This window comes from Eretmochelys imbricata, chromosome 1 (assembly GCF_965152235.1).
Source record: "Eretmochelys imbricata isolate rEreImb1 chromosome 1, rEreImb1.hap1, whole genome shotgun sequence".
NCBI classification, from domain to species: domain Eukaryota; kingdom Metazoa; phylum Chordata; order Testudines; family Cheloniidae; genus Eretmochelys; species Eretmochelys imbricata.
The window spans coordinates 154,431,014-154,503,102 of NC_135572.1; the positions used below are offsets into that span (position 1 = coordinate 154,431,014).

At 41.2% G+C, this 72,089-nt stretch overlaps 1 protein-coding gene across 2 annotated transcripts; it reads right to left on the reverse strand.

The window, feature by feature from the left end:
• Positions 1-2,876: 2,876 nt before the first annotated feature.
• On the reverse strand, positions 2,877-55,964 carry MED14 (mediator complex subunit 14). 2 transcript variants are annotated; one of them, XM_077817399.1, is made up of 31 exons: positions 55,567-55,964; positions 53,500-53,526; positions 48,736-48,841; positions 47,184-47,357; positions 46,092-46,221; positions 44,214-44,342; positions 43,743-43,850; positions 42,722-42,854; positions 41,947-42,097; positions 38,240-38,351; positions 37,349-37,474; positions 36,510-36,588; positions 34,588-34,747; positions 33,985-34,179; positions 31,559-31,693; positions 31,010-31,086; positions 26,821-26,981; positions 26,587-26,733; positions 26,394-26,485; positions 25,296-25,448; positions 20,621-20,890; positions 17,697-17,840; positions 16,364-16,460; positions 15,473-15,604; positions 13,335-13,517; positions 12,164-12,399; positions 10,487-10,666; positions 10,139-10,246; positions 9,524-9,649; positions 8,293-8,482; positions 2,877-3,487 (listed from the first exon to the last, which is right to left on the reverse strand). In XM_077817399.1, exons 1-31 carry the CDS (start codon positions 55,746-55,748, stop codon positions 3,414-3,416), a joined length of 4,317 nt encoding a protein of 1,438 aa, XP_077673525.1. In that variant the 5' UTR covers positions 55,749-55,964; the 3' UTR covers positions 2,877-3,413. The 2 variants fall into 2 exon arrangements, with proteins under 2 accessions (XP_077673525.1, XP_077673516.1); XM_077817390.1 differs by having other exon boundaries at positions 16,364-16,475.
• Between the last annotated feature and the right edge of the window lie 16,125 nt (positions 55,965-72,089).

Here is a 72,089-nt window from a genome sequence, read left to right on the forward strand (position 1 = left end):
GAGCCAGGCATGAGGGAGGCTAACTATACTACACTAAGATGTAGCCTAATAACTGAAACTTAAATTCCTAAGAATAAAAACAAAAAAAATAAGAACAGGGAAGACATAGGGTAATAAATTAAACTATTAACTATTGATTAACTAACTAGTATTCTAAAATTAAAGATAGACTAAGATTAGCTCAGAGGTGCTGCCAATTGTTACATCTCAAGCCCACGGCGGCAGCAAAGAAACGGAGGGAGGGTTGGTCGCACAGCACTATGTAACCACCTGAGATGGCGTGAGACAGGGACAGCACATGTGTGACCCAACCAGGCACTGGAGAATTTTAGTAGCCATTACAAATGCACGGGCGCAGATTCACCTAAAGTGGAGAGCCCACGGGGACCCTCCTCAAAGAACATCAGCAGTTTGTATGTGCTCAGTGGAGACTTGCTAGAGCTTAACAGATAACCTCTATGAAGATCCTATCATCACTGAGCATGCTCCATCTCCTCACAGCTCTTACACATGCAACATCTTCAGAGCTGCTAGGCTTACTCCAGGCTAAAGGAGCAAAGCCACACTTTCACAGCTGCTTAGGGTTAGGGTATCAGAATTGAGAGCAGGGAGCCCATCCCTCCTGTGCTCACAGTGACCTCCTGCTGGCACCAAGGCATCATGGAAGATGAAGCTTCCAGATTCAAATGCAGACAAGATTCAGACATAGGGTGTTGTGAGGGAGGGGCGGGGATAGATTGGGACAAGAAGCCTGGTCAATAGAGACTGGGACTTGAGGCTGACAGGACAACTGGTAACTAATGGAGCAAGGAGAGAGAGGTGACAACAAGCTGGGATGTGGGGGAGAGACTGGAGACTGGAAGCTGGAGGAGGAGACTGGGAGCCAGAAGGGACAGGGAGCATGAGTGGAGAAGGGAGAGACAGACTGGGGGATTGGAGAGTGAACTGGCAAAGGCTAGGCAAGGAGACTGGGACAAGGCACTTGGAGGAGCAAGACTAGGATTTACTGGCAAGGAGAATGGACTAGGATCAGAAGCCTAAAGAGTAGAGACTGGGGACTTTGAGTGGCAGGGCGCAGAGAGGAGAAAAACAGATTGGAGATGATGGGCCAGGAGTCAAGCCTAGGGTGGATGAGCAGAGTCTGTGCCCACTGGAGCACATTCCGCTCCAGAACATGGAATGGAAGCCTGAATCTCACAATTCCTCTGCTGTCAGCAAATATCTGTGAAACCCATTGTTAATGTTGCAAAGCAAAGCACTCAGAAGTTAGGAAATACCAGAGTTAAGGTTGCCTGTGAAACCTTAATTCAGCCCCCTATGTTTCCATTGTCTATCTCATTCTTGTGTCAGTAGGCAGCTTTGTCTGAAACAGTCAGAAAGTAGCAGAAAGTGCTGTGCTCCCAGGCAGTACTCTCAGTTACTCAAATGGACAGCCAAACCTTTCCATAACAATAATGCTCTGTGTGACAAGTGGGTGTAAGTGTCTTTCTAAAGTGCTCGGCCCATCCAAAGCCCTCTGCCTCACAGCACTCCCGTCCCTGAACATTAGTAAAACAGTGATCACATCCCCTTCTCCAGAAACTGGTTCCTTAGGGCAGGCAGCTAGTGAATATGGGAATTATTATACCATGAATAGTAACCTAGTCTAGTATGTGATGTAATGCTTTTTCAGCTCCATGAGTTCTGTTCTACTGCAGACATCTTTAGTGCATCCCTCATCTAGTTTCTAATTTCAACCTACATGTGAAGGCAGGAGTTGAATAAACTAGGTTAAAAGTTTCAAGTGTAGAGAGTTTAACCATCTTTTACATAATAGATAAATACAAGAGAAAGGGACCAATATACACAGAAGGAATAAAAAAATAGCTGAAATTTGAAGCCGTAACCAACGTGAAGGATGTTCCAGATAGCAGGAACTTGAGAGGAGATGGCTCTTCTACCAAAACAGATGCATGTAGAAAGCCCAGGAAGCTGCTGCTAAAGAGAAAGGAGTAAAAACACAAAGTCCATAAAGCAGGCATGAGTAAATCCACGGAGCATTTTTAAAATTAGTTTGGAATTGATTCTTAAGATGAATGGGTAGTCATAGAACTATTTGAGAATCTTCATTAAGACTGACAAACTTTTTCATACCTTCCTTTTACTTTCCAGTTTCCCAATGTAGTGTCCAACTTGAGAAGTTAAACATGAAGTTATTTCTTCACTTTTCTTAGTCAACTTCAGCTCTCCTGAATCAGTTTGTCCAACTTCACTGAACACAATTTGAAAAAAGATGGCTTTGTAATTCTTCTACTTCTCCTCCTTTCACCATCTGACCCCTATTCAAACATTATATGTAAAATTAAGGATTTAAATAGTAACAGCAGTGGGGGGAGAAGGGGGGTCCTTAAAATGAAAGGCAGAACAAGAATGCAGGAGCACTGAGTAAACATGCCTACTCCCACTATATCATGTGGCCTTTGCTACGTATATGTGGCTTCTTTTCACTTTGATAAAAACAAACTAAAATTATATTTCAAATAATGTTTATAAACTAGAATTGATACACTAAGTACGTACAGTTTCCTTAAGATTTAAAAATAATCAGAATTATTGGCAGAGTGAAGAAGTCATTGTTGGGGAGCAAAATTATTTCTTCCACAGGGTTGGGGTCAGAGAAAGGATGGGGCCAAAAACACAAACAGCCATGTAGGAGATAAGGCAAATGATCTGAAGTGGCTGAAAAAAACCTGATAGTATTTTTAATTATAAAATGTGTCACAGCCAAGACAATAACATGTATATCAAATTCTAGTCAAACATTTTACAACAATTCAATTCCTAAAGTGATACAACAGAAAGAAGGAGAGAAGTTCATGGAAATCATACAATCTCAGTTTAAGGTTTTTATCTAGTTTATTAAATATTGCTTTTTGGGGTCATGTTTACAACAAGCCCAAATAATTTGTTTAAAGATTCAAAGCAGTAATATTAAAATACAGTTTCAATATAAAGTTTGTCACAGTTTTACAGTATTCAAAATGACAGATCTGTCTTAAAAAAAACCCCAAGTCTATTACACCAAAACATAAGAAAACAAAAAAAACAAAACAAACAAGTTTGGCATTTTCATAATCTTAGTATAAAACAGAATATTAAATCTATTAGCGGCAAGCTGACACTTTAATCTATTACCTAGTCTGAAATGTATCCCTTAAAACACACTATACAAGAGCACTATATAAAAGTTATGTTGACGATCATTTGATGAAAGTGCATCCCTGAAAGTTTCCCAGTTTAATATATTTAGCTCTTTAAAAAAAATGCAACATGTCAAAATGTCCTTTTCTCCTTTTTTTAATTGAAGGCTTTACTTCAGAGATTGAGATTTTTGCTGCTGAGTCTCTTGTTTTTCAGCCTTGTTTTAAAAGTCTCTATGGGCGCCCACCAGGGGTTAGGGCAAGATTAACCATTAAATCACGAACAGCTCCAAATATTGTGCATTCACCTGGAAAAGGAAAAAAAATACAAGTTAGCATGACAGAGAAAAAAATGAATTAACAATCAGGGGTTAATTTAATTTGTAACAAGCAAGCAAAGTAGGCTACTCAAGCTCGCTCCACGCTGGGGCTCACACAGTACTTTCTGATTTTTAAATACTGTGTAATACTTAAACATAGTCTAAACAACTATAATTTACCCATACTGGCTGATTACCAGCATAAAAGCATTGTTTAGACTATGGTTTTAGCCTTAGTAGGGAAAGAGCCTTAAAGACAGTGCTAATTAAGACTTGCAAATTCCACTGACCTCAAGGACATTGCCTGCATGAATATGTCATTTCAGGAATATTGTTTTTGTACCTCTGGTACAAGTTTCCAAACCCATTCACTCCAACAGTTAGAATTTGTGAATATGTCAGGTAAAGTAATTTCAGCTTGAATTTCTCAGCACAGTCTCTGGCCAGCCATGAATCTGCCAGAAACTAGTGGTAGCTAGTATTAAGGCTTTAATACCTTTTGAGTCTCATGAATCCATGGGATGATTTATCATACAAGGAATTTCTAGTTCTTCTGTAACCTGTTCATAAAAAGCTTACACGTGCTGCATCTGACCACATTTGGTTTCATAAAAACTTCAAGAAATTGACAGAAGTTTACATATAGTAGCTGATTAAAAAACCCAAGAAGTTTGAAACTAGTGCTGGGTGGGAAATGGTTTCCTATCCCACAAGAATTTAAGATGTCAAAAAAAATTCCCATCCCAAAAATCAGGATAAAAAGGCAAAATCAAAATGCAAAAAAGTTTTAGATGGGATCAACTGAAACTCCCCCCACTTAAGTTAACTTAAATTTTGAAGTGAAAAGTCATTTCAACACAAAACATGAAACTGTTGTTTCAAAAATGTCAAAGTGGGACATGACAATTTCAAAATTTCTCAAATTTTTTTTGAAATGGGAAATTCTTCAAAATCAACCCTTTCTCATGAACAGTTTCAACAAACCAGTATTTTCAGCAACAAGTTCCCAGAAATGTCCCTATTTGAAACCTCTTATGCAGATCAATTTCAATGACCTCAACAGTTGTTTTAGAAGAATTTGACAAAAATATAAAAATATATAAACCACCGCAAGCCAAGGTCAAGAAATTTTCATCTTTATTCCAGCAAGACTCCACATCTCAGGCCACACAGTTCTCTAATTCCTTTCCATCAGGAAATGTACAGTGAAGGATATGGTACAATTCAAAAAAAAAAAAAAAAAAGAGTTTAAAACAATAAGTTTTTGCCTAGTCAGGTTTTTTGGGCTGCATTCTTCCTCTCCACTTAACTTTGGGCTACTTAAGCAGTGTCAATTAAGATCTGTTATGTTCTGCTGCCGAGGGATGATGGTGTGATCTAAGTGATAAGAGCCAAGTGCTCTGGGAGCCATTAATCCCGACTGCTGAACCAAACAGTCACAGCATGACTTTGGACATGTCATTATCGACTTGCACCGTACATCCAGCTGCAAAAATTGGCTAAGTAAAATGCAGTACCACAGTGAAAATCAGATATTCAGAAAAGATTAGCTCAGGTGAAGTGTAATAAAAAAAACTGAAGTGTTTGAAGGCCTTGGCCCTACAAGCTCCTCCACATAGGCAAACCCTGGCATCCCCACAGGGTCCAGAGCAGCTTGCAGGACCAAGGCACAAGCTTAACCACATTGGTCCACAAAATACTGTTTCTCTTGGGATTCTCTGCCTTTTTTCAATGTAAGGTTAATCTTTTACTGAACAATTGGTATTTGATTTCCTTTTGGGGAGGTGGGGTGGAAGTCTTTCCTGGAAGAGATTCACTGTGTATTCACCAGGAGTTAATGTTTCAGGGAAACAAAGATTTAGGCAGTGTTTAACAATAGGTACCTGAAAATAAAACTCTGCCAAAAAAGTCACTTTTCAGTTACTAGCATTTTATTAAAAGGAAAATGAAGTTGAGTACAAAATACTCTCTCACAAAAAGAGAGAGCAAGGTAAAAGATACAGCCAAAATGAGGCAACACTGATTATAGTATACAATAAGTGTAAATAGTACCATAAGTGTTACTTTATGGATTTTTAATCAGTTCATCTCATTTGTCCCATCCTCTCTCAAATATTTCAGTTGTGAGCATAACACAGGTAAGTCAGTCTTGCCATTTCCTGCCATTTTTATTGCTGCAAATCACATTCCTACAGTGTGCATGTTTTTGTAACCACAAAGATGGAACATTTATCAGCTATAGTCACAATCATTCAGACAATAGGTATTTGTCTTTGTTGAAATTAAACAATTTGAGGCATTTTCCTAAACCATATTTATGGATACAGTCTTGCAAAAACTATAGTTTTCTGACAATGGATCAGAAGTAGGTGCTAGAATACAGGGAGTGCAATTCTCCTTCCTTGGCTAAAACCAGGCAGGAAGCTCTTCCTCTTTGCCCTGGCATAGGGAGTCCCCATTCCACTCTGGCTGGTATGGTGAAAATTTCACCAACCTGGGGAATAGGTTTTTCGCAGGAGTGGGTGGGTGAGATTCTGTGGCCTGCGTTGTGCAGGAGGTCGGACTAGATGATCATAGTGGTCCCTTCTGACCTTAGCATCTATGAATCTAAAGTGAGAACAGCAGAAGGAGCTAGTGCCTTGCTGGGAAGTTTCTGGGTCTCCCAATCCTTCCAACCAGTAGGTGGAGCTGCAATAGCATTTGTCAAAAGTGATGTCCCAGCTAGGAAACCCCTCTTCATTCCTCCTGTAAAAAGACATCTGTCCCCAACTAGCTATTCCTCTCCTTCACTGGGGAAAGGTATAACCTCTCCTACCCCTCCAAAGAGACAAAAGGAGAACACTCTCCACCCAGCTATACATCTTTCCAAAGGTCTTAAATTTTTTAAATGGCAGCAAATTGCATCAAACATTTCAAAAGTTTTCAGCAGAGGGACCCCCCAACCCCCACCTTTTTTTTTTTTTTTTTTTAAACACACATCAATACAGACACTATATGCTGGTAGAAATGGGGCTGGTGTACACAGGAATGTCCCCTACCCTACTCCACATATTTCCTTGACTGGATAGGATCCTACTTGAGGACATGGGCTTCTTTCAGATACACTTTTTTCTTGTCCCCATTCTGTTCCATGAGCTGTGTCCCATCTCATTACATCAAGATCTATAGTGACAGCTACAAAAACTGGTGAGCTCCACCCTCCTATCATGATCAATTTACCAAAGAACAGATATCTCAATTTTGGACATTCCAAGTAGCTTTGAAGATTGTTCCCTATGCCGTGGCATTCCAACAATATTTTAATGTGGATTTCATTTAATCATAACTTCAGGAACTGAGGCACTCCAGTTAGGCTCCGAGAAATATCCATATTTTTCCCCACTAGTACTCAACAAGAGAGAACTTGTACTTCTGAGACATTCAGTTAACTTGGTTTTTTGAAGGAGTGCTATTTACCCAACTGAGCATTCCAATCTATTGTGTACAGAAATATTGTGGGTAAAACTCCTTGTAAAAAAATATTTATCACTGTGTAAGATGTTATTCCAAAACATCAAGATCATCACCTATTAACTTTAAACAATTATGTTTGGTTAGTTAAGTAGAACAAACATGTCCTGTTATACGTAACATCATGCTCAGTAATAAAGTGCCCAAACCTGTTTATCTTTAAATCTACAAATGGGGAGATGGTGCAGGACTGAGATCTCTCTCACACGGCTCTTGGAAAAATGAAATTGCAAGTTCAAAGTTACCTCTGAGAGTTCAATTGCCCTCTTTCTCATCCTGCTAGTTCTCAGAAAGGGTCTAACACAGGATAAGAGTCAAGCCACAGAAAGAATTAAAGTAGAGGATCCCATGAGGTCTGGGAAGCCTTGCCCAAGCCTTGTTTGTTTTCCCCCCTACTCATCTACATTGCTATTAAGTTTAATGTAACAGAAGATGCAATATTAATGTGAACGTGGCATGATTTTCATAAAAATAGGCACATCCCTAGCAATTTAAGATGTTAACATTCTAAAATTCTGTCACTCCAAATGAAGCATCAAGTATAACAAAAGTATTGTGAACTAGATTAAGATATATAAATACTTAGAACAGAAGCAGAATTCAGCCTTTGAGTTCACCATTTAAACCCTATCGCTGGTGTGTTTTAAAAAACACTTTTTTTTAGTGGTTAAATAAAAACGTTGCAGCAAAATTGAAACAATTTTCATTCCTAGGAACAACTTACATGCAAGAGCTTCACAGCACATTTGGTAGAAAGTGAAAGTTTTCACTGCACCCATGACAACACTGGTAAAGCGTACATTCAGCAAACAATCTCTCCGATCATTTTTCATTCTTCACGATACACGGACAGTGTTTGATCAGGGCTTTAATATATCTTTATGCTATTCTATGGAAATGGTTTATTAATCTATGGTAAACCATGAAATCAGATGTTTTACCACAGCTTTAAAATTGTTATTTACACTGAGTCCACTCATGAACACTATGTTGCTGTGACTGCAGTAGCATAAGCCATGTCAAAATACATGCATTCTACCTCCTAGACAAACAGTAAACTAGCTTGTGCCATTAATACAACCCTCTAGCACAAATGACTGGTATGGTCTCAATAGTACTCAACAACACATAAATTAACCCTATGGGGACCTGAAGATCACCTCAAGAAAGGCTGATCAATCCTCTCTCCACACAGACATGCATTACAAATCACTAAAACTAAATCCCACTTATTCTTAAGTCTGAATACTTCTTGAGTTCTGTCTACTGGATATGTACAGTACCTGGTCGTGGAGAATTCAGTTCTGCAAACCTCTTTAGAATACTGCTAACCAACATGGGAGCAGCAACGGAAGAGTTCTGCTGCCTGGGAATGTCTGCCTGTTGCGTTGTACCCGAAGCCATATCATAAATTATTGGGACAATAATGCTAACGGCTTCCTGTGGGACTGTAGTTTTCTGTGTTAACTGAAGCTGTGGGCAAAACAAAAACGATAAAGAGTGCATTAAGATGAAAACAGTATTTTTCAGACATACACATAATGTTAGGATAGTTGCCTTGCTACTGCAAGCCCTAGCTTGTAGTCAGGTCTTTTTTTATTTCATTTCCTTTTAAATTATCTCTATGTGGGGAGCACTTTCAATACAGTAACACACAAAATCTAGGTTTCACATAAAGATTCTATACCTAAGAAAAAGTATTGAAGTAAAACCAATTGTGGCCATAGCTTTCCACACTGTCTTCATCCTACTGCATATACACAATAAATTCTTCCCGTTTTATATGAGCCCACTGTCCAAAATGGAATCGCTCATTGCAGCAAAACTTCTAAACATTTCTAGGCCTATATTTTATACACATCTCATATTTCACAGATAACAGCTCAATAATTAGGAATAATCTACATCCAGTCTCAAGACACTATAGTTGAGATAACCTCCTAAGGACCCATTCGCACTGCCAGTACAACTGATTTTGTAACTGGTTGAAGGTACCATCATCTAAGCCTGACGATTAACACAGTTCAGTTTGTGTCCACACAGTGGCTCTCCTGACATCACACCACATTTGTATCGCAACATTCTGGGAAAATGCAAGCAACTATCCCATAGTGTTTCAGCAAAGAACAGAAAGACCAGAGGACACAAATACAGAATGGCACCAGCAGTGCATGAAGCAATGAATTTTAGGATACTTTATCACAGCATCTCCAGAGAGGAAGGAAGACGACTAAACAAACAAGGTATGCAGGAATAGTTCTGGGGTCATAGCCACAGAAAGGGAAAAAGTGTGCTGAACGAGTGATAGAAAAAAAAAACCAGTATGCGACCCTAGGCTTCTTGCAACAGCAACATTTTTAGCTACCATGGTTACTAGCCAAGAGTAGCCATGCTATGTGCAGACAGAAGCCAGGTTTAGAGAACTGACCCTTCTACTAGCTGGTTAGTAACACTGCTCTTCTTTCAGACCCTGTCCACACGGCAGCTTTTAATAAAGACAGCTATTATACTTACGAAAAACAACATTTTGGATTTCAGCACAACAGCAGGTGTTCCTGGAGGTGCAATTGGTGGGGCACTGGGAGGAATCGTTAAACAAAACTGCACATTCCATTTCAATTGGCTTGCTTGATCAGGGAACTGTTTTAAAAACATGCCACAGAGAACATGATAAAGCAAGGCACATTAAGGTAACATATGTTTGACTACTGTAGCATGTTGGTACTGTTAAATGACACTTAAGCTAGACTCTTCAAGCTTTCAGACGATTTCACATTTAATATAAATATAATTAAGAGTTAACTAATCTCCTCTTGCTATGAGAATGGTTCAGTGAATCTACACTGAGATAGCAATGAAATAATACTATACAAACACACAGTTGTGTTATCTTCATCAAATGCTTAGAGTCTAGGGAGAGGACAAGTTTTTGTTGACCTCTTCGTAAGAAGCACAGTGAACACATCTTTATTGAATTTATGCATTTAATATTACATTCTGTATCTTCATTTACACTACAAGGTGGAACTCATTCTGCAGTCACAAACAAACAGATTTTTATTATTTTAAGCACAGACTTAGAGTTCAGTAGTCTAAATATTGTCAATAAAGTTAAAAAAAGTAACTTACCAACTCCAGTTTCATGATGTGTACACAGTCCCTGAGGATATGTGTAGGAGCTCCTAGTAGTTTTGTAAAGGCTATTAGCGTGTTTGCTTTAAATGGTGGTCCTGCAACCTACAGTAATACAATACCAATTAGTACGGTCCATCTAGATCAAAATTGGTACATTTGCTATGTATATAGCACCACAACTGTGCATAGCTGTTAATCTCTACTCTTATCCTGCAGCCCTTATTCTCACCACTAGTTCCACTGATATCAAGAGAATTACTCATGAATAAGAGCTGCAAAATAGGCCAATATTAAAGTGACATTCAAAACAAGACATTGAATGTTAGTAGTTTAAGTACATACTCTTGTTTCAAAGAATTTCTCCAAAACTTGTAGCTCCTCTGGCTTCCATTGTCCTGCATTTTCAGGTGTTACTTTTAGCTGCAAAGTCTGGTTGGTTTTCGGATTAAGGGCAACCCTGCACTTCAGTGCATCTGTCTTAAACATTATTACACCTGGTTCATTGGAGTTTATTAGCTGTAGCTGTATGAACAGAAACAACACATCTAATTAGTACTTCATGGAGCAGGAGAAAAACAAACTCCTCAGACCCCCACAAAAAATTTTGAAGGTTATTTCTTTTAATAAGAGTACCAATTAAGTTTTGGCCATATAAAAACATCACCTTCAGGAATAATACAGTGCTAGATCCCGGCCCCAGCTCTGCTCCTTTTGCATTCGTCTGGAAGCACAAAGGAGTAGAAACTGACCTCCTCTCCACAGCGGTTGATTACTTCAGCGTGGAGGGAATCTTCAGCACTTCCTCCCCATCCCTAGGGCTAAGGGTATAGCTAAAGCAGGCTGAGTTCTGGTCATTTCCAGCTGTTGGGGGGGGACGGGGACGGAGGGGAGGGAAGAGGAAGGGGAGAAGAGACTCCTTGGAATGTACAGCCAGCTGGAAAAGTTCAGAGCAGCCCCAAGCCTGCTCCATGCACCACTTAGAGTAAAACCACCCCCAAGATCAGGGATCCATAATCTGACACCATAATGGTTCTCCACCCCAACCTGCTGCACCTAGGGGGGACTGGGTATCAGAGGATCTGGGCCCCAATCATCATCTTTTATTTATTCATTTTTTTTTCAAAGAACAGCTATCACGTTATACGGCTGCACAGGTTTTCCTTTTTGGGGGGGGGGGGGGTAGGGGGAAGGGCACAAGGGAAGGGAGGAGAAATCACACAATATTTTGCATACAGCTAGGAAGGGTCATTTATCAAGAACTCAGATACTACTGTGATGGAAACATGTAAATGCCTACACAGAGGGACCAGATATTTACTGTAGTCAGATAAGTAGGAGACTCCACACCTAGAAGTGTGGGATTCCCTGAAGTTAAGGACTTCAGAATACGGTCAGCCTAACTTTGAAGGGGATTTAATTCTGTGTTAAACTGCATTAATAGACTGATACACTACTGTTTCACTTTGCCAACAGCATGAATAGCATAAGCAAGAAAGTTAAAATGTAAGTTTGAGATCCTCCATATTTATATAGAGATTTACTAGCATTAATTAAGCCCTCACACCCCTCCACCCAGATATGAGGGTTAGGCAAGTATTACGCCCATCATACTGATGAAAAGAACTGAGGCAGGGAGATTCAGAACTTTTTCTTAAGTTCATTCTTGAGTCAGTGAGAGAGCCAGGAATAGAACACAAAGGAATCCTGACTCTTCAACCCCTACTCTAATCATTGGACTTCATTTATTCTAGATTTATTATACACAGTTGTTCAAAATGGATGCTGAAGGTGTATGGTGTTCCAACTAGAAAGTTGGAAACATATATTAGCAGCAACATTCTGGATATCTGCTCTTACTTTCTCTTTTTCTCAGATGCTGAAAGCAATTACATTTCAGACAGAATAGTCTGTGATTTCTTATGAACCAGACCTACAATGCAAGCATGTGACAAACACCTATTAAGAAATTTACACTTGAAAGTCAATACTTAGGGAGTTACCAATTAATCATTTAAGTACCGTTTCTTGCTGGATGATCCTCTGAAGGTGTCGCCTCATAATAACTGATCCAAGGAATCGCTCTAAAGGGGAGCAAAGATAGCTACCAGCTAGTCCTGGTACAAGCCCAGGAGTAGGAGAGGGCAGCAGTAGAATATTCAAGGCACTGTGAGTGAGGATCGTGGGGATAGATGCAGCCCAGGAGCGCTGAGGTAGTTTACGAGGCGGAGGCATATTAGTTGGCATTGTTTGGGAACCTGATGGAAATAGAAAAATTCTCCCTTATTGAAAGTGTACAGAGTTTGACTGCACGTTATGTTTTCAAATTTTTGGAAGATACTGTACAAAATAGTAACAAAGATGACAGTCCTTGCCCCAGGGAGCTCACATGGTGTCAGACAGCATGGAACTGATGGACAAAACCCAGAAGTAAATGGGAATGGGTTTGGAGGAAAAGGTAACAACAAAACTAATAGCATTACCATGAAAGCGGAAGTTTCATCTTGCCAACTTCATATATTGAATGACTAATTTTTGCTTTATCTTCCCAGTTAGCTCCTCCTCAAGGGAATTTACAGCACTAGCTGCCATATAACATAGGCCCAGCTATAGCAACAAAGTCAAGTAGTTATGGCGGTTATACTCAACCCATGCAGAGAATCTCAGTAATGTTAGCAACTAGTATATTGGCCCTTTTTTCTCTCCCAAGCATCAGAGGTTAGGGGTGAGCCAGCAGATGGCAACTTTGTACTCAAACAGTGGGCAGAAGTGATCAAGAAGTATAGTTAAATCAATCTTGCCAAGATCATTTTACAGTATTGATGTGATATTTTACTATTCTTGTACTCATATGTACTTTCAGATCTTCTTCACACTGCTGCTATTCATCTGGACTTCTCCTCACCTTGAGGTATCAAAGGCTTAAACACAAATATTCAATATCAACAGCTCAGTAAATAAACAAAAAACCAGATAAAAACAGATCCAGTGCTAACCATGATTTGACTTGCTTTCCATTTTTTATTAATTATTTAAGACTCACACTGGGTCAGAATAAATGCATATATGTAGCAAAGTATTATTTTACTACTAAAGGGTAGCAGATAAAAATAAGGAATGCTACAAAAGAGATGGAACAAGAAATATTAACTTTAAGTGCGTCACAATTATAATACTGTTAAATATAACTTACTTGTTCCAGCTCGTGGGGAATGAGAGGCATCCGGGACTGGAGAATGGAGAGAAGGATTGGCTGGTGACATTCCAGGCATGCGTGCAGCTGGTGAGGGACCAGACACTTGAGGAGATCCCGGCCAATTCCCTGCACGCTGACTGGGCGACATCATTGTGTAGGGTGAACTAGGGTCTATGGTACCTGTGAAATTCTCAAGGTTATTTTTTAATTAAAGCTTTTCTTAAGTCGCAGAAAATATGGCTCACACACAATGCTTTCAAACGAAGTATTCAAAAACTCCGTTTAAAATACCAGTATGACACAGCATCCTTTTATCTCACACTCCATCGGTAAGATGTAAGCATTTTAAAGAATTAAATTTAAAATACAAGTTTACATACTTATTACTTTGCCTTTAAATTCTATTAGTTATTAACTAGATTCTTCAAAGGGATCCTTCCATACAGAGTCCCACTGGACTATAGCAGATCTCTACCTCCCACTAGCTGTATGAAAGCTGGACATAATGAAAGACAAAGGGTGTAGTTTACTCGGGAAAATGCCTCAGTAACTTCACTTCACTGCAGTAAAGTTCCATAATAAAATCCATTTGTGTATACTTCTAATAACAAATCAGATTATAGTGTCTACAACAGATTGTTTCTCAGTTACTTGACTGATCTGCTGAAAAATAAATCCACTCTTAATTTTTGGTGATTTAAGTAGTAGTGGTGTTATCGAGAGCAGAATCTAATGTGCTGTAATTATAGCAGAAGTAATTTGAATAGAATTTTCCAAGTAATTCAATAACTGAAGTGGGGGGAAGGATCAGTTGCACTTTTTTGTGCACTGTAAAACAACAAGACTTGGTAAACAATTTTCAAGTTTTAAGTTACTGAATCTCTTTAGCCTGTTCGCAATTACTTCCCTTTTTCATTCAAGCTGCATGTGAAGGTAATTAACAGAAGTTGTTTTACATTTAAAGATACAGGGTAAAGTAATTAAATTCAGCTGAAACCATGGCCTCTCAGTGATACTGCATGATAGTCTAGGTCAATTTTCCACATATTAGTAAGGGGCAGTGAGTGATTGGTACAGTAACTGCTCACTTAATGTCGTCCCGGTTAACGTTGTTTTGTTGTTACATTGCTGATCTATTAGAGAACATACTCATTTAAAGTTGTACAATGTTTGCTTATAACATTGTTTGGCCGTGGGGGCTTGGAACCAGGGTGGCCTCCCCATCAGCTCCCCTTCACCCCCGCAGCGCCTCCCGCCTGCCAGCAGGCAGCCCCACGGATCAGCAACTCCGACCTCCCTCCCCGCACCTCCCACCTGCAGCAATCAGCGGATTCTCAGCATTCAGGAGGCTCTGGGGAGAGGGGGAAGGAGCAAGGACACCGTGTGTAGCGTTCCCTGCCCCCCTGAACCTCCTGAATGCCCCGAAACAGCTGATTGCTGTGGGTGGGAGGCACAGGGAGGGAGCGGTCTGTGGCATTCAGGAGGCTGGGGGGGGAGGGGAGAGGCCACAGCATGCTCGGGGAGAGGAGCTGGAGCACCCCCATGCACTTTGGAAAGAACAGCAAGAGGATCAACTGGACGATCCACCCTCTGACTCCACTACCTCAACCAAGCTTCACAATCATCATTGCTGAGTACAGTATTAAATTGTTTGTTTAAAAAACGTATACTGTATGTGTATATAATGTCTTTTGTCAGGCAAAAAATTTTTCCCTAACATCTCCGCCCCCCAATTTACATAAATTCTTATGGGGAAATTGGATTTGCTTAACATCGTTTTGCTTAAAGTCGCATTTTTCAAGAACATAACTACAACATTAAGCGAGGAGTTACTGTACTTAATTTTCAATAGACTAGCAACACATCAAAGTATGGCTATAATTACCAAGAAAATCCACATCCACACAAACTGCTATTTCAATTGCTGAACACTCATTATTCCAAACAGTGTAAATCTCCAGACCTGAAGAAGAGCTCTGTGTAGCTCAAAAGCTGGTCTCTTCCACTAACAGAAGTTGGTCCAATAGAAGATATTACCTCATCTACCTTGTCTCTAAGTCTGCACAGACAGGGCTTAATTTTAAGAAAGTTTATCGTTCATGTCAATATAGAGATGTACTATTACAAGAACTCACCATGTGGGCTGGCAAAGTTAGCTGTTTGTCCCATTGTTATTCCAAGGGAGGAAGGTGAAGGAGTTGGACCAAATGATGCTGGTGATGGAGCTCTCAAAGCACCACTAGGCGAGCTTGCAGCATGCAGATTTCCTAATAAAGGTAGCCAGATACAAACAGCAATTCATTGTTGTTTCCTACTTTTCCTTCAAAAGCTTGAGTAAACCAATAGCAAAGAAAAATCAGAAAAAAAGTGCTCTCTCTTTTTTAGAGACATGTCATACTAGTCAGAGTTACCTTTACCCCCAGAAGCTGCATCTTGGACATGAATCAGCAACCATGATACCAATTTATTCAGTAACCAATCCTTCTTCAAAGGCAAATGTGAACTAGAAATTCTATAGTACATTTTACACGTATAATACATGACATTCTTAGGCAATAGGTATAACATTTTTCCTTGTTATAGCAGGTGCATCAAACTAACTACAGTTAAGGTTGCATAACTATTTCCAATTTAAGCTCTGTTCTCAGGTGCTCATAACTTTCTGACGTTTACACTTAGTTTTGGTCTCCACCCAAGTGTAAACATCTGGGAGTAGAAAGTTGAAATAGCCTTTTCAGAAAAGGACCTCTAAAAGTGAAGCTGTTTGATTTTTGATCAATTTAGGAGCCTGTAAAAATAATTACCTGTTATGCAAGCACAGTAAATGCCAATTAAGGAAGCATGGCTGAAGTTCATGTAAAGCTCACATGCAGTGTAGCTAGGACCAACCACACTGTGCATGCCTCATAAGTAACAGAAAGTCACTTTATGAGAGAAGTATGCCGTAAATCATACTATTCTTGAGAATATAAAAAGCGTACATTCCATAACATCTATTGCCAATATAGAATTGAGAGCCATCTTACCTGGTGACTGTGTATGCATCATGGAAGGAGATGGGGTCACTGTGTTGTGATAGGATGTGGGTGGTGAAGTAAGAGGGTAAGCTCCTGATGCTCCTGCCTGTTTTGCAAATGGCTGAAAGTGTCAACACAGTAAAATGGAAGTCTTCAATGATTTCACACTGAATCTACTAAGTACTAATGTTAATAGATTCCGCAAAAAACTGATGGTAGTTTGATATCAGATCTGTCTAATCAGCTTAACACCATAGCATCCAAGTCTTCAGACCTCCTTATTCAGGGCTTGCTGCTTTGTTCCACGGTTTTTGAAGTCTTCACTCCCTTCCCTCAAACCACATAAACACTACCTTTACACATCTCACCCTCTTCTTCACTTCCACCCTCCAAAGACCAAAAATCCAATACAGGTCCTCAGGTTACCAAAAAAATCTTGTAGTTTAAAACCACATTATCTCCCCTCAATTACATGCTCCTTTTCTGTTTTAAATAAGACATGTTGAATGGTTCTCCAGAATGGCAGTCAACATGCTATGTGCTATCTATAATGCTATCTCAAAGTAAATATACATTTTAAAACATGAATAAATCTTCCAAGGGCTATTTCAAAGCACTATAGTTTATACCAGGGGTCTCAAACATGCAGCACGCGGGGCTATTTCCTGCGGCCCACCAAGCAGCCCGCACCCTCCCCACCCGGCCTACCTCCAGGCCAGGGGTGGGCAAACTACAGCCCGTGGGCCACATCCTGCCCGCAGGATTGCCCCCTGTGGCCCCGCGCTGCTCCCTGAAGCGGCCGGCACAATGTCCCTGCTGCCCCGGGGTGGGGCCGCAGAGGGCTCTTTGCATTGCCCTGGCTTCCAGGCACTGCCTCCTGCAGCTCTCGTTGGCTGGGAACAGGGAACCACAGCCAATGGGAGCTTCAGGAGAGGTACCTGGAGGAGCAGCAAGGTAGCACATGGAGCCCTGTGCCCTCAAGTCCCCTCCCTCCCCTGGACTGTAGGGACGTGGTTCCGGCTGCTTCCCGGAGCGGAGCAGCACGGGGCCGGGGGCCAGGGGTTGGAATGGGGGCGGGGAAGGGGTGGAGTGGGGGCTGGGCTGGGGGCAGCGAGGGGGGGGTGTCATTGATGCGGCCCTCGGGCCAAGGCACTAGTCCTCATGTGGCCCTTGTGGTCATTTGAGTTTGAGACCCCTGGTTTATACTCGCTTCTCATCTGCTATTGCCAATCCTCTCGGGGAAGACACAACACATACATTTTTCTAAAAAGGTAGGCATAATTATGGAGAACAATGGAGATACAGTGTAACTTGTGATTTTATTATTTTGCCTACATTTTACCTGTTGCTGTGATTGTTGGGGCTGAAGTTGTGATATCAATGAATCCATCATGTCCCCCCCAATAGGGGAAGGCGGATTATCATCCTCATTTACAGATCGTCTTCGTGCATCCTGATTGCTGTCAACAAACATGTTCAGGAATGTCTGTGGATATATTTGATTATTATAATTTATTACATGCCTCTAACAGCAACTCTATACTTATAACTGATCTAAGCATCAATAGCAGTAGTGTATGTGTGCTATTTATAACTTATTCGGTTATCCCTAGATTAAAATATAAATTCCATTACTTGAAATACAATTCACAAGATCAGGAAGTCAAAGACCAATTTGGCTACAAAGAAACTGTTGCTGTTCGCCACTCTGGCAAGTTCACCCTCAAAATTCAGTAGCCTTTCATACCAATCTCCTATTAAAAAGGTAGTAAATGTTTTAAGCAACTCCAGTTTTCTAGATCAGTACAAGTTTATTCCCGTAGAAGTTTTGGAAAAACAACCCCCTTCCTGTTAAGTTCTACTGGCTTGTGCCAAACTATTATCAAAAGATGGAAATCTACGTCTCCAGCCCTCAAATACAAAAAATTGACTCCAGGTTGGTTAAATCAAACTCAGGAAGATCTATAACATTTGTGAAGCCAAACAGCTCTCAGAAGGTTTAAAACTTGAAGGAAACCATTAACCAAGAAATAAAATAAGGTACATAATAATTAGAAGTGTATAAGAATCATCACATACTGGTCACTGGAAAATAATTTTATAGAGATTCTGTATTTAGATAGGACCATCAATTGAGATGTAGTTGTACTTATAATTTTGCAAGTGTAAAAACTATCTTTATAACAATTCCCTTTTTCACCTCCTCAACTAGAAATGAACCCTTTACTTAGAAGGTATCCTCAAGAAGAAAGTCAAGTAAACTGGAAAGCAATCTGCGTTCCCAGTGTCCCCTGACCAACCACCAATTTCCTAGAAGGCTTTGAAATTTTTGTTTTTTAGCCACTTGGCACAGAAAAAAGACAATGAATTTGACTATTAAGGATATCAAATATTTATCTGGAAAGAGTTTCTAGTGCAACCAAAGGACATTTATGCACAGCACTAATTTCAGAATCTATGGCTTATAAAAAAAATCAGGAATAAAAAAAAAAGGGTAAGAGCACAGCTAGTCCCTGGAAGTTTCTTAAACAAAACCACCACCAAAAACCCACCACACTTCTGGAAGATACAATTTACTTGGAGGAATTATGATCAAATCAGCGTGTGTCATTTCAAGAGATTCTTCTCTTCTTTAAAGAAAGACTCTACAATATCAGTGAGTGCCCACAGAACCTTACTTAATTTGACCAAAAATAAATCCAAACTTGTTAACCTACAGAAATGCAGGCATCCAGAGAACTTTAAACTCTGCCCTATGGTATCACTAAGCAATAATCATACGATTAAGGTATTTTAGTGTTGTTGGTCCTGGATTATCCTAAACTGATTTTTACAGTCAGATTTTTCTCTCCCCCCAACCCATTCCACGTATTACCCACACAACCTTAACTCTGTGCAAACTGTTCAATATCTTACCATGTTTGGGTTGATTTTAAAATGGTAAAATCCTTGAGGTGTATTTTACTAATTACTGATATGTACTTTCAACCATAACTCCATCTGAACATAGGGAAATTCTTAGGCAAGCTTTCTCCTCCCCCCAAAAATTTACATGATCAGTATAAAAATAAATCCAAATAGAATGGTACCATGAGAGATTTCTAATGATATGAAGCATCAGCCTTAAAATTAAAAACTTTAAATTGCCATATTCACTTGTCTGCTCTAGCTGCTTTATGCTATTCTGGAGCAGTGCAGAGCATACTGGCCAGTTAAACTGCATTTTGAGCTGCTTTGTTTTTATTGCCAGAACAATAGAAAGTACTGGGAGTTTACACTTCAGATTCCCCCTTGCATCTCCCAGTATACCCTGCACAAACCCCCAATTCCTCTTTCCCTCCTGCACACCCCCATTTTCCTCTCTCTCTCTCCTGTACCTCCTACATTCCCCTACACACAAGCACACCAGTCTTCCCCCGCCTTCCTGTCCTCTTCCCCACTACAGACCCCTACTTCCTCTCCAACCGTCTGTGTAGCTCTGGAGCAAGGGCAGATGTTGAAGAAAAATATTTAGCACTAGTGTTCATTCTTTGCCATTAATTTTCGTAACTGAAAGTTTCTGTCAGAGGCTGGTGCATAAAAATCTTTCAGAAAATTCAGAAACTGCCCTCTTTAAAAATGGCTGCCATTCCCATTTCTCAGTAGGACTGAAGCATAGGTGCCCTTTTTCAAAAGGGCCACTGCCTCCCATTGTTTCCAGCGAGAGCCAAGCCAGCCATCATCTTTAAGAGCAGCCTCTGGCTTCAGTCCTGCTGAGAACAATGGGAGACTACAGCCTTTTCAAAGAGGGCAGTTTTACATAGACTTTTCTGAAGTAGAAAATTATCCATCAGGCCCTGCTGAAGAAGAAGCGTTCAACTATGAAGAATGGGGAAAAATTACCATTAATCCTAAAAAAGTCTTTAAACGTAGCTTTGGCGCAAGATTTCAGTGAGGCTTAGGTATGAAAGAAGCCTGAAGTGTCTGCATGATTTCATTATTAAGATCATTCAGGAGCAAAAAAAAAACAAACAAAAAACAGTCTCACATTGAGAGCTAAGTTTCTTGTTGGACACATTTTGAGTTAAAATAAATTTATACTAATTAACCAGTTTACTTGTAAACCAGAAAATTCTGTGCTCAAAAAGAGTAAGTGCTGTAATTTTGAGGAGATACAGTGTATTCTTCACATATAAACTGGCTTTAAATGAAAAGTTCATCTCAATCTGCACAATGAAACAATGAGTGATGCTTCCATAAGATGCCAGAAAACACAAAAACAATTACCTTTAGTCCTGGTGCAGGGTAAAAACCTTCAACTATTTTACTATTGTCAAAAAGACTATATGCTCCATCACGTATTGCCACCACCCCACGGCTCCGGCAGTAGATGTCAATGCAGTACATATTCCTAAAAGCCAGCCTGATGTGTGTGGGTGACTGAGGCAAGATTGAGAAACACTGATAAGCAATGTTGATGCGTTGAGTCAGACCCAGCATTGGCACAGTTGGAAGTTTGTTGATGGCAACTAATGGAGCCTGAGTATCAAACAATACCTGCAAGAGAACAGACGTTGAGAGATCAATTACCTTCCACAATCAATCACAGAGTCTATCTTTAAGGGATCCAGGACTAGTCTACACTACAAAGTTAGGTCATTGTAAGCCACCTGGCATAGATACATGCACAGCTGGATCAAACTTAAATTTGTCTCCCACCAACGTAACTGCCCTGTTACAGCGACACAGTAATACCACCTCCCCAACTCACAGTCAATGTACCGAGATCAACACAAGTGAAAATGTAGACAATGCGTTATTTATGTCGACCCTAACAGTCCTCCAGCAACTGTCCCACAATTCCTGACACTGACCACCCTAGTCACAATTGTGAACTCCACTGCCCAGAGATCACAGAGGTCCCGCCCTTAAAGCCCTGAGAAATTTTTTAAATGCCTTTTTCTGATTGTCCATCTTGGCAACTCTCTAGTTCTGTGCAACTGCCTAGATCACCATGCCAGCTACACATTCCAGCCACACTCCAGCTTGGAGTCAACAGGAGATATTGGATCTCCCAGGCCTGTGGGGAGAAGAGACTGTGCAGGCAGAGCTAGAGACCAGCAGCAGAAACACGAACATCTAAAAGCAGATTGCACGGGGGATGCAGGAAAAGGGGTAAACAAGGACCAGCAGCATGGCCACATGAAAATGAAGGAACTGTGTCAGGCATATCAGAAGGCCAGAAAGGCCAACCGTCGATCCAGCGCTGAGCCACAGACCCGATGCCTTTACAAAGCCATACTTGGCAGATATTCCATCACCACTCCACCTGCCACCACAGATACCTCTGAAGAGTCCGAGACACAGACCCCTGCTGTGAACATGAAGGATGAAGAGGAAGCAGGTCTTGAAACCAGGGGGGTCAGTTATGCCGTGAGCCAAGACCTGTCTGAGACTCCACCACAGTCCAGTCAGTCCCACCAGTTAAGCATGGGTGAGTCCAATGAAGGGAAGGGATACTTGGGTAAGTCTGTAAATATATTTCCCATTATGGTCTTAGCTCTTCCTGCTAAGTTGGAATTGCCATCAACTTTTCATTAATTTACTCATAGTAGAAGAGGTAGCAGCACAACTGCAGAAGGCAGTGCCATCTGCTTTTCACTCCCCGGTGGAGTCAGGCAAAGGGGCCACGCAGAGCAGTTTGTTTATGTCCACAGGGATGTTCCCGAGTGATCCTGATGAAACTTTCATGGAGATACTCTGCAATCCTCTCCCAAGGGATGGCAGCCTTATGTCTTTCTCCACCGTAGGGCACTCTCTCACACCATCCTGCAAGGACTCCAGCGGGCACCGCTGCAGTACACAGGCTAGCACATACAGGCCCTGGGGGCTTCAGGACACGAGCAGCAGCTGTGCTCTCTGTGCTCGTTTCCCTCAGGAGTCAGGTGTCAACCAAAGTCACTGCCACCTGTGGAGAATGGTGCTAGGACTCAGTGCCTTTGCCCTATACTCAATTTCATGCAACCAAACAATTCCCTCCTCATTTCCCTCACCCCTGGTGGGCCATACTCACCATGGCTAGTGCTGTAAATGGCGCCATGCACAAGAACCCAAAGCAGAAGCGTCAATAAGCACGTCTTGTTTACTACTTATGGGGAATAAGGGAAAGGAGTTCTGAATCTCAACTTTCACTTTCCATTGTGACTATACTGACAATGGTACCTCAGTGTGTTTTAATTACAGCTGCTGCTATTCTGGTCTTGAGGGGTTCGCCTTCTACACTCACGGAACACCTGAGCCAGATACGAAGGAGAAAGAGGATGACTTCGGATGACATGTTGAGTGAGATCCTGTAAGCCAGTGCTACATCAGATCATGAACAAACAGCCGGGAAAAGGAAAGAGTGGACAGGCAAAAGACCCAGGACTCCCAGCAGGAAAAGAAGAGGGAGATGCATCAGGACGTAATGGGCCTTCTCCAGAAGCAGACACAGATGCTGCAGATTCTTGTGGACCTACAGGTTCCACAGTCACATGCTCACTTCCCTTTGCAGTACATAAAGAACTCCATTACAGCACCTCCCTACACCCCCCTCAACATTCTCAAGTCGCATCAGGGGCTGCATCCATACCCTGAATCACTCCATCCCAGGTGACATTAAGGACAACCACAACTACACATTAAATAACCTGTGAGATCCACAGCTGCCCTATGCATAGGTAAAATGGACATGAACGTTCTTTCCCTTTGTTAAGCTTTATTCCATTATTAAGTTCTTAACGTATTTACTTTTAAATTGCACAGAATTTTTTTTGCACTAGTTTTCTTACTGAATAAAACTATTTGGAAAATAATTCATCTTTATTATCAGTGCCCAATTTATGCTGCAGAGTGCCTAGCAGTTATGAAATCACCCACTTACTTGTTATTGTACAATGTGACAACTCATAGGATCAGTCAAACAGTGTAATAATCATAAATGTACTAGCACTGCAAAATTAATAGGTGCATTGACAGTGTTATATTCATAGATGTGCACGACGCATCACACAATTCCTAACAAGCCCCAAAACAGCAGGCTAGGTAGAGCACAGTATACCACAATACATTACTGTGGCTCACTGTTAAAATGCACTTTCATACTCTCTCTGTATAGCTCTGCCCTTAGCTCCAACAACCCGTGTCTGGCTGTTCAAACTTAGCAGACAGCCACTCCACCTCTGCACTCCATCCGGGCAGAAACATTCCCCCTTTGCTTCACAGTTATTATGCAGGACACAGCAGGCAGCTATAACCAATAGGATGCTTTTCTCACAGAGATCCAACCTTGTGAGGAAACACCACCAGCATCTGTCCCTTCAATCTACCAAAAGTGCATTCAACTGTCATTCTGCACCAGCTGACCCAGAGCTGAATCTTTCCTTGGTACTGTCCGGGGGAATGTACGGCTTCATGAGCCAGGGGAGCAAGGGGTTGGCTGGGCCTCCCAGGATCACCACTGGCATTTTAGCATCATCAACAGTAATCCGCCAGTTGGGAAAGAAAAGTCCCTGCTTGCAGCTTTCTGAACAGTCCTGGGTTCTTAAAAATGCAACCGTCATGCACCTTCCCTGACCAGCTAACGCTGATGTTGGTGAAGTGCCTCCGGTGACCCATCAGTGTTTGCATAACCATAAAAAAAATAGCCCCTTTTGTTGATGTACTCCGTGGCAAGGTGGTCTGGTGCCAAAATAGGGGTGTGTGCGCTGTCTATTGCTCCACTGCAGTTCAGGAACTCTGTGGCTGCAAATCCATTAATTATATCCTGCAGATTGCCAAGAGTCACAGTCCTGCACAGCAGGAGACGATTAATAGCCCTGCACACTTGCATGACAACAGCCCTCACAACAGATTTTCCAACTTCAAAATGATTTCCCACTGACCAGTAGCAATCTGTCATTGCACAATACCACAATGCCATCACCACCACTCCCTTCTCCACTGTCCGTGCTGCTCTCATTTTGGGGTCCCTACGCTGGAGGGGTGGATGAGCTCGGCACACTCAGCCAGGAATGTGGCTTTGCACATCTGAAAGTTCTGCAGCCGCTGCTCATCGTCCCAAACCTGTATTACAATGTGATCCCACCAGTCAACACTCATTTCTCAGGCCCAAAAGCAGCACTCCACCATTCGCAACTGCACTGTGAACAGCACCACCAACCCTGAGTTGGTTCTCGCTATATCCCACAGCAATCTGTCAAAGAAATTGTCACATTCCCCGCTGATTCAGTTCTTCTTGTGGCTCCACAACTACCAGATTGAGTGTCCTGGGCTTGCAACACTTATGGCAGTAGCGCAGAGATGTACAGGCTCCATGCTTCTGTCAGAGAAGGCAGACAGTGAGGAGCACTGCATGGGTTCATAGGATTTTTTTTTTTTTTTAAAAGGGTGTGAAAATTATGGGATATAGATGACATTATGGGATGGAAACAGATGCACACTGGGAAGTTGACCCCTTGCTTCCAATCACCCTGCATAACTCATTTCTACTCCCCTATGCATTGCCAAAACTTCCCAAAATAGTGTGTGCTGGCCAGTGGCGGGTTGCACACTGGGATACCTACCCCTGGTACACCACACTGTGCATCGACATAAGCACTTTTGATGAGTATGAGCAGCACAGATGCAAGGAGCCAAGAATGCATGTGCACAAGCGATATGCTAACTGCGATGGCTTCATGCCGGTGAAACTTGCATGGACCCAAGTTTATAGTGTAGACATGGCCTCAGAAGAAAAATCAAGTCATGGAGGATAATGAGCCCATTACCTGCTCTTCCTCAATCAGCAAGAACTATCAGTAATTTATTAAGGGTCAGATTCTGATACCCTTGGGAAAAAACCTCAAACATCAGAATCTGGCCTTAATTATCTTACACTTTTCTAAATTCTATCTTTTCATAAAGAGAAATAAAATACAGTTACCTGTAATAACTGAACCACATTTGGTGTTTTATTGAACATCTCCTGGAGCTGGTGTAGGATGGTATTGTGACAGTTACTGCAACCTGAATTTGGGCCAACTGTTCCCAATGAAATGTGGAATTTTTGATGTATGGAATTCCACTGAATGCTGATCTAGAACACCAAGAACACAAGAAATCTTAGAAACTGAATAAAATAACTAGATCAGATTGCAAGTTGCGAACCAGAAACTGAGAATTACACATACATAAATATGAAAGTAATTGAAGTCAAAATGCCATGAAGAAAATTAGCATAGCTTTCTACAAAAGCATGGGGTTGGATTTTTTGTTTTTTATTAAGTTTATCTAGGAAATCCTCATGAGGATAATTAGCAAGAGATGGGGGGAAAAGGCAACTATAGAAAGAAATTAGGCTATTTCCTTAGTGTGTTACTCAGAAACCAGAAGCCTTATTTGACCAAAAAGGGGTGAGATAAGGGAACTGGACTTGAGCGCTTGATACTTCAATACCTACAAAACAGATGTAGTTGAGACGCATCCAGCCTCACCAATACAACACACTGAGACGCTATGATGGGTCAGGCCAATGTGTAATGGCAATGTTATGCAAAATCCAGTGTGCTATTCGTGCCATTTATGGAAAGTAACTAACCATGACAATACACGTTCTACATGTCAAAAAAAATGCTCTAAAAACCCAGGTTAAAGAGAGCCATGATAGGTCCATGTGGCATTGAAACAGTCCACAGTAAAATGGGGAAACGTTTCATATGACTCCTTTTTAGATTAAAAGTAGAAAAAACATTAAATTTCAGAAGTTTTGTCAGAGACTTCATTTTTTTTTTGAGACAGCATTCCATCCATAACTCTCCTCCTGGTATTTAACAACATACCAATTATGCAAATATCTAGGCATCCAGCAAGTTAATAATGGTCTGCATCTATTACTTATAGCTTCCCTGCTTTTGTTAATATGAATTTTTTACTGTTATTTTAATAAGGTGGAGGGCTTTTTGCTTAAGTTCCAAAAGCTCTGAACCTGTATAGTTTCTGTTTTCAAATGCAGCTTTAGAAGTGTACTAAGAGAGTTACTTACTGAGCTTCCCTTGGTAGTTCCATAACAAAGGATAAGCTTGCGGTAGTTATAGACACGAACCTCAGAGAAAATATTTAGGTGGTTGGGTATTTCTTTTGAGGAAGGGGAAAAAATAAGAAGGTACAGTGAGAAAGCTTACATATTTATATAAGATGCACCAAAAGTATAAAAGGAAAGGAGAATATTTTTGTACCTGGCAAAGATCGTGCAAACTCCAGCACACATTCATACAGTCGAGCAATACTGTTCCAATCATTGAGGAACATCTCAACAACTTTTCGACCTCCAACTGGTTCAGACAATTGGTTTTCGTAAGTCAGGTAGACATGACGTGTTGGTCCTGCAGTGTCAATAATGATTAGCATTTGACAGAGAACATGGTAAAGAGAAAGGAGTTAAATCTGCAAAATATTTCTGCAAAACTAACCTTGTTCCCTGGAAGATGTGCTGTTAAGTGGACAGTTCGCAAATATCAGCTCAGCCACCCATGTGCGGTTATTTCTACCTTGCAATCGGAAAGTGCAATCAAGGAGAGACCGGTCCAGAGCCTTCTGGGTTTCCTCACTTGTACCTTTACATGGAGGAATTCTGTCCATGAAGAAAAGAGTGCACAGTTGTACACATTACAGTTCCATGAGTGCATAATATAGAATACATGTTAAAATATTTTCCAGAAAGACATGTAAATAACTTTACTTAAAAGAAAAGATGCTCTGCAGAACAACAAATGGAAGAGAACTGGGACTGGAGAAACGAAGCCAGGTATTTTATTCCTTTCAAGAACTGTATCGAACTATGAAATGCCAGTCTTACAATGCAAGTAAATCATAAGAAAACGCTAAAAAACATTGTTAAATGAGGGGAAGATCAGCCTCAGATAGATCTACAATCAAAGCTGTTGTCAAAATAATTCCTCTGAAAGGAGCTCAATTCTGCCCTCCTGGCTAAAGTAGAACTTTACTGATGAGAGACTTCTGTAGAGAGAGTAGTTAAACAAGGTCTTTGTAGGAGTCTAGTGTCAACTTTGATATTTTATTACCCAGGCCACAAATTCGGATCCAGTTTCCCTTTTAAAATAAGTCTTCATTCTAAAGTCAATATAACAAACTTGGCTAATATTTTAATTCCCAAAAATATATTCATACACCAAATAGTGATGAGCAAATTCAGAGAAACCCCTAGAGCAGTAGTTCCCAAACTTTGGGTCACAACCCCCATATGGGATCATCAAAAGATGGGGTCACAGTGATCCCTATTGTGCAGAGGATGCTATTTTGCTCCACACAGCATGACTTTGCGCGTAGGATTGCCTGGCGTCCCCTTTTCAACCGGAACACCTGGTTGAAAAGGGATCCTGGCAGCTCCGGTCAGCACTGCCAACCGGGCTGTTAAAAGTCCGGTCAGAGGTGCTGTGCGTCTAAAGCAGGCTAGTCCCTACCTGTCTTGGCTCCATGGTGCACCGCAGAAGCGGCCAGGACATCTGGCTCCTGGGGGGGTGTGGGCCACGGGGCTCCGCACACTGCCACGTCCTCCAGCACCGGCTCTGCACTCCCATTGGCCGGGAACTGCGGGCCAATGGGAGCTGCAGTAGCAGTGCCTGCGGGCGAGAGCAGTGCACAGAGCCTCCTGGACCCCCACACAGCTTAGGAGCCAGACCTGCTGGTCGCTTCCGGGGTGCAGTGTGGAGCCAGGACAGGCAGGGAGCCTGCCTTAGTCCCGCTGACCAAGGGCCGCCCAAGGTAAGGCTGCACCCCAACCCCCTGCCCTAGCCCTGAGGCCCCCTACCCAAACCCAGAGCCCCCTCCCACACCCTGAACCCCTCAGCCCCTCCCCAAAGCCTGCAACCCCAGCCCAGAACCCATGCCCCCTCCCTCAACCCCACAACCCCCTCCCACACTCTGAATGCCTCGGTCCTACCCCACCTCCAGCCTGGAGCTCCCTCCAGCACCCCAAACCCCTCATCCCCAGCCCCACCCCAGAGCGCACAACCCCAACCCAGTGTCCGTACCCCCTCCTTCAACCTGCAACCCCCTCCCACATTCCGAATCCCTCAGCCCCACCCCCCCAGCCTGGAGACCCCTCCTGCACCCTAAACCCCTTATCCCCAGCCCCACCCCAGAGCCCACACCCCAGCTGGAGCCCTCACCCCCTCCCACACCCCAACTCCCTGCCCCAACCCGCACCCTGAACCCCTCATTTATGGCCCCACACCGTAGCCCACACCCCAAGTTAAAGCCCTCATTCCCCCTCCCCCCCTGCACCCCAAGCCCCTGCTCCAGCCCAGTGAAAGTGAGTTACGGTGGAGGAGAGCGAGCCACCAAGCGAGGGGGAATGTAGTGAGTGGGGGGGAGGGACCTTGGGGAAAGAGCAAGGTAGGGGCAGGGCCTCAGGGAAGGGGTTAAAGTGTTCAGTTCTGTGCAATTAGAAAGTTGGCAACCCTATGTGCATGCGAGGTCACAATGCCTGGAGGATGCCATTTTGCTCTACAAAATAGCATCCTCTGCACAGCATAACCTCACATGCACAATACTACTAGGTCACCCTGTGCAGTCAATGTCATTTTATAGAACAAAATGGCGTTCTCCACGTGGCATTATCTCACACATATGGTGCATGCAAGGTCACCCTGTGAAGGGGACACCATTTTGCTCTTCAAAATGATGTCCGCCATGCTCTTTGGGCTCCCAAGCTAAAAAGACTTCATTAAAATGGCGTCATGCTGGCAAAAAGTTTGGGAACCCCTCTCCTAGAGGGACTTTAAGTTGATGTAACTTGCATCTTCTTTCCACCACTTGGAAAGTTAAAAGTTGTTAAAAGTTCACATGTCCTCTACAGTCCTTCTTTCAAACTTGCTTAGACTTCATATATCCCTTTGAAACATGAAATATGGGCTTGTATACACAGTTGTGTACTGCTTTAACTATAGCTGTTTCTAAATCAGTAGTTAAAGCAGCACAACTTTAGGGTAGACATAGTTATACCAGTATAAAGGTGCTTTATCAGTAGAACTTATTTTCATTACCAAAGTATGAAAAGGTTACATTATATTATACAAGAGGATTTTTTAAGATGGATATAAATCCTCTTGATTCAGGGTATAAGCTAGGCAATAAATGAGGGGGCTTAGGAAGAAACTTCCTCTACAAGCAGTTTCTCTCTTCAGGATTCCTCTAAAACAGCTGGTATTGGCCACTGTGGGAGACAGAACACTGAACCACATGCACCAATGGTCTGATCCAGCATGGCAATTCCTACATTGCCAGCTTAAGCCATGACTACATCAGAGAACTCTCCTCATGAGCTATCACTACAGAGGTCACCTGCAGTTGCCTGAACCAGTTGTCTCTAGATATTAGGATCTGGGCCTACTGATGAGTATTCTCAGTGAAAAGTCCTCAGGTTAGGAATTAGTTTCCTTCCACTGGTCCATTAGAGCCCAAGTCTGTTGATCTTCAGAGCACAATACCAGGGACTCTTGTTAAAGCATTCAAGTTTTTGCTTGAGGACAAGTGATTTGAGATGTGGGGAAATAAAAATTGCTGGCTTCTTCAGAACATCCCTTTTCTTTCACTTATTGAAAAAAGGTTTAAAATTATGTTAATTTCAGGTGTGCCAAAATACAAAAAAGGGCACACTTCAAATCTACAAAAATAAATGAAGAAAGAAGTACAGTTCAAGAAAACCATATACTGCTATATTAAAGCCTTCACCTGGCAGAAGGATTAGAAGGAAGCTGTTAAGAACTATGGGCTGGATGTATTAGTATAATTCACATTCCTGGAGAGAGGTACTGTGAAACGTCCCAAGCCAAGGTTCTAACCTCCCGATTGCTAAGAGATACACAGGAAACCTGGGACACAGGCTAGTTGTAGAACTGCAATTCCTGCCAAGGATTGTAGCAGGAGATGCTAAGTTAGCAAGCCATCTTTGGCTGGAACAAGGACGGACAGATCTTGGCTACGATTTTATCACAGAGGTCACGGAATCCTTGACCTCTAGAGACCTCCGTGACTTGAGCCTGCAGTGCCAGGGAGCTGCAGGGTCTCTCTGCCACCCGTGGTGGCTGGGAACTGCAAGCTCCGGGCCGCCGCCCACGCGCTCTGGGCCGCCGCAGGAGGCGGAGATGCCCCAACCTGAGAGCCACAGGAGGTGGAGGAACCCAACAGTTCTGAGCCTGGGCAGTGTGGGGACCCTGCAGCTCCCCATTTTGCCATAAAAGTCAGGGATAGGTCACAAGCTTCTGTGAATTTTTCTTTATTGCCCATGACTTTTACTAAAAATACACAACAGAATCTTAGCCTTACTTATAGCTGCTGTGCATTTGTCATGTTTGGAAGAGACAGAGACCATGCCCCTAAGCTGGTCAATTCTCATCTATGAGCAGACACCAGGACTGGCTGTTCCAACAATAAAGGGCAATATATTATTTTCCTACTCTTCCCCTCCCCACCACAGGCCACATTACCTTAAACGACTGGGGGTGTAAAATAAGCCATTGTTTAAAACGAAAATGCTTTTCAAAGTTTAGTGTTGCAAGGTGTCAAACTCTTTAAATGCTCCTTTTTCCTAATACTGTTCACGTACTTGATAAAATGAAGTGTATAACAATATCTTACTTTAATAAACGTATAGCATGGCTGAAGCCATCTCCTTCTACCTGTACTCCTTGGTGTGGAATCTCCATATTAGACAACTAAAGAAAAAGGAAGATTTCATTAAGTTAAAACAAACAAACTCATGCGGGAGGGGGGAGGGAGAGAGAGTGTGCACTTTCCCAAAGTGTGTATCTTGCTACAAGTGACAGTTTCACATTCTGAGCATGGAAAATTGAGAACACAGGGGGCCACACTACAATCTCGTCTCCCCTTCACATCCCACTATCTCCCCTTTTCTCTCTTCACTGTCCCCTGTCCCCTTTCCCTCTCCAGAGCATCAGTTGTGGCAGGGAGCCACAGCTGCAACAGGAATAGGAGGACCATGCTCTAAAGCACTCAGTTGGCCCATGCAAACAGATTCCTGACATTTAGATGGAAAGCAGAGAGGACTAGAGAAAGAACAGTATGCAGGCATGTCGGAAGACATGTTAGCACATGCCCCCACATATAGATAAATCAATCAGTTTGTATAAAGAAATTCCAGGAAAATTTTAATCTCATAATACTTACCTCCATACGAAGTCCTATAAATGGCATGTTTGTATCGCACATTGCTACAAGATGAGCTAGGACTTTATTGAAGGCACACATTTCTCCAGACCGTTTTGGTTTCTTAGATTCTACAGAACACGGATCACCAGACAGCTAGAATTCAAACAGAGAAAGATGATATGTACTAGCCTGTTTGGAATAAAAACGGTCACCCTGCAAAACGTGATAATGCAGAACAAAAGCTTGATCAGCTAATACTCATTGGGCACATATGGTTACTCTTAAGGGTTAGAGGACTCAATCGGGCTCATTGAAAACCATTCTATAATTTTTTCTCACAAAACAATTTAGTGTTTAACACACTTTCCAATCTTCCTTGTGTAAACTAGTTTACTGTGTCCACACACAGTACTCCCCCCAAAATATTATGGGTCAACCTGAAGTACCTTTCCACATAGTGACGAGACCAACTCCTCAAAATAGAGGTTTTGGGACTTGCAATCTACATTACCTTACAATCCTTTAAATTCCCTCTGAATACTCACTTAAGCCACAAGACTTCAACAAACCTCCTACTTACACTTCTTACAGATTCACTGTATCATTGAAATATTTGAAATACACTAGCTTTTGCTCAATAATCACAGCATCTTATTGATGCTGCCTCATCCTTTCCCCTATCCCTTCTCACTGTCCAGTCACAGCCTCCTCATTGCATAATATCTGAAGTTAGTTTGTAACAAAGGAGCTCCCTGTGCAAACATCAGCAGACGACACTAAGGAACTGCAGCAAAAATGTAAAACACAACCCTATAAACAAGCACTTTAAAATATATAAGATGGTATACTTTTGTAAAACAGGATACTGATAATGCATAAACATATCTGATATTTCGGAAACTAGAAAGGCTCCAGAACTGCCAAAATTATGTAGCATAGACAAGGGTCTAGTTAAGAAGAAAAGAAAAAGAACCCCTCACACAAACAAGAGTTACTTAAACACAACTGAAATAACCAGGAATCACCATAATCATCCTGTTTATTTTTAAATGAAATACAAAGTCACACTTAAAACATACACTTTACATATCTTTAAACATTAGGTCCAAGAACACTCCACACTTACGGTATTTACACTACAGTTAGACACCTGCAGCTGGTCCATGCCAGCTGATTCAGGCTGGCAGGGCTCAAGCTAAGCAGCTGTTTAATTGCAGTGTAGATGCTCAAGCTGGAGCCCAGGCCCTAGGACTCTGAAGTGGAAGGGTCCCAGAGCTCCAGATGCACCCCAAACATTTATACCACAATTAAACAGCCCTACAGCCCAAGCCAAAGTCAGCTGGCGCAGGCCAACCACAGGTGTCTAACTGCAGTGTAGACATACCCATAGTCACATAGGACTGGGAGCTGAAAATTAATTTTCTAGATCTTGACCCTGCAGTGAGCACAACACAGACAGGCTCCTTGCAGGGGTCTCAGTGATGACTTCAGCAGGACTTTGCCATGCAGATCTCATTGTAGGATTAAAGTTTTAAACTTTCCATACCAAGAAATGGTATAGATGATCTTGATAGCACAAAGCTGCCAACTGAAATTGAACTGAACAAGAGCCCTTTAACTTTATTACCTTTCATATAGTCATCACATTTTTAACTGGAAAATTTACACTATATAACTCCATCATGTGAACTCAAAGTTCTTTCCATCTATTCACCATTTCTTGTAAAATATCTCCCTAAAAAACCTTCTACATATATTCAATCCATGATAACCCCAGGCAGAGTAGGCAAAGACTACTTAAAAAGGTAAATAGTTAAAACTGTATACATGTAAAAGCATAATTTAGGGTTACTAGACTCTAGTGATTAAAAACAGATCAACTATTTGAGTATCAGAGCCAAGTTTAATTAAGTTACTATTACTATTCCAATATAACAAATTAAATGTTGCCTTTATCTAACATCTACTTTATTTAAAATAAATATGTAAGCCCAGGTTGTCAAAACTAGTAGTAGTAAAGTCAGAATGACTCAAGACCCCTAATCTGTTTGTATAGCTGCTAAAACAAGGGAAGACCATACACAGTGAAAGGGTATTTGACTAAGGTCTCATCTACAAATGGATCTTATTATGGAATAAGGGAGGGTGTGTATTTAAAGCGCAATAACTTTACTGGAATAGCTACTGCAGAGTAGCTTATTACACAATAGCCATTCTGCTTCATTTCCCCATGTAGACAAGCCCTAATTGTTGTGAGATGTAAGCGACGCAACATTTCAAGTATGTCATTAGTAAAGCTGGCAGCGAGCCCCACAAGCTGCATTTAGCTTTGAACTGGAACAAATTAATCTTTTAGGTACTTATAATTCACCTACAACCAGACACCAGTCACAATCTGAGGGAAAACACAGGTTTAATGTCTGTTTCTATATGGAGGTACAAACCTTGCGCTTGGCACCGCCTTTTGCGTGTTTCCCACTTTTTATGTCTAGTACCAACTCCTCTATGTTTGGTTTGAATTGCTGTAGTAAAAGTGCAGTAGCAGGGCTGTCATCTCCCTCAGGACAGTTCACAGAGAGAAAATGATTCTTGTACTCCAGTTCTGTGGGGTTGCCAGGAACTTCAAACATCTCTACCACCTATATTTAAAACAAAACATTCATTTTGAGAACCTTGAAAAAAATAAAAAAAAAAAAAATATTAACTACATTAGGTGTTTTTCCTCTTCCAAAAACTATTTTGTCTCTTTCTAAAAAGATTATATTGTAGTAGGGAAAAGAACTCAGGAAGAGAAGGGAGACCAGCCTGCTAGGAAATAAAAAGAAAGCTAGAAGGCTTGTGGGGTAACAAAAACGGATTACATTCATACAAACCATATTGCTTAACAGACAGACACTCGGAGCTAGAGAAATGGGGACTAGACATTTAAAGCAATCATCACTGGTATATAGTCTAACATGCTGTATTTAACATAAAAAAAAAAAAACTGTTTGTTATGCTTTTGTCTCCAAGCACAAAGTTCAGAAAAGTGTTTTCCAATTACTTACAATGTAGTACTGTGGAAGGCGAGTGAGTTTGATAAACAGTTTGTGCTTGGAAAGGTTTCCTACAGGATGGCTAGCATAATTAGCTAGCTGCAATGTTTCACTGGTTACTGTAGGTAGATGTTTTATAGACTGTTTGCATCGCTGCTGTCCAAGCCAAAACCTTGCATTAAAAAAGAAACAAACATTAGTGCTTTGAGTTTTTATGTATTAGAATGCTCCAAAACAATAAGTCATACAGGGTCACTATCAAATTAAAAGTTATATACAAAGTGAGGTTAAAGTTAATTACCCTAGACCAATAGAATTTTAAAAATTAGATTTACTTGTCACTATTTATGTTTATATTTTGTCTCCATCAGCTTAGGTAACGATAATTCAATTTCATTTATTTATAGTTCATTTCACGCTTAGATTCTTACTGCTGCCACACTTGGATTTTAGAGACTACAGGGAAGTGTTCTTTCATTTGAGAACTATATTCAGTAAGATTTTAAAAGACTTTGCTGGAAACGTTTCTGTAGGATTACACAATTAGAGAACACCTTAGAAAACCCTGAAGGTTTTAGTGAGTTCACAGTGTGGCCCCTTCCAACTTTACCATGACCCATTAAAGAAAATTTACTGAAGAAAAAAATTATTCTTTCTTCAGTGTTCTGGCAAGCTGTGTCACTATTTTTTACACAGACATTGATACTGCACTATTCTGTTGGTTTCTGCTATTTTCTAGCACAATTATATGAACCTGAAATTTCAGGTATGAAGGCGGCCTGACCTGCATAGAAGATATTACAGCACATTTATCCTAATATTCTGACTCCAATTCAGTTTTATATTTGAGATATATACAATTGGATTCTGATCACACAGGCAAGACAACAAGTCACAGCTAGGTCTGAGAATGAGCCAGAGATACAGAGTTTGATTTTCAGATGTACTGAGTATCCAGTTTCTGTGGTCTCCAGCTGGAGTTTTGGGTGCTTGGAACCTCTGCAAGTCAGGATAATAATGCCCAAAAGTAAGCCTGCTATGTCCTAATGGCTGTTTTAGAATAGAGCAGAGCTACCTCAAGGATTGCAATGCTATCTTGGTCTTCAGTTACAGTCCACAATTTGTAACACAGGAATGTTGATAATTTCCCAGGGTGCCAATAGAGTACGACTCTTACAGTAGTGTGCTGGGATTTTGGGGAGCTTCAGGGCAGCGGGGGAACAGAAGATGGGATTTTGTTTTCACATGGCTTTAAATTGTATTTGTACTATTTGTTACAGTCAGGCTTGGAAGGCTCTAGGGACATAAGGGCATATATTTTATTGAGTTAATATATTATTTGCTTAAAATTATTAGGTGCAGCAATCTTAGGGCTTCAGAGGACATCTAAATCTATAAGTTAGAACATACCTGAATGGTATAAACAGATCAAAACTGAAGTGCTAAAATAAGTGGAATGCATTATGCAGACAATGGGCAACTCCTGTTGCTTCCTCTGCTGATACAAAGGAGAGATTTTTTTTGCAGCAGAACTAGTAACATTCAACTGGGTAAGAATGTGGGAGGAGGGAAATAGGATTTGGGGACACTGTGCAGGTCTGCACGTACGGTGAAATTTTGACCCTAATGAAGTCAGTAGGAGCTGGCATGGACTTCAGATGAGACAAGATTTCACCCATGCAGTGTTGCGAAGCCCAACTACAAAGGAGCTCCTTGTGCAAACTCACGTGGGGAGGGATTTTCAGACAGAGTGTGATAAAGGCAGGCTAGGAAAGGGCTACGGAGTCTACTCCAGCAGAGGGAGAGGAGATAGCCAGCACCCTAACTTACTTGCGATAGGGAAAGGATACGTCCCCCACAATGCTAAAGAACTTATTCTTATATGTTATAATTCATAATATGTAAGTTAAATGAATAATTCCAAGATCACTCACTTGAGCTGTTGAAGCCAAGGGATAATGCGTTTCATGTCATCATTGACTGACTTCTCTACGTCATCCAGTGTCAGCTGGTCTATAAAAATGTAAATATTTAAGTGAGCAAAAAGTCTAACATCTACTTTGTAAATAGTGAAATTTGGACCTCTGAGTAAGAAATACAAGAAGTTGTCTCTATCTAATTTGATACACATACCCACATTTTTATTTATATATATATATATATATATATATATATATACATACATACATATACACACACACACACACACACACACTTAAAAGTGAGCAATAACTCTTTTGAAATACTACCCCAGCACAAAAAATTAGTTATACTGTTCTGAAAAACTAACCTATTTCCACTTTTCTCATACAATTTGAAACTTAAGTCACCGAACCTGTTAGCCATGCTGTGCTGAACACGCCAACACACATACAAGAGCAGAATCTTAAAACTTGTTAGGTCACACCAGTTGTTTACACAGAACTCTAAATATAATGTGCATTAAATCACTCCATCCAATAAAAGCACCATCCAATCATGATGAATCATACAAAACATGCAATTTAAACAAAGCCTAACTATTTAGTATGTATTGTAAAAGGATTAAGTATTCAAAATATCTTAATTTAATTGCAAATCCAGTCACATTAAGGATTTGTAAATTTATATACCTAATTTTAGACCAAGACTGCAACATTCACTCATGTAAGCCTTATTCATCTACATAGTTCCATGGAGTCAGTGGAATCACTCACATGAAGTTTACTCACATAAAGGAAGCAAGATTAGAGCCTTTATGAAGTATTAAGTATGACCTATTTCACCTACTTACCGATTCCATAAAGCATTAGTTGGAACATTCCAGAATGAAGATCTACAAAAATGTGAAGACATTCTGATCGATCACATGGCTCCAAAATTGGAACAACAAGAGTTGGAAGAGCCGTCTCAATGAATGCTAAATAAAAATTAAAATTACTACATTGCACATGACATTCTGATCCACTTACTTAAACAATGGCCCATCACAGTCAACCAAACCTAGGATCCTAATCCTGCCAATCCATATCAGTAATCCTCACTTGTAAGTACTCCTACCAAATTCAGCAGGACTATTTGCACATTACCTCATTTCTCATGCAAATAAGGAGTTGCAAGAAAAAAGGCCCCTATGTTGAAACAAGGTTAATGCTGGAAAAGCAGCCAGAAAAGCAATTTATAGTTAAGGGAGAACAGTCAAATCCCTAACACCTACTAATAACAGGATGCATAAAGAACATTGAAGACCTATCCAACTGCTATCAGTTTCAAAAGGAGTTGGATCAGACATAAGTGCTCAATCCAAAGGCTACTGAAGTCATTGAAAGGACTTTTATTTCTTTTTGAATATAACAAGTTTCAGACTAGAAGACTTCAGCCCCTCCATCCAAAACATAATGCACTACAAACTTTAGCTTCTGTGCTATATGTAAAATTAGATATTATCTGCTGGGAACACGTTAAGTACGTAAACTTTCCAAAGCAGCTATCAATGTATGATGACTTGAAACCATATCTTGCTGCTTGTGAATACATTTTACTTTTTTTAAAACTTATCATTAAGCTAAAAGAAGCACTGAGAAACAAGGAACTCAGAAGTGAGGGGGACAAAGATGACAAAACCATTTACATACACAATAAAAGAAATAAGATTAAACGTAGAAGTCATAACAAACACACATACAATTGTCATTAACATTGTAGCTCTTAAGGATGGCTTTCAGCTCCTGAAGTTTCTGATGAGATCTCGCATGCACGCTGTCTATTAAGAGTTTTTCTATTGATAAGTGGTCTATCTGTAGAAATAAAATTACAAGAGCAAGTTTAAAATAAAATCTAGGTACTAGGAGAGGAACTTGTAATACATTTGAACAACACTTCCTAACTTTACAAGTGAACATTTTAGATTGGTTTACTGTACAATTCTCTGTGAAACTTAATACACCATAAATTTATACCCACAACTAAAGTATGTCTGGCCAACATCAAAATAACCTTAGCTCTGCCCCTAGTGCAGCAACTTAACACTGAAGGATAATTGGGGGAGAGACAACTAGAAGAACTTACAGCTTGTCTGCAGAGAAAAGATTCAAAAGTTATACTGGTATAACTGCCCATGTGGAAACACTTTATTTTGGAGTAAGAGGGGCTTTTTTTGGCTTAGCTTAAACCATTTCCAAAAAGACAGAAGCTAACCTGAAAAATGCCCTCTTTATACCAGAATAAAAGTGTGTCTACTCAGGGTTAGATCAATATAACTATAGTGGTTTAAATTCACACTTTTGCTAATACTATAGCATGTAAGACAAGCTCTCAGAAACAAATCTTACCCATCCATAACAAAGGGTTTCAACTCAGTGACCAATAGCAGTGGAACTCCTTCCTCATAATCACATATTGGATGACTCCAGTTTCTTCTACAACCATACAAAAACCACAACAAATATTGTACAAGCCTGCTTAGACAAACAGCTTACTTCAAGTCATCATTCTCCATTAAGACTCCATAGATTCATCTGTCTTAAGATTTTTGTTTTGTTTAGGCCCTTATTACTATGATGTCAATCTACCCAATGAGATTATTATGCAAACAACAATAAATACAGAGGGAGTGCGTAACTATGCATACAAGGTCTCTAGGCTCAGATCACCAAGTTAGAACAGTGAGATGAAATGAACCAGTGTGTGGTAAGTCATGAACTGAAAATGGCTTCACACATACCTCTATAAACTGCAGTCTTGTTTTAGGAAGGGTGCTCAAACACATGCTTGAGTTCCACTGATGTCAGTGGGACTTACACACATGGTGAAAATTAAGCGTGTGCTTTTCTGACTTGGGGCCTATATAATTACACTGTAAACTCCTTATATCTGTTATGAAGTAAGCCGGAAAGTGGGAGGAAGGTCACGGTACAGTTACTACATCAGTGGCTATCAGTCAACTATTGTCCAAACTTCTTAAAAGACTGCGGGGTGCAGAGTCCTTCATCCTTACAATGAAAGGGTTGACAGGATCAAGCCTTAGGTATGAAGAGAACAAAGAATGGAAGATCAGGGGCTAGTGTTACTTCTAGAGGGGCAGAGTTAAGGTTTGTTTTGTGCTGTAAAGATTTCCCACTGTAAGGATGTTCATGATGGTTTGAGAATCATATAACTAACCTGAGTTAACTATTTCTATTGCTTACTTTTTATGGTAAGCACTGGTATCAGCATGTCACAATCTGACTTAACAAGGAAGTTACAAAAGACTTAATTACTTAAAAATTCAGGGCAACAGAGGTTTGTTTTGCCAAACTTAACTAGTACCATGTCAATGGAAGTTACCAAAGTAAATATCGCACCCAAATAGGAATGAGGGTTATAGTTATTTATTTCAGACCACTCTGACTATCCCCACATATTTTGTTAGTTTAAGATCAGGGGCATTAGTAGATTAAAGATTCAATAAAACAGACCAGTGAGATTATCTACAGTTACTGTGCAGAATTAAGTTGTACATTTCTAAAAACTGAATATGTATTAAACTTTTAGGATAATACTTATAAATATAGGCCAAGGTTTTCAAACATGACTAGTAGTTTTGGGTGGCCAACTTGAGACACTCTGAAGACGCTTATTTTCAAAGGCGAGTATGTGGGAACTCCTGAAAATTAGACCTTTCAAGATGTCTCAAGCTGGCCACACAAAATCACTAGTTACTTTTTAAACTCTTTGCCATAGTTTCCACCACCCCTTTGTGATACAGTAAGTGAGGCATTCAGAAATTGTATAAAAAGAAAAGGAGTACTTGTGGCACCTTAGAGACTAACCAATTTATTTGAGCATGAGCTTTCGTGAGCTACAGCTCACTTCATCGGATGCATACTGTGGAAACTGCAGAAGACATTATATATATAATGCATATAATATACATTATATATACACACAAATCTTGGGAGACAGGCCAGTCCTTGCCTACAGACAGCCCCGCAACCTGAAGCAAATACTCACCAACAACCATATACCACACAACAGAACCACTAACCCAGGAACCTATCCTTGCAACAAAGCCTGTTGCCAACTGTGCCCACATATCTATTCAGGGAACACCATCACAGGGCCTAATCACATCAGCCACACTATCAGAGGCTCGTTCACCTGCACATCCACCAATGTGATATATGTCATCATGTGCCAGCAATGCCCCTCTGCCATGTACATTGGTCAAACTGGACAATCTCTACGTAAAAGAATAAATGGACACAAATCAGATGTCAAGAATTATAACATTCATAAACCAGTCGGAGAACACTTCAATCTCTCTGGTCACGCAATCACAGACATGAAGGTCGCTATCTTACAACAAAAAAACTTCAAATCCAGACTCTAGCGAGAAACTGCTGAATTGGAATGCATTTGCAAATTGGATACTATTAATTTAGGCTTAAATAGAGACTGGGAGTGGCTAAGTCATTATGCAAGGTAGCCTATTTCCCCTTGTTTTTTTCTTCCCCCCCCCCCGACGTTCTGGTTAAACTTGGATTTGTGCTGGAAATGGCCCACCTTGATTATCATGCACATTGTAGGGAGAGTGGTCACTTTGGATGAGCTATTACCAGCAGGAGAGTGAGTTTGTGTGTGTTTATGGGAGTGGGGGGGTGAGAAAACCTGGATTTGTGCTGGAAATGGCCCACCTTGATTATCATGCACATTGTAGGGAGAGTGGTCGTTTTGGATGAGCTATTACCAGCAGGAGAGTGAGTTTGTGTGTGTGGTTTTTGGAGGGGGGTGGGGGGAGGGGTGAGAAAACCTGGATTTGTGCTGGAAATGGCCCACCTTGATTATCATACACATTTTAAAGAGAGTGCTCACTTTGGATGGGCTATTACCAGCAGGAGAGTGAGTTTATGTGGGGGGGGGGCAGAGGGTGAGAAAACCTGGATTTGTGCTGGAAATGGCCCAACTTGATGATCACTTTAGATAAGCTATTACCAGCAGGAGAGTGGGGTGGGAGGAGTTACTGTTTCATGGTCTCTGTGTATATATAATGTCTTCTGCAGTTTCCACAGTATGCATCCGATGAAGTGAGCTGTAGCTCACGAAAGCTCATGCTCAAATAAATTGGTTAGTCTCTAAGGTGCCACAAGTACTCCTTTTCTTTTTGCGAATACAGACTAATACGGCTGTTACTCTGAAACCAGAAATTTTATAGTAATCTTTGAAATATCCTCTAGATCAGCAATTTGTGGAGGTCACAAAAGAAATGGTACCTAACCGAGAACAGAATTTGATGCTGAACTAGAGTCTGAACTCTCTGAATACAATCTGGTAGTGAGACTATGTATTAACTCAATATAGTTAAAAATGCTTGATTTAGAAAACTAAATGCCTGCTGCAGCTGGAGAGCCTTACCTTCATGGCTCTTTCCATTAATTTGGAGTCACAAGCTGGCAGGGGAGGTTCATGGGAAATTTGCAAGGGTTTTGAGACATCACTCTCATCAATTTTAATGGTGACCTTGTGCAGAGATGCAGTTCCTGTTTTTCTCCCAACCACCTGTTGGCTTAAAATTAAAAAAATGCAATATTAAATAATTTTATATTTTAAAACAGTCTAAAGGTTATTCTTGCTGAAGCACTCCAAGCCATGTGGTGATATTACAGCTAGTGTAATCATAGTGAGGAGGAAGACGTTTCTTCAGTAGTCAATATTTGATTACAAAAGCACTGCACAGAAAACATTAAGCCAGTTGCGCTACATTAAAAGTGATTAGAAGAACAGGGATAAAATGAAATATTTAAACTGAGCACATAAATTAGCTTACAAGACTCACTACTTGCAAGATATCAAGTAAGATGTCAGATTAAAGCATATTAGATATATGAATCAAAACAGCATCAACAGTTACGCTAGCTAACATATGGCACCTAAATAAATGTGGTTCAATTTTCTGAGGCACTCAGCACCCACCATCCCCACCTAAGTCAATATGATGTGAAGGTGCTCAGCATTTCTGAAATTCAGACCACATATTTAGGTGATTAAATATGGTAGTTGAGGAGACCTAGCTTTCAAAATTCAGGTTTGAAAATTCTGGCTAAGTTTATTAATTACAAATACACCAACATTTAAGAGTCTTATTTATGCTGAAAGACATGCAAGAAGTCCTTAAAATTATTTAACTTACTTCCAAACAGAGAGCGAGAGACACTTCCCTGCATGATATCGTTCCACTTGCACAAGGTCACCCCAACGTTCCCGAATCAGCATTAGTGTTTGTGAATGCAAAACTTCTAATTGAAGCGATAAGCAGAAGGAGTCTAATGAATGGAGTTAAGCAAATACAAACACCCTCTGTATGCTATACCAATTCACAGTAAGACAACAGAACATCAAAAATCTTTTCTATGGTCCTTTATACATACTTATTGCTTCCCCAAAACAGATAAATACTTGGTGGTAGTTTATTTTTGTACAGTGTCAAGTATTTTTCAAAGCTGTCTTTATCTAACTTCTTGCACAGCATCTTGTCTTAGAAAAGAGTACCCTAGAAGTTTAACTGCTTCAGATATTTGAAATCAGACTGCCTTTTGGCGATGGGAGAATATTACAAGAAATGCAGTTCATAATGAAGCTGGTAGAAAAACTTACATTCTTGTTATTACACTACAAGCTTATCTTAAGAACATTTTTATTTTTGCATAGAATCACGTTTCATTGAAAAGTATTTCACACTACCCAAATATTAATTTATCCCTTGTGTGAACGAAGTCAGTGTAACGACTTGTGCATAAATTATTTTCCACTTTACTATCCACAGTTTGTAGACTTTTGTTGCACCTATTAGTCAATAAAGACTGTTGGCTACTGCACCTTGAAAGTCAGCATTTTATTCTAGATCATTTGCCACATGCAGCTACCCAAGTGTTGTAGGGGTAAACAGTTTAGTACACAAAGCTACCCATCCTGTTTGCTTCCTGGTGACCTGAACAATCAAGTGAATGACACTATCCAGGTAAGTATTAGACACTGCTTCTTGCAATGAATCTTTCCTGCTGGACCATGAGAATAACCCCAAAGACCATTTCCTCTACGCTAATGGGCATTATCCTTGAGCTTAACAGCATTTATGTTCTCTTTTGAGCTCTAATCACTAGAGGGTGAGGCTATTACATCATTCTATTAAAAAGCCATCTTTGGAAGGATACGTAGGCAGCTGTACATGTCCTGAAGTGGTTTCTCATCAGCAAAGAGTCGAGACTGAACCAACTGATGAATGAAGCTGATCTGCATACTATGAACCAAAGCTCGACCATCTTCCATGAATTAAAAATAGTTCACATTAGAGATCTAGACATTAAGTCATTTTAGGAAAAGACTACCACACTGAAGAGCTTCCAAAAGGTTAAAAGGTATTTAGCAACTTGGGTTCTACTGAAAAGAAACAGTTTTCTCAGTATATTTGGGGAAATGCCATTGAGACTGTACCCCAAAGGTAAAAAGTACACAGAGCAAGGTGGTGAAAAACTGGACAATATGTATAATTTATCCATATCAAGTTGGTAGAGTGCAAACATAGGCTGTACAATTAGTTTTAATGCTGATTAATAAAACACCATTTTCAGAGCGCTCCCCAGATCAACATTAAGAAAGTAAAAATAAAAGATGTCTGATGTTACCTCCAGTCTCTTTGTCCTCAACCAGAATTTCCAGTTTGAGGAGGCGCCATGGAACGTCAGGGTCATCTCCCATCACTGTCAAGGTAGCTTCAAACTCCCCCTCAACTCGAAATTTCACACGGCCATTAGCTAGGAGAAAGTTCAAGCTAGTTTTTTTATGCTCAGCATGCTAAACAGGCCCTCAAACTTTAAAGTGCAAAAAGACTTCCAATATAAAACAAAATTAATCTTTTATGATCCCTAGTCTGCTACCTGCATTTCTATAAACATTTAGTCAACTATTAATGTTTGTGAAAGCGGAAATACCAGCCAGCACAGTGTGGGCCCATCCCATGTAAATTTCCTTAAACAGTATTACTTTAGTCAGGACTTGTAACACACCTGTCAGTTCAGTATAGATTATCTCCTGAGCAGCCTGCAGACACTGAATCACATGAAAAAAATATTTAACTGGTAGTTTAACATTTCCAGAAATGAAAGGCTAATGAACTACTTTACCAATCACTAAGAATGCATCTTCAATTATGGAGACTATACCAGAACAACTCTCTACTGTAGATGCAGCCTACACTGATAGAAGAAGTTTTTCCTGTCAGTGCAGGAACACTGCTTCCCTGAATAACATAGCTGTGTCTGCACTGGTCTGAACAACTGTTTTTTCACACCCAGACTGACATGGCTATGCCAATAACAGCATTCATTGTAGACCAAGCCTGAAATTCTAGCCTTATCTTTTTATTCTTTAATGCACACAAGTGTACAAAGTGCCCTGTGCGTGCCCCCAAGTGAGAGTTCAAGCATTTACAAATTTGCAAACACCCAACTTTAGTACAAGTAATGCACCTTGATGAAGGCTACCCATACCAAGTTTGACCTTTTATAGTTCCATCAGCAGGTGTGAGAGATTCTGACACTCACACGAGCAAGGCTATTTAGGCCATCTATCTGTCTTAGATATTTATTCCAAGAACACCTTTGTGAGCAGTATTATCTCTACTTTAGATAGGGAACCAAGGCACAGAAAACTGACTTGCCCAAGGTCCAAAGGAAGTCCATCGTGGAACAGGAAATTGAACCCAAGTCTCAGATTAGCACCATAACCACTGGACCATCCTTCCACTCAAGGGCCACTGCAATCATGTGACTAAGTATGCCATATGATTATATAACTTACCATTCTTTTACAAAGTTCACAATGGGTAAAATTTTCAAAAGGAACAGAGTCACTTAAGTACTTTTGAAATTTTTACCAAATACTACACATTTAGACAGAGTAACTGACAAATCCAGAAAATTCAAAGATTAAAAACCCAAGTCAGTTACCCTGCCTAGAGAAAAATGGATCCAATACTGAAGTTTCAATGACTTCATATTTACTATTACATGCACTAATGGACAATTTTAACTGCAAACCCTAGTTGCTAAAATCAGGTTATTAGTTAACACCAATGGGAAAATGAGCCACAAGAAATGAGGGTGGGAAGAAACAGAAAGGAGAGGCCATTTTGTCTACCAAGCAGCAGTAGGGGAGGACACAGAGTAGGAGCAGACCCCTGATCAGTAGAAACTGTGCAGAAATATAAGAAACAATGGCTCATGAAGCCCAATGCTACAGTCAGAACAGAAGAGCAACCTTTCCTTCTGTTGTCAAAGTAGGGCTTTTTGGAGATTTGTACGGTGGGTTTAAATAAGACTATATGACTCCCAATTCTTTCAGGCTGTGGGAAGTATGTACACTAATGTCCCATAGGGGCAGGGTTTCAACCTTTTTAGATGCTTAGAAACTTTTTCCCAGTCATGTTTTAGTTAAAAGTCTAAAATCACTATTTTAATTAGCCTCAAACAATTGAGTCTTTAAAAGTAACTTCAGGTCCTTACCAACTGTAAGGTTCGCCAACTGTGGAGGAAGATCTGTAGTCACCAGTCGATGTCGAAGAATCTGGTTTAGCTGATGAAGCGTGGTTTGCTTTTCATTTTTTGTTATTGGGTCAGGAGGAATTATTTTATCCTGTTAAGGTAAGTATCAACATGTCTATATCTCTCAAACCGAAGTAAAACCACTACTAAACAAATTAACTTTCATAAATGATAGAGAAGACTAACACTGGAAGTCTGAAAGTAGAATAGGAGGCAGTATTTATATTTAAGCAGGCAGTTTTAAAACATGCATTCCATAGCCTCTTGAATTTGCCTTCCAGTGAACTCGATTGTGCCCTAGACAAACCACCTCATATTTAGGAAGAAATCACTAAACTCAGCCCACTTTAGACTATTGCAGACCTTGTACATCAAGTTGCCTTAGTATTCTTAAATGATATTGCTACAAAAATTAAGGTTGATAGCCAGATTTTTATATTTAAAAGAAAAATAATCTAAAGTTCTATGGTCTTACATGACTTCAGAAAAGCTTGCTTAACCAGAATGCAAGCTAAACAAGGAAATTACAAAGCAGCATTAAAGATAGCTGAAGGTGTTTCCATGGATCTCTAGACACAAAAAAGGCAGCTGTTTAATCCTGGAGGGATACTATATAGCATGTATTAAGAGGATCATCGCTACAACCAGAGACAGTGTGAGCAGCAGATTTTAATCTCATTTTAGGTTAGTTGTATATTTTTCTGGGGTTTTGGTTTAGTGTGTGCAAATACCAATAAATGACTGACAAAAAAGGAAAAAGGTTTGTTACTTTGTTGGGTCCTAGAGCAGAAGTAGTCTAGCAAGATAGAATCCTTGATAGGGAAAAGTTAGCCTGTTAATAAGAAATATTCTAAATATAAACAAGTTAGAATTTTGCACATTTTATAATTGGTTCTGTATTAGCATGCACTTTAAAGAGAAATATGTACTTTATCTGCAGTAATTACAGGAGGAGAAAGATGTTTCACACCATTAGTTTCACTAGTTTGTGTCTGTTACCTGATAAGATATTTTAGGAGGGATCTTTTTCAGCTATACTGTAAAGACATTTACCCTTATACATGTTGGGAGACGTGGATATGACCCAGTTGTCAACACATCAATAGCATATGGGATAGCAAAACTGGGCAGGCGAGCATGAACCAAAGCATCTCTAGCTAGTGATGCCAGACGATCAGCAGTGTCCACAAAAAGGATAGCTTGTTGATCTAGAAAACTTGATATCATCTATAAAAGAGAAAAAAAAATACTGACTGCTGAAGTCAATCCCTTGCCCAAAGTATCTCTAAATAGTATTTCCCCCTTTTCTCTCCCTCCACTCCCCGCAATTCAAAAAAGCCTATATTTGGGGTGAGGGGAAAGGAATATTTTGGTAGTTTTTTAAATAAATACTTAATCAAGGACATTTATACATTTTATTTCTCCCATCACCAAATCCTTTATAGATAAAAATACCAGATTCCCACTCTTTAATCAAAGGTAAGTACCTCATTTCACTTCTACTACAGGGTGGTTCAAGTCTGAATTTAAGAAACTCCTAGGGAAGGAAGACAAGTTCAGGGAGCTTAGTTGGAACAGTCCTAGCTCCTGCCTTTGCACTACAATTTAAAGTGCTCTGAGAACAGAGCTTCCATTAGTGGGTTGCAGCTCTCTTTACTTCTCTTCACAGAGCATGTGGAAAATGTGAATGGGACCTTGGAGTTTTTTATTTATTTATTTTTTAAGTAATTTCACAAATGCTTCATCTGTAGGATATCCATCACCAGAATTAGGAGAAGAAGAGTATTTTGGAGACAGTGTTGCTGTACCTGTGTCAATCCCAGTATATTTTAGAGACAAGGTGGGTGAGGTAAAATCTTTTATTGAACCAACTTCCATTGGTGAGAGAGACAAACTTTTGTGCTTACACAGATCTCATCTTCAGGTCTGGGAAATGTACTCATTGGTCCAATAAAAGATCTCTCATCCACCTTGTGTGTCTAGTATTTTGGATGGAATCTTAAGGAGAATCATTTGGTTTCAGCTTGTACTCCACAGCAGAGGTTTCCACTCCTACATACTATGGTACGTTTGTGGCAGTTAATTTGCAGACTGTTACTGGATTAGCGCCATACTTATTTATATTCTGCCAATAAACTGACTTTTTGCAACATGCTGGACTTTGAACTCATTTAACCAACAGCAGGACTTTACTATCTCACAGTGCCTACATAATGCAACCAAGTGTAACAATAAGAACTAGTGCTGAGATCAATGCCCCTGCCCTTCACCCCCACCCCATCTCCTAACCTCCAAATGTTCTCACTCCTGATAAAATAATATTGAAGATAATATGCAGTCCTGCCTTTTGCTTTCCCTATTCATGAGTTTTTGGGGTTTACTGCAACAGTGTAACTGTCTCTTAAAGAGAGAAGCGACATTACTACTATACAAATTATAACTTACAATTATTGAACAGAACGAGGAGAGCAATGTACATTTCACGTACATTATCATATGGAATCTGGCTTTTTTAACGTGAGCATTTTATAATCTATTCAGAAGGTACTAAAAAGCCCCCGACAAGTTTTAGGTCATTTTATACCAAGTTAAGTTGCTAACTTACCGCACATTTTTCCACTTTCCCAGCATTGTTAGCCCATTTTACTAAGGCTAATAATCGAACAAACAGTTGACGTGTGCGGCTTGCAAACTGCACAATTTCTATTTTTCTGTAAAATAAAAAAAATCAAGAGTTAAGTCAGTACTGAAACATCTCACAAAGCTGCAGTTCAGTTGCAGTGCAGTTTGCTAAAGACAATTACATAGAAAATGTCATGCATCACATAAAGTTTATACTTTGCATAATGTAGCATCAATTTCAATTGTATAATTTTTTTCCCCACAACATGGTTTAATTTTTTTATACATCAGGGCGTGGTGCTGAGGAGTCAAAATTCAGGATGCCTTCCTGTGACTTTTGTTTTTTTCCTCTTTACTTGCAGAAATGCTACATGTCCAGTCCTTCCCCCCTCTTCCCTCCCCACATTTTTAACAATTACTCTATTAGATACTGGCCACAGCCTATATCCACAGCCCCATCTGTACTCTTCACCACAGCAGAAGCCTGTCTATAGCAGATAAGAAAGGCAGAGAGTAATGCTTGGATCTCAATTCACGCTTTCATTCCAGTCTGTAAGACACCATCTACGGTATGGGAAGCTTCTGATCTCACATAATTTGGTCAGAACCTATTGACTTCCAAGGAGTTACTTTGAACTTACACATTTTTTTGCTGTAAATGCTGCTGCAAGGTTTAAGCTACATTAAGCAATTCACAAAAAAAAAAAAAAAAAAAAAATTTGTAGTCAATAAAGATACATAAATTTAAGGTCAGAAGGCACCATTATGATAACCTAGTCTGGCCTCCTGCAAGACACAGGACACAGAACCTCATCCAGTAATTTCTGCATCAAGCAAAAAAAAATTGTTGGTACTAAAGCATGTTTTAGAAATATATCCTGTCTTGTAAGACTTCAATTGATGGAGAAATCACCACATCCATAGGCAAGATGTTCTAACAGTTATATTTAAAAATTTGCATCTTGTTTTTAATTTGAAATTTTCTAGCTTCAGTTTCCAACCACAGGTTCTCATTGCATCTTCCTGGTAGATTAAAGAGCCTTCTATTATAAGAAATCTCTGGCTCATGTAGGTATTTCTAGTCACGATCTAGTCATCTCATAATCTATTTCGCTTATGCTAGGGAAGGTAGAGCCCCTTAAATCACATTATAGTGTTATTTTCCAGACTGCAAATCCATTCTGTAGCTCTTTTCTGAACCTTCTCCAATTTTTCAACATCCTTTTTGAAGTGTTAGCACCAGAACAGGACACACTATTCGAATAATGGTCTCACTAATGTCCTATACAGAGGTAATACTATCCTCCTGCTACTATTACTACTAGTAGTAATATATAGTCCTCAGTTTATCATGGACCCCGCTAGCTAGAGCATTGAACAGTGAGCTCAAATTCAACTGGTTATCCATCACTATCCTTAAAAGCCTTTTATAGAGCCACTGCATTCCAAGATATAGTCCCCCATCAGGTAAATGTGACCTACAGTCTTTGTTCTTAGATGTATGAGCTTGCATATGGCTTTATTAAGAGACATATTGTTTAATAAAGATGGCACTTCAAAAAGCTAGTGTAAAGCCTGGATAAAACATGTAAGTATAAAAGAAGAGCATAACAGATTTTCTGATCACTGCGTAAGAGAGATCACTAAAAAGCCTGCTCCTCTGTATTAATGGATATTTAGCAAGTATAAAAAAAAATTGTCCAGAAGGTAGATTAGGAGTGAAGTAGGAGTAAATAACTCTTGCCATTAGGAGGCAAAGTCAGTCAATGTTTCAGAGCTATTACTGTAACTTAATATTTATTTTTAATTACTAAAACCTTACGTTAAAACAAGTTCAAAAGTTTTGCTTTTTAATTAAAAAAGTAGATTCTTTTAATCCTCCTGTGTAGAAAGGGCCCTTAATGCAAATTAAAATGACATCTACTGTTGTTGAGACATAACACCTCATTCACTGACTACAAACACAGAGATTATTTTGGAAAACTGAAAGTTTATATAGCTATTCAAAGTATCTGAACAAGAGTTTTCTTTTAATACTTCCCAGCAGGAACTCTTTGCTGATGTAAAGCAGGAATGAGAATTCAATTTCTATTTGTATCCATTGGAAAGCAGGACCCTTAAGAGTTGACGTACTGCAAGTTCAATTTAAAAATATGTATCATACAAGTCATTGATCCACTTAGATCAAAAATATACACTACTTTATATGTCACTAGAGAGCAAGGAAGGAAACAGGAATTATGAACAGTGAGAATGCACAAGTTACCTGTTATCAAAACCCAAACCCATAGTTTTCCCACTGCATTACAAATAAGTTCTCAGTACCACTGTAATATATCAAGGTAGTTTCCTGTCCAACTGCTATTTTGTATTATTGCATGTAATACTAAAAGTAATTTACTCTTATCTATGTGGAGCAGTTAGAATCTAGTATTAGTGGTGTCCATTGCATATAATAAAATTACATATCTTTCAAAAAGATCGTAAAATATCAGGATCCATAATTTCCTACAAGCTTTGCTTATCAAGGGGTCCTCAAGAAGAAAACCCTAGAAAGGGACTTAAGCTCTAATTAAAATCCATGTTAAGTTTAAGCCTGCCAAGTATCACGCCTTCATCACTGATGGGTGTATACTGCCTGTCATCAAGACAGCATCCTGCAAGCAACCACTATTCCTTTAAGAGGTGGTTCAGGAGTCTGATACTATTAAATTTCTCTGTATCATTACTGCTGCTATGGCAGCTCTCATATGCAGGAGCAAATGAGTAAGTTGATTAATTAAGCAACATCCCTTACAGCAATTGTAGGCAACCTTAGAGAGCTAGAGAACCACTTCACCAAATGGCATCAGACAACAACAAAAATACATCCTAATATCACACTGCAGCTTACCACATACTGATCCAAATATCACAATTCTATTTCAGACACGACAGATTGTTAAATGGTTACAGAGACGCACAAGCATTGTAGGAGAAAGGAAGGACCTCTCCCCCACCTGGTGAAAGACACCCAAGCTGATTCAGTCTATTGACCAACTTGCCTCACAAAGCAAGTTCCAATTAAACTCACAAATGACACAACAGACACGTATGCCACTCCACCCCCCACTGAACATCCCCAGGGGCTAAAGATACAGGTTGAATGCCACTGCCTGTAGCAAATGGAGTAACAATTGTAAGAAACATGGAACATTAAAAATGAAAAGAGGAGAGAATATTGGGCACGCAGCATGTCTTCAAGAGAAGAGGAGAAAAGAGGTCTCAAGAAAACATCCCAATTTTTGACTCCCCTAAAATCAGGATCCGGTTGTGGAAAAGATTAAACCGGGGTGAGCAAACTACAGCCCATGGGCCGCTTCCGGCACATTAGACTTTTTATCCAGCCCTCAAGCTCCCACCAGGGAGCGAGGTCAGGGCCTTGCCCGGCTCTACCCAGCACTCCCCCTGCCCCTGACTCACAATTCCCTTGATGAGCACTATCTTCCAGCACGCAGAACCACACCGCACAGGCACGACTTCACCATGCTGTTTCTGGGATTGGAAACCACCCCCCCCACAACGGGGCAGCGCACCCAATCCCCTCCTCAACTCTTATGGCCCCACCCTCGAGAGCCTCGAAAATGCACAGGGGCCGCACTCGTCTCAGCTAGGCTGCCTCCACCTGTGGTGCTTGGTGTCACTCACTGCAGGGCCTAGGAGTCCCCGGTACCACCCCAAAGAGCCCCCCCCCCATCGGTCCCTCCCTCTCTCCGCCTCGGTAACATCCCTTATAGAGCCCCCCCCCCATGCTACACCTCATAGAGCATCCCTCCCCCACCAGGCATTCTTGGCCCACCATACCATTTCCATATGCGGACTTCAGGTGAAAAAGTTTGCCTACCCCTGGATTAAATCCTGTTAAAAATAATTTTGTACAATTGAAATCTATGCCGTATTATGCAAAGTACATGCTTGACTTGAGAGATAGCATTTTCCATATAATTGTCATTAGAATTATTGTGATTGAATGATCTCCGTATATCTTCAAAATAAACTAGATCAATAAGAAAGAGTTAGCACAGATAGCAAAGAAGCCAACATTACATATTCTGGCAGGTTCTGTAGAAGCTACTCAAATCTCCAAAATAAGCACATTAAGTACAGTACTTTGACCTCAGTAAAAAGAGGGATATATTTCTGAAGAAAACAGGTTCCCAAGTCATAAAACAAAGCTTCCTCAAATGTTGTCTAAGGAAAAGGTGGATCTCCTATTATATAGGAGGGGCAAACAAGAAGCTTCTTTATTCTATGTATATTTTTCAGCTACTAGTCCTGCATTGGGAGAATTTCCTTCTCGACACATCTGTATTTGTTTAGGTTCTTATTCTCTTTCCCACTAGATTCAATATCAGGTCAGGCACTCCCATCCTCCAAGTTTTAATGTCTTATCTCTTCCCACACAGAAGGGTAATGCCCTCAGCTAAACTGCACTTCTTGCTGGGGAAAGAACTGTTCAGAGGCATATTAGCAACAGAATCCAACAATCCTAGGTAGTTTCAAATTAACGTTGCTATTGCATCATGAAAAATGCTACTTCTATACAGTAACACAAGGACAATCCAATAAAGAAATAATTTTTAAAAGAAACCATCTTTTATTCAGACAAGTCTTGAATTAAGAAAAAATATTTTATTTCAATGATCCCACACTCACCTTAATGTTAAATTTAAGCATGCATTAATAGCCCACTCTTGTTGTGACTCACCTTTCCATGTCAGTCTTTCTTGGTAGTCTAATAAAAACATAAAAGCATTATTTAATGTTATATTACATTTCAAACATTTAGATATTTAGCTATACATTCATTTGCATCCAGTGAGGAGATCTTATCATTATGAAATGATTAAATTTAAGAGTTAGCACTACTCCAACATGAATACACCACACACTTTGGAAAGGTTGTTTCAAGATGTTGTGTAGTACTTCTCCATATTCATGCAACTAAATTTGTCAAGTTTTACTGTTCAACAAAAGTGCTAGTTTGATAGCCCTAGAAATAAGAGTTGTCTATACATACAACAGATGCACAATAGACAGCATCAGCATGAGATCCACCACTATGATCTACCAGCCTGACTAAAACTGGAATTAGAATCAACTTGAGATGAAAGACTTTTGCCTCTCTGCTGAGCTAGCCAATATGGATATCAATAAGTACTTATAAGGCCCCTAATCACTGTAGCTCATTGTCCTGTCTTCTGGAGGGTTATCAAAGACCAACTAACTCATTTAATGTAGGTCACTTAATAGACAAGAATAACTTTTGGCCCAAATGATACGAGATGGATTGGGAAGAGCTGCCCGTAAATATTCGCAAAGCTATCTCATTATCCACCTCCAAATTCCTCCTCAAAACTCTTCTTTGTCATGATGCCTAGAAAAAGCTTTGCAATGGTTAGGCCACTGTTGTGCACAGATCACTACCTATCATGCTGACTAATGTTGTCTCTGTTGAACTCCTCCCATCTATTTATAATAGCCTGTTGTGTCTTGTCATGCTTAGATTGTAAGCTTCTCGGGAAGAAAGCGTTTTTTGTTCTGTACTTGGAAGCTACATTTTTGGTCACAGATCTGGACATGTCAGTACTTTGTGTGGGACAGTGAATTCTACGCAAAGGAGATCTTCATGCAAAAATAAGCATATTTTATAGTGCTAAGGAGCCCCTCTACTAGCCAAATGTACAGAACATGTGGCATGCATTGAAAATCCATGACATTCACATTTGGTTGAGATCCTGGACAGCCTATAATTCAATAGTAGATCAACTGTCCAACATATTCTTCAAGCACTGTTAACCCTGACTTTTATTTTGTATTAATTACATGAAGTTGCAATGTTTGGTATCATACCATAGTACACAGTGTGCCTCATGCAAATATTTTGATAATACATAGAGCTAACTGAATGTGAAAATGCAAGAAGTCAGTAGCACTTACATTCAGTGCATTTTACTGTGACAACCCTAAAACTCAAATTAACACACGCTAGACACTGAACCAAGATTGTTTATTTTCTTTACAGATTACCTGTGGATAGGATTTATAAAATGTCAGTGCGCCACAAATGTGCCTCTCCAAAACCAGCGGAAATTCTAAAGTGGGCATGTCATGAGAGTAAGCAAGTCCATGGATATACAGTTTGCATCATCAGATTCAGTAGTTCTTGTTCTGCACAGAACTACGGGTACTTTCTCATTGGCCCAATAAGTTACTCCTTTCTGTATACCCACCTACACCACCCTGTAACGTTAATCAGAATAACTCAACAGATGAGAGATAGTTTAGACACTAAATTAAACAAACTCTTTAGATTTAAATTCACTCCTTGTTTGCGTTTTCACATCAAGCATTGCAGCAACCAACAGTAGGAGGAAACAAGACAAAGATGGACGAGCTTGTTCTCATTGTCAAAGCTATTTTTTTTATTTTAAAGCACTTAAGTGTGAGACTTTAAGAATCTCTCAGTTTAACATATTACTAATGCAGATAATTTTAAAACTTTCAAGTTCCAAAACCATTAGAATTAATTTAGAGGCAAATTTAAATGCTTTCCGTCCAAGCTTTTTCTCTGCTCTCCACCTTTTAGCCCATTTGACGGATTCCCCACAAGCACTTAGCAGGGGATGGGAATGAACCTGGAGCAGGTACAAGCCGCGCAAGGTCTAACTCCCCCGGGGTGCAGGCTTCGGGCAGGGGCAGCTCAGGGCACCCAGCACCCTCCCCAGGGACAGGGCTCAGGGGCAGGGAGCGGGGCGCCGAATGCGGCACTCACAGGTCCGCCAGCACCGTCAGCTCCGCGTAGGTCCGGTGCAGCAGGAAGTCGATGAGGGTGCTGAGCCGGTAGCCGGGGCTGGCCGCCGCCGCGGCGGTGCCCGGAGCCGGGGGGGCCGGGGCCGAGGCGGGGCCGCCGCCGGCCGGGACCAGCTGGTTACTCTCCAGCTGTACCGGCGCCATGGGGGCGGCAGCGCGCCAGCCCGGGCAGGAAGCGCGCGCGCGCGCGGGGCCCCGGCTCCCCCCGGGACCCGACCAGCCGCAGGGACCCCGCGGCGGCTCCCCACGACCCGGCGCGAGCGGCCGAGCTCCAGCAGCAGGAGACCGGGAGAAAAGGCGGCGCCAGGAGCCTCCGCGGAGCTCAGAGCCCGCTCGGCGCAGGGGCCGCCGCCATGATGGGGGATGCCGAACCGGAAGAGAACCGCTGCGACGGACCGGAACGAAAACCCTTCCGGTGAGCCCAGTCCACAACCCCACGGGCTGAGCGGCGGCTCCCTCGAGGCAGCGCGGGGGGCGGGGCTAACGCGCAACGGTCCGAGCGAGCGGGCGGGGGGAGATGGTCGGGTGCGGACAGAGACTAGGGCAGGCGCGCGCCCGGGTGGGGACGGGTCTCGAGAGCGAGCCGGAAGGGCGGGGCTGCTCGAGTGAGAAGGGGCGGGGCAAGCAGCAGGGGGCGGGGCGGCGGAGCGCAGCCCGGGAATGGGCCTGGCGCTGGGGCAGCGCGCCGGAGGGAGGCGGGCCCGGAGCTTGGGGCGGGGGGCAAGTGGCCGCGAGGCGGCGGGAAGCAGTCGCTGCTCTGGTCGGGTGTCCGGGCTGTCCCCGGCGGGCGGGGGGCTCGGATCAGGGGCATCACGTGGAACGGCGCCTTCAGTGGCCGGGCCCGCGCACTTTGTGCGGCCTGGCTTTTGCGAAGTGCACAGTCCGGTTGGGAGCGTCCGTTTTTGGGTGCCCAACATGAGACACGTTAAAGGGGTCTGGTTTTCAGACAGCGCCGAGCCGCCACCTGGTGCAAATCAGACTCCGGAGAGGTGTCGCAAGTTGGACACCCTCATGTATGGCTTTGTTTTTTTAAATATTAATAATGTGGAGAAGGTGGAATGTTGCGCAGGATGTTGCCTTGTTCTTGCATCTTACACTTTAAACAGAGTCGGACCTAGTCATGCCTTATTTGCATTTAATTATAGCCAGTGGTGAGCTGGAGCCAGTTCGCGGAACCGGTTATTAAATTTTGAAGCAGTTTTAGAAGTGGTTGTTAACCTGCTTCCCTGCAGGGGGTGCTGAGGCTTTGATGGGCTCTGGCTAGGAAGTGATGTAATTCCTCTTCCGGCCACCAGGGGCGCTGCGCTGCGGGAGCCATGTGGGCTGCTGCCTGGCCTTGGGCACAAATCCTGTCGCTGGTGCTGCTCCCCTGGCCCTGGGGCTCCCGATGCTGCCTGTTAGGTCCCTGGCTGCTCTGTTGGACCTGGGCTGCGTCCTGCTGCTCTTCCTGTGGGTACCCACCACCCTGTCCGCAGCCAGCCCCTGCCTCCAGCCAGCCCGCACCCCGTGCCTGCAGTCAGCCCCCGTCTCCAGCCACCCCCTGCCCTGCCTCCAGCCACCCCAGCATCCCCTGCCCTGCCTGCAGCCAGCCCCTGTCTCCAGCTGCCCCTGCCCGCAGCCAGCCCTGCCGCACCTCCTGCCTGCAGCCAGCTCCTGTTTCCAGCCACCCCCACACCCCCTGCCCTGCCTCCAGTCACCCCCTGCACCCCCTGCCTACCTCCAGCCAGCCCCTGCCTCCAGCCACCCCCGCACCTCCTGCCTGCAGCCAGCCCCCGTCTCCAGCCGCCCCCTGCACCCCCTACCCGCAGCCAGCCCCTGCCGCACGCATGTGAAAAGGAGCTCATTTCTAGTTCAGGCCCATCTTTTTAAAAAAGAACTTTAGGCAGGGTTAATATACATCTGTATTTTCCCGGACAGGTCAGGCTTTTTGGTTCTTAAATTGCTGTCCAGGAGGAATTTTTAAATGTTAAAAATTCCTCCCGGAAAAATACGGACGTATGGTAACCCTGTTGGTACAAAAAATACATACTGGGGCTCATCCCTTAAATCAGAACTTTTTATAGGAAACCGGTTGTTAAGGTTTTGGCAGCTCATCACTGATTATAGCCTAAGGCGGCAAACGGACAAGCGAGAGGCAAAAGAAAGGAAAATATCTGCCTCAAGTGTTGAAGCAAACTAGTGAAAATAAGGAACCAGTGAGTAACTGGTTTCATTTTCAAAATGTATTATTATTAAATATTTATGTTACCTTTGTCATAATTTAATAAACATATTTTAAAAGATAATTTGGAAAAGCAGAACATGGATGGGTAATTATTTTTAATTTTAGGATTGTGCCTCTCTAATGTGATAGAATTCTTTGAATACATCAACAGAATAATAGATGGAGAACCAGCTGACAATTTTATTTGGACTTTCCCAAAGTGCCTTTGACACAATTCCTCACAGACTTTTAAAGAATCTGAGTGGCAAAGGCTCCATCCTAGGCCAGGATTATCTAGTTAACATATGTTTAATTTCACATCTGAAAGATGTGAAATATTTGCAAATGACACAAAATTATTTAGGATAGTTAACACTAGAGAAAACTGCAAGGTATTTCTAAAGTTCCTGTCAAAGGCAGGTAAATAGGCAGCAAAATGGTAGATAAGATTCTGTGTTGACAAATTCAAGATAATACACATCAGAAGAAATTATATGAACTGATACATATGTTTGGCATCTAAATTAACTACAATCACTGAGAAAAAAAACCTGGATGTCACTGTGGAGAGTTCAATAAAAAATTCTGCTCAATGTGTAGTCGAACAAACAAATGAAAATATTATGCCATCATATAAATAAGTGATATTTCCTGACTAAAGAATGCAAAATCAGGCCCAAGGTATCCTGTACATGTGCAACATAAAATGTAACATCACTTTTTTTTTAAGTAAGATAAATATCACTGCTCTGTGTCTTATTTTAAAGTGTACTGCAATTTAATTCCATGTAAAATGCATGTAGTATTAATGGAGGATATTCTATACATTGAATATGTGAGACTGAAACATTATCTAACTTACCTTCTTTCATTCAATAGACCTCACTAAATTAAACTAACTGGGACATTGATAGTGAATTACTGAATTTTGCAATTTAGTAAGTAAGAATAATACAACATAAATGTACTTTGTCTGTAAATGAAGTGTTTTGTAATTTGACTCTTATAGGACTCTCCTATTAAATCTTTGGTAAGAAGCAGGAAGTGGACCACTGGGGGAGGTAAGGGGTTTCCAGGCTAGTTAAATGCAAATTAACAAATTTCTCTTGTACTTTTATTTGCATGCATTGGCTTAGTTCAGCAGTTCCCAGTGTTCTGCCTATTAAAGTTTACTACAAATTCATCTGTATTAATAATGAGAAGAAAGTATGTTTCAGTGGACAGGAAACTATATTAAGAGTCAGAAGATCTGGATTCTGTTTCCATCTCTCCCACTAACCTGCTTTTTGATCTCCAACAAGTCACTTCATTTCTGTGCCTCAGTTTCCCCATATGTAAAATGGGGATGATGATACCTGACCTCCTTTCTGTAGCACTTTGAGAGCTACAGATGAAAAGTGCTAAATAAAGTACAACTAATAAAGCATACTGTAGATATTTTAGATTGGCACTCAAATATTCATAATAGAGAACTTAGATGTTGGTGAATCAGACGTATTTCTATTTAGCTGCAGAGCTGACAAGGTTTTAGAATCAAAGGGGAGCGCAACTTGATAAATTTCTTTTTCTTGAGCAGGTTAAATATTTGTCCTCCTCTGGAGCCATCTTTTAAACGTTTTAGCTGAGCCAGAAAGATGGACTGCACTCTTTATATGGGTACTTTCTAACTATCTGTCACAGTATATTTTAGAGCTTGGTCATTTGGTTCCCAAGTACAACAAATATAACGTCAATCTCTGGTGTCACACAGCACTGCTTAATGACACAAATACTTTCTTCACTTGGTACTGAAGAGCTCTTCTAATAGTCATATGTAAACAACACAAAAATATTATACATTGCAGAGGTTTTGTTGATTGATCATTTGTTTTATTTACAGGCTTGCTACAGTGTTTAGCACTGTAATGTCTGAGCGCCTATATAAATTATATGTGCAATAAAAGTTTTCTATAAATAATATGTTTTATATACATTTAATGCTTTTAAGAATTAAGGCAGAAAATGTTTGTATAGTTCACCTTTCACATACAAGATCCGTTACTGTAATGCTAAGTAAAGTGCACTAGTTTATAAAGCTTCAAACTTTCATTCAATAAAATTAAAGTACACAGTACTTATAAACTAACATACATCAATATGCATTATACAAATATCAATATCAAAATGTTAGGTTTTTCCATTATAACAATCTTATCAGTATCAAACTTTCGTCTACATTGATATGATACAGTTCAACTGAAAATTATTGATGTTATTGTAATCACAAAGTAATATAATGGAACAAATTACTAGTTTATTGTAGCATTTGTTTTTATTAGTGACTACTTTATCCTTTGAAAATTCAGTGTTCTGTAACACAGACCATTGGTTTGTCAGTTATGCAGGATTTTTATACCTACAGTAGAGCATTCTTTGTACAACGGGGAGAGTATTAGTTGTGTATCGCTTATAAGTACTACTTTTTGTGATTATTAAAAGTCCAAGTTTATTTTTTTAAATGTCTTTTTTTTTAAATGGTGGTTCTATTTTCTTTCTATTTTGTTCATATGATCAGATTTGGGAAACATTTGGATTTTACATTTTTAAATTGTAGAAGAATTTACAGTAACAGGTGAAAATTTTGTGGTAATCACTGATGCCTTGTAAAACAGTGTGTTACTGTGACAGAGAATCACTTGTACAGTTTAGTAAAGTACATTACAGTTCTAATTATATGTCTTGAACAACTTAAGAAAAGAAACATTCTCCAAGTCAAAATAAAAGACTCTATTTTCTATCTGTGAATATACAAAAAGTCTCTTCTCTTGAAATACTGCAAATTGCATAGTTTTAGATTCTGACCGTATTCACATTGCTCTGAACTTTACCAACAAAGTAGATATCCACTGTAAATTCTAAATCAGTCTGTCTGTAGGAGACAGGAACTAGAGTTACTAACAGTCTTTTGTATCCTCAAAAGAGTGGTTGTCATCATTATTGCAATCCAATTAATTATAACTAAATTTACTGTCTCAGCCACACAAACTGTATTTTTCATTAGTGAAGCAATGCAATGTGCAGTTTTACAAGTAATTCTGAAATAGGAGCAAAACAGTTATATCGTTATTATCACTAAAACCGTGGTTTTCCCTGTCTACTGCTTAGTGCTAGACACAGAATTTGGAGGGGGAAAAGACACAGAAAGAAAATACAATGTGAGCAAATATTTTAACATGAAAGTATTTATGGAGAAATGAATTTATCTATAGAAGCTCCTCAAAAGATGGAGGAAATGTTAGGGAAAGTAGGCCTGATTAGTCATGCCCAGTGGGAGAAGGATTTCAGCTGTGAAGTGTTCTGTACAGAGATCTTGGTTAAGTTACAAATAGACTGCTTGATCATAGTTAACTGCTGCTGGCTAATACATCCACATCGTGCAAACTCGCAATGAGGCCCACTCTTCTAAGACAACTAAATTCTGGTTCCAACTCTTACTTGAATACCCTTTGTAAATCCACAAATAAATGATGGCTGTCAAGCGATTAAAAAAATTAATCGCGATTAATCACACTGTTAAGCAATAATAGAATACCATTTATTTAAATATTTTTGGATGTTTTCTACATTTTCAAATATATTGATTTAAATTACAACACAGAATACGAAGTGTACAGTGCTCACTTAATATTTATTTTTTATTAAATGTATTTGCACTGTAAAAAAACCAAAGAAATAGTATTTTTCAATTCAGCTAATACGAATACTGTAATGCAATCTCTTTATCATGAAAGTTGAACTTACAAATGTAGAATTATGTACAAAAAAACCTGAATCCAAAAATAAAACAATGTAAAATTTTAGAGTCTGCAAGTCCACTCAGTCCTACTTCTTGTTCAGCCAATCACTCAGACAAACAAGTTTGTTTAATTTGCAGGAGATAATGCTGTCCGCCTCTTGCTTACGGTGTTACTGGAAAGTGAGAACAGGTGTACTGATGGCATTGTTGTAGCTGGCGTCGCAAGATATTTATGTGTCAAATGTGCTAAAGATTCATATGACCATTCATGCTGCAACCACCATTCCAGTGGACGTGCATCCATGCTGATGACGGGTTCTGCTCAATAACTATCAAAAGCAGTGCTGACCAATGCATGCTCATTTTCATTATCTGAGTCCGATGCCACCAGCAGAAGGTTGATTTTCCTTTTTGGTGGTTTGGGTTCTGTAGTTTCCACATCAGAGTGTTGCTCTTTTAAGACTTCTGAAAGCATGCTCCACACCTCGTCCCTCTCAGATTTTGGAAGGCACTTCAGATTCTTAAACCTTGGGTCGAGTGCTGTAGCTATCTTTAGAAATCTCACATTGGTACCTTCTTTGCGTTTTGTGAAATCTGCAGGGAAAGTGTCCTTAAAATGAACACCGTGTACATATGGCTTCATGTTTAACTGAATGGCTGAAAACTTAGGTGAAAGTTTGTTGGTAAACTCCTTGGACTCATTAATGACAGGCCTGGTAAAAAGAAGAGATACAGTAAAGGCGCAGACTGTGGTATTAGCAGCCACTGCAGAGATATTGGAGATGAGGGGCAGTGCACAAGTGGCAGTACCTGGTAGCACTCTGCATATGGAAAAGAGAGGCAAGCAGAATGCCACTAGGTTCGCTAGGGAAAGGAAAGCACAGAGAAGGAACAACTCCACCCATTGCCAGCCTTGAAACAGCAGCTGAGGCAAAATGAGGTCATGGCATCACCTCTCTTTTAGGTTGTATAGTTCAGCGGCTCTCAACCACTGCAGATATGTACCCCTTTCAGGAGTATGTACCCCTACTGTACCCTTTTCAGGAGTAAAAAGAAAAGGAGTACTTGTGGCACCTTAGAGACTAACCAATTTATTTGAGCATAAGCTTTTGTGGGCTACAGCTCACTTTGTGTTCTGTGCCCCCAAGTTTCACCTCACTTAAAAACTACTTGCTTACACAATCAGACATAAAAATACAAAAGTGTCACAGCATACTATTGCTGGAAAATTGCTTACTTTCTCATTTTTACCATATAATTATAAAATAAATCAATTGGAATACAAGTATTGTACTTACATTTCAGTGTATGGTATATAGAGCATAAGTCATTGTCTGTATGAAATTTTAGTTAGTACTGACTTCACTAGTGCTTTTATGTACCCTGTTGTAAAACTAGGCAAATATCTAGAATAGTTGATGTACCGCCTGGAAGACCTCTGAGTACCTCCAGGGGTACACGTACCTCTGGTTGAGAGCCACTGGTCTAGTTCTACTGGAGGCACTAAGACCTTTCTCCTTGCACCAAGATTCTGGCTGCCCCTTGTGCAGGAGCCAGAGGGATTGCTTCCTGGTCCTTCTTCTCCACCCATGGCACACTCACGAAAGAGTAGTTAGAATCTGGCCCATTGGTGGTTTTGAGTTTCTTATTCTGTGGGGCAAAAACTGCAGCCTGTAGGCTGAATGTGGCCAGTTGTTGGCCCACCAGATTCTGCAGAATTTAAACTTTCATTTAAAAGAAATATGTTCCTAGCCTGTCTGGCTGTAAAGAAACCCTAACTGATGACGATTTGATGTAGCTGTTTCACCATTGGATAGTGCAAAAAACCTGACATGGAATTTTGCTAAATTTTAACATTTTCCTTTAGGCTGAGAACAAAGATAATTTTTAGTCCAAAGGGCAATTATTGTGTGTGGGGGGATTGTGTTACAGAAAACCATGCACATCTGAAAATAAAGTTTTATAATGCAAATGTCTCCTCAAAAATAAATAAAACATAGGTACTACAATGTTGTAACATATACTGTATATATCATATGGGGAAATGATTGAGCTTCCTCTCCATACATCTCTTAGGAGTCTTCTTCCTTCGGGCTTGAAATCATGATTGAAAAACAGAGCAATAGAAAAGCTATCTCCCTCACTCTACCGCATACAGTGCTAGACTTTCAGTTTAGTTCTGCAGGTATAGCAGCTCAAAGCAAGACTGAAACACGTGCAGAAAAATGGTATCTTTTCAGCATATTTAGGACAAACAGAGCATTCACAGCTAATTTTAAGCAGCCTTCAGAATGCAGTATAACACCTATGAACTCACTCACACTTAATTCACTTCAGTCTGGTATTTTTAGAAATCATCATGCAATTCAGCAGTACTCCAGCCTATAACTTTTTTGTAATGGATGACTCAGCTCTACTTCCCATTTTTATTTATAATTAGCTTGTAGGCTTTGCCTACACACAAAAGTTGTATGAATTTAACAAAACTGGTTTAAAAACCAAATTAAATAAGTGCAACCCCCTTGTGCGGTCCCCTTAAATCAGTTTAAGAGTCCAGTATGTCAGTTGCCTGACAATGGGTCACAGTTTAGTGGGCATGAGTTTAAGCAGTTTGCAGTGAAGTATGGGTTTAGACATATAGCCGCTACTCCCCATTGTCCCCGATCCAATCAGTTGGTGAAAAATGGTGTGAAAATAATAAAGTGCTTAGCACTGTTAAATTACAGAATGCCAGCAATGAAGCCTGTGTTGTCACTTGCTGATAGTTTGTTCAATAGAAAACTCAAAACAAGAATGCCTGCAGTTAGAAATTAATGTCAGTCACGGGGTGGGGGTTTGCAGATGGTTTAGGCAAAAATTATATCGTTTGGGATCCCAGGAACTCCCGCCACTTCTTGAAAATGATGCTGTGCATCTGTGTGATGGGAAACAGTGGTGACAAACAGCAGTGATTGCCCTGCGGTGATGTGAGCTTCTCCGGTTTTTGGGGTGACAAAGAGATGACACCTTTTACAAGTCCCAGAAAGGAGGGAGATAAGTAGCAATGACTCTGCCATTTTCACCAAGAGGGTCTCTAACAAGCACAAACCACAGCAGGTTGAGGCATTGGAGCTCCAGAACATGGAACAACCAGAACAAGTAGGCTTGCTGCCTCCTGACAGCAGTAGGGTTGAAGTACCAGGGGAGGCCCATGCAACAGTGCAGGGCACCTTAAAGAGTAATTGAACGTTGTAAGTACATGTAGTTATTATATTGGCTAAAAGTATTTGTAATTGTGTGTTATATTAATGTTGGTTTTAAGTGTTACTGTTATTAAGGTTTGGCTTAAAATGGAAGACATAGAATTGGGGACTGCTCTCTATAAATATATCAGAGGGATAAATACTGGAGAGGGAGAGGAATTATTTACACTCAGTACCAATTTGGACACAAGAACAAATGGATATAAACTGGCCATTGGGAAGTTTAGACTTGAAATTAGATGAAGGTTTCTAACCATCAGAGGAGTGAAGTTTTGGAATAGCCTTCCAAGGGAAGCAGTGGGGGCAAAAGATCTATCTGGCTTTAAGATTAGACTCGATAAGTTTATGGACGAGATGGTATGATGGGATAACATGACTTTGGCAATTAATAGATCTTTAAATATTCATGTTAAATAGGCCCAATGGCCTGTGATGGGATGTTAGATGGGGTGGGATCTGAGTAACCCGGGAAAGAATTTTCTGTAGTATCTGGCTGGTGAATCTTGCCCATATGCTCAGGGTTTAGCTGATCGCCATATTTGGGGTCGGGAAGGAATTTTCCTCCAGGGCAGATTGGAAGAGGCCTTGGAGGTTTTTCGCCTTCCTGTGTAGCATGGGGCACGGGTCACTTGCTGGAGGATTCTCTGCTCCTTGAAGTCTTTAAACCACGATTTGAGGACTTCAATAGCTCAGACATAGGTGAGAGGTTTTTCGCAGGAGTGGGTGGGTGAGATTCTGTGGCCTGCATTGTGCAGGAGGTCAGACTAGATGATCATAATGGTCTCTTCTGACCTTAGTATCTATGAATCTACGACTGTGTCTTTACAGCTGAGCTTCCCAGGCCGAGAGTCTTTCTTGGTGGGGCACTGTGAAAGTCTTGCAGTTATGCACAGCCAGTTGAAACCAGACACAGAACAAAGCAGAGCTTTGGCAAACTCCTTAAGTACTGAATGATCTGTAAGCACCACAGCTGTGAGGAGAATGTTGTATCACTGCTCTCTTGGAGCATATATATTCCATATGGGGAGCAATATGTTTTTCTCTCCTTTTCATTCAGCCTCAACCCAGGCATGTCATTTTTCTTTCATAATAGGCATCATAGAAGCCCGCCACTTCATTGATTCAATAATACACCAGGCAACTCCATCCTATCCATTTCTTTCTTCACCTTGGGATCCCTGCCCTCCTGCCCGCTGTACTAGTGCAGTGGATTTCAACCTGAGGTATGCAGACTATGTCTAAGGTCCACAAAAGGTTGTCGTTACCATAGAACAGTGGTCTGTGGAGCCCTGGGGGTCCGCAGACTATGTCTAAGATTTCTAAAGGAATCCTCACCTCCATTTGAAATTTTTTAGGGGTCTGCAAATGAAAAAAGGTCGAAAACCACTGTGCTAGTGCATAGTGCATGGCTTTGTCTTTGTGCAGGATCTGTATTGGTTCTCCTTTAAGGAGGGATTTTTTTACCAAACACTATTTCAGCTTCCTCTATGCCTTGTATGAGGTACATCTTAATGGCTGTGGTTTAGTCTAGAAGACTACTTACAGTGGCCCAATAATGACAAAGATGTCACACACCTGGTCTTCAGAGCTAGTAAAGACTTTGAATTGAACCAGACAAATTATCTGGCTTCCTGGGTTACTGAACACTATCTTGGGCTGCTTCAGCTGAGAGCTAGACTCATCTGCTTAAAATCTCTTTAAAATTCAGTCATTTGTGCCACTGAATCAATTTTAAATTTAACAATAATATTGCAAATGTTGAGATTAATAACTGGTCATTTGTATTTGATCATGAATTTAAAGTGTGTTCCCTAAACTGCACTGTCTGATTTTTAAAATGAAGTGTTTGAATAAGCTCTATCACTACAGTGAGAAGGAAGGGAACATAATCTCCCCAGTTGCTTCCGACTGCTTTCAATCTCCCCAGTTGCTTCCGACTGCTTTCCTCCCAGCTCCAAGAGCAATTCTGCCTGAGCCAGGAGAGCTCTGACCAGCTGTTTTCCCTTCCCTGCTGCAGCTGCTCAGCAGCTCCCCCAGGGGCCAAGGACGAAACTAGCTCTGGATCAGTGGTTCTCAACATGCAGCCCAATCAGCACCCAGCTGCAGCCCATGTGACATCCTCAGGGCCACAGAGGTACTGTATGGTGGATGCATATAGTGTGTATGGTGGATGCGTATAGTACATAGTGTGGATGCAGCCCACATAGCACACAGAGAGCAGCATATGCAGCCCACAATAGTAAATAGGTTGAGAACCACTGTCCATTGCTTGTTTCCCTGCCAGGCTGTGAGACATACAAGAAGAGCAGACCTATTTGGTCCCCATGTTTATGGTGGATCCCCAAATGGGATCCATCTGTTCAACCAAAAGGGCAGCCCCCTATACAGAGCAGAAGGACCAGAAAAAAATAAGGGATGAACTAATTCCTGGGGACAACAAGTGAAAAAAATAGGAAGGGAATCAGGATAGGCATTTCACTGGCTCTCCCTGAGCCTAGGGGAACACCTGCCAATTGATAGTGTCCCTCCCCCACACAGCTCCCCCCGGGACAGCCTACAGGAGGGTAGGGTTGCCAACTTTGTAATATTTAAAAAACAGATATTCCAGTAGGCGTGCTGGAACCTCCCCTGCTCCACCTCTCACCCAAAGCCCTGCCCCCATTCAGTCCTCTTCCACCCTCCCCCCGTTGCTTGCTGCTCTTCCTTCCCCTTCCCACCCCCGCCCGGGTCGGGAGGGACTTGCCTGCAGAGCCAGGACTGGGAGCTGCAGCTGCCCAACACAGCTAGGAGTCAGCCCTGGATGAGTAGGGGCTGGCCGCAGGTGATGATCCAGTGCCTCCCTGCGTCCCCCACCCGCAGTAACCAGACTTTTGCTGTCAGATCTACTGATCAGACACAGTCAGGTTCCCTTTTCTTCTGGACTTTTTGGTCGAAAACTGGACACCTGGCTACATAGGCGCCAACTTCTCCTGGTGCTGGTGGGTGCTCAACCCTCCTCCGCCCTGACTCCACCCGTGCCCCGTCCCCTCCCACCCCTGCCCTACCCCATTCCAACCCCTACCCAAAAGTCACTGCCCCAACTCCGCCCCCTCCCTGCCCCATTGGACACCTTCCCCAAATCCCCCCTTTTTCCTCATCTCCTTCCCTGAGCGCGCTGCGTTGCTGCTCCTCCCCACCGGAGCTTTTTACGCCAGAAAACAGCTGTTTTGCAGTGGCAAGTGCTGGGAGGAGAAGCGGGGACATGACACGCTCAGGGGAGGAGGAGGAGGTGAGGTGAGCTGGGGCGGGGCGGGGAGCTTAGCTGTCGGTGGGTGCAGAGCACCCACCAATTTTTCCCCGTGGGTGCTCCAGCCCCGGAGCACCCACGTCGTCGGCACCTATGCCTGGCTACCCTGGGGGAAAAGAAGAGACGCTGAGAACAAACAGCCAGCTATGGTTCTTTGATTCTCTGCCCCAGCTCTGTCACAAGTTAGAGGGATCTGCTCTAACTTGTGCTGCTCGCAGGGACCACACACCACCTGGGGATAGGCACTCCCACTCCCTGTGTCTGACATGCCGCTCCCCATCTCAACACTCCTCTGGCACCAGCCAGGGACTGCAGGCCGGGAGACATAGGAATAAGACACACTGTCTCTGCACTCTGGACCCTCGTATTCTGAGGGAATTTCCATCAGGTGATCGTAGGTTGTTTTTGCTCCAAGGAAGCAGAACATGGAAGAGAATCTGCTGCAAAGTATTGATTTCAGTTCCTTGAGACTTTTGAAATAATGTGTTTGGCCCTGAGGCTGAAGAGGTTGATACCACTGAGATAGATATTAAAAACAAAACAACAGGAACTTGAAAACAGAGGGCCTTGATTTTGATCTGTTACACCAGCATAAATCCAGATAATGCAGTTAGTGTGGATCTACACCTGTGTAATATCAGAATCAGGCCCAAAATACAGTAATAAAAAAATTAAGGTTGAAACAAAACCCAAGACAAGTAACGGGATTCTAAATAAGGGCTGAGATGTCACTCTGAACTGTGCCTTCATTTTCCCCCACACAAAACTTGTCTGTCAGAGAAGCTCCCAACTTATTATTATTTGTATTATGGAAATACCTATAGGACTGAATCAAGACTGGGACCCCATTGTGCTAGGCACTGATACACAATCACTGTGGAAATATGTCTCCAGTGTGGGATAAATGTATGAACAGCTAATATTATTTTGCACATCTCTTGAACTACAGTTTTTTTGTATAAGGATATGCAGGAGTGAAGACCCTGGGTCATGTGGCAACAGTAATATAGAGAGCCTGAAGGTGCATAGGCCTGGCATAAATATATTTCTCACAGTTTCAGCTAACGCAGCATTTTGCTGCAGGAAGACGTATGGAGGGAATCTGGAAAAAGATAGTTTCATTTAAGATAATAAGGAAAGAAAACTAGTTAGGAACAACTGAAAGAATGAGAGCAGCTAGGTGGGTAACAGTGACATTTGACAGGTTTCAGAGTAACAGCCGTGTTAGTCTGTATTCGCAAAAAGAAAAGGAGTACTTGTGGCACCTTAGAGACTAACCAATTTATTTGAGCATGAGCTTTCGTGAGCACGAAAGCTCATGCTCAAATAAATTGGTTAGTCTCTAAGGTGCCACAAGTACTCCTTTTCTTTTAGTGACATTTGAGTAAGTGTAGCACATTAAGAACCTGTAGAACAGCAAGAAGTGAGTGAATGTTGGAGCTAATTTACTTCAGAAGCAGCAAGAGAACCGCGTGATCTGTTTATGATGGCCCATGTCTTGGAAGGATTGCTACAGATTATGGCAAAGAAATCTTGACATAGGAAAACAGGCTTGTCATACAGGAAAAGGGAAGAAAGTTGGAGAAATGAACAAGCTGTAGGCAGCAAGATGGGATATTGAGTACATCTAAATTGTGACAGAAGAAACAATACATGGCTGGTCATAATTCAGGAGGTTAAAATGACAAATGAGAGTGAAATCTACTTCGGAAACTAGAAGTTAAACTTCTGGAAGATTACGATTTAAGGGAAATTTCTAAAAGGTGCAATTTATAAAATCTATCACCAAAGCCAGAGACCTAGTAACATTTGTATTTGTGATTCAGACATTACATTTTCAAATGAATGTGTTAAAAAAAATCTGAATTTAAAGGGTTGCAGCTAGGGAAACAATTGTTTAGAACTTCTGGTCCTTGGTAATTCAAGGATGCGGTTCTCTATAATTACTGCTTTGGCCCAAGAACAAAGGGGTCAAGAGTCTGATTTGAGAAAACATTTGTTGTACGTCTTCACTACCCACCGGATTGGATTAGCAGGTAGTGATCGGATCGGATCGGCAGGTAGTGATCAATCTATCGGGAATTGATTTATCATGTCTCGTCTAGATGCGATAAATAGATCCCCGAATCAACACCTGTACTCCACCTCAGCAGGAGGAGTAAGCAGAGTCGACAGGGGAGCTGCCGCGGTCGACTCGCCACCGTGAGGATGGCCAGATAAGTCGAACTAAGATACTTCAACTTCAGCTACAAGAATAGTGTAGCTGAAGTTGCGTATCTTAGTTCGACATCCCCTGCCCCCGCCAGTGTAGCCCAGGCCAAATCAGGATGAAGATTAAAATTCAAGAAACACAAAAGTCTTCTTCTAGGGCCTGATTCTGCATTCCATGCATGCCCAAAACTCCTATTTGCTTCAGTAGGTGCCCAAGGAATATAGGACTGGGTTCTATGTTACTGCCAAGTTGCTCTGCTGCCATGCAAGGGCAGAGGTGACAAAGCATTTCTAAAGCATTGGGTTAGGAATTAAGGTGCTGTATATATGTTCAAAAATTATTCTTCTAAACCAGTAGTTCTCAAACTATGGGGCGGGCCTTCCAAGGGAGGCACAGGAATGTGTCAAGGGAGGCACAAGCTCTATGCTTTTTTTTTATTATTAAGGGCTTTGGCTGTCAGCCCTGGGTGGCTGGGGCTTGTGCAGAAGGGCCATTCACACCCAGAAGGTGGAGATAAAGGGGACAGCCAGAGCCCCACCATCCAGGCTTGGGCTCTCTCTTCCCCCCCACCCCAGGCCCAATCCCTCACTGGGAGGCAGCCCGGGCTCAGGGTCTCCTTCCCTCCCGCCACAATCCCACACCTGTCGGTGGTGAGGCTCTGGCTGTTCAGCCCGGGAGTAGCAGCAGCAGTGCAGAAGTAAGGGTGGCAATCGGGCACTAAGTCTGCTGTGAAAAGTGGTACTGTTCACATTGCATCCTTACTTCTGTGGTGCTGCAGCGCTGCCTTCAGAGCTGGGAGCCTGGCCAGCAGTCCAGTTGTCTATGTACTGTGGGGGAACAACTATAGACACAAAGAAGGGCCCGATCAAATAAGTTTTAGAAACACTGTTCTAAACAAATGGGGATCCTGCAGTTTCATTCACTTCCAGTGGTTTAAGTACATTAAAAGAGGAGGAGGAGGAGGAGTTCTAACTGCACCGGCCAAAAAAATAAATAAATAAAAGAAGAAGAGGAGCACTGCTTATCTAAGCTAGGGAGAGAAAAGGGAGCTCCTCTCTGCTTTAGAAAAGGAATGGGAGTTATACCAACTTCCATTCTGTCCAGAGCCCCCTTACTTTAACACCTGTATATTTCATTTGTGGATAGCTACTGCAATTACTAGTGGGGTATGCCACCTTTGATCCTTAATGGTTTACAGTGCTTCACCCATTTCTGTAACGTTCATGAGGAGCAGAGTGATCTTAGAGGCCTACAGATCATATAACCCAAAGGGGTTCCATACAGCACTCCTCTCATTCTCTGAAACTTCAGGGGTACTTATCCAGGGTGAGTTGGGATAGATAGAGAACAGGAAATACAGATTCAGTGGTGACTACCTGGAGACACATAGATCCATGCGGTATACAGGATTTAAAAATACAATTAGGGTGAAAGATCAAGAACACTAAAATAATGGTAACTAGATGCAGAGGCAGTGTCAAGTAGTTTGAGACATAATGGTGACCTGGTTTTATTTTAATATTCCAGTGTTTAGGTTAGGTCTGCTACTAATATAGACTAGCTTTAAATTAGATAAGAACACAAAGGTAATATGTGATCAGATAGCTGAGCATGGTCACCCATCTTCATAAACCATAGCAAGTCAGACTTGTGAAGTCATCATTTGTTCGAAGTTTGTGAATGTGAAATTACTTATGATTTGATCAGTCTCTGACTGAGAAAAAGAGAAACAAGGTGGGTGAGGTAATATCGTTTATTGGACCAACT

Bases quoted from the DNA above. Each gene is read 5' to 3' on its own strand.
- MED14 (XM_077817390.1), bottom strand. From the start codon at position 55,748: ATGGCGCCGGTACAGCTGGAGAGTAACCAGCTGGTCCCGGCCGGCGGC. The intron at 26,486-26,586 runs GTACAAAAATAT...CTTCCTCAAAAG, and splicing joins GTTTGCACGATCTTTGCCAG to AAATACCCAACCACCTAAAT. The intron at 16,476-17,696 runs GTAAAATGTAGG...TGACACTTTCAG, and splicing joins CCCAACAATCACAGCAACAG to CCATTTGCAAAACAGGCAGG.